The sequence below is a fragment of the Elgaria multicarinata genome, chromosome 21 (genome assembly GCF_023053635.1).
Source record: "Elgaria multicarinata webbii isolate HBS135686 ecotype San Diego chromosome 21, rElgMul1.1.pri, whole genome shotgun sequence".
NCBI classification, from domain to species: Eukaryota; Metazoa; Chordata; class Lepidosauria; order Squamata; family Anguidae; genus Elgaria; species Elgaria multicarinata.
Window position 1 is genome coordinate 1187290 of NC_086191.1, and position 71657 is coordinate 1258946.

The following is a 71657-nucleotide window of genomic DNA, read 5'->3' on the forward strand; positions in this document are numbered from 1 at the left end:
TAGTTAAGTATAGGTTGCAAAAATAAAATACTCAGCTTGGCTGTTACTAACATGTTGTATTTGTTCTCACCACTGCTGGAAAGCCGTTGTAGCATCGTAGGTATGAAGAGTGAGCCAGGTATTGGGAAGTTCACCATTTGAATCTATCATCTTCCTCCATCTGCAATACAGCAATGAAAATATTATACAATATTTTTATATTGTATTTTATGAATTGTTGTAAACCACCCAGAGAGCTTTGGCTACTAGGCGGTTTAGAAATGAAATAAATGATGATGATGAAATTATTATTGTATGTGAAGGTAACACAACTCCTATCCACTTGCTAATAAATCTATGGAAGAGGTGTCACAAGCAGTGTGGTGTAGTGGATAGAGTGTTGGGCTGGGAATTGGGAAATCCAGGTTCTGTTCCCCACTCAGTCACGAAAGCTCCCTTGGTGACTCTGGGCCAGTCACAGACTCTCAGCCCAACCTACCTCACAGGGTTGTTGTTGTGAGGATAAAGTGGAGAGGAGGAGGATTATGTATGCCACCTTGGGTTCCTTAAGGAGGAAAAATGGTGGGAAATTAATGCATTCATTAAATCAATCAATCAATCAATCAATTTCTGCCCAAGCAAGTGCTAATAAGATCTGCAAATACCGTAAGAGCAGTAATGGCTCTTGGGAGTGTCTGAGCTATTGTGGCTAAAACAGCTAGCCCTGCTTGGATTTCTCTGCTGGTTCTTCCTCATTTCCAATCCTCATTAGCTATTTGTGTATATGGCACAGCAGTTATCCTGGGTTAATTAACAGAAAACATGCAAATGCAATCTTGTGGATATGATGTGACATAAGAGCCAAAAGCATTACCTGGCATGCAGGTTCCCCTTTACATCTGTTGTGTTTTTCAATTACTTGTTAACGCTTGTGACTTTTTTTGCTATGTGCAGGACAATTTCAGACCATGCACCGAGTGTGTCTTTATAGTATTTGTTTAAATGGGGACATTAATGGGCTTTCAGGATAAGTTGGTCAGATGCTTACAGGGGGGAATAATAAAGCGAAGGCCAGAAGCATTCTCCTTTTTGCTTAAAAATGTAGCTGAGCACCTGATGAATATTTATTTTATTTATATACAGTATTTCCACCCTGCCTCTCTACTTCAAAAGAAATCATCAGTAGGTTAAAAACAAGAAAAGAGGATACACTAAAATCCTAAAAATACAATAAAATAATTGGGCTCCAGCTGAATAAAATAGTATAAAAGGGAATCTGAAAAAATTAAAAAGGATAGTCAAATAGTTGCCAGACCATGGGCGAAGGACTATGGAAAATCTCCCAAGGGGCTGAGCATCATAATCTAATGCTGCCGCTGAGAAAACTGTTTTGGTGGTTCCAGATTTCAGCCTCCTACCAAGCAACATAAATAAATTTGCCTTCCTGGATTTCATGACTACATTTCCCCACGTCACTGGTACTGGCATAGACCACAACAACTGACTTCACCCTAGCATTGTCTACAAAGCTATCTAGGTGGTGCAAGGTATCAGCAGCATTTGCACCAGGCAGTCAATTTCCCATGTGATTCACATGCCTATCCCAAACCCAGCTGCCTCTGTCTCTAATGACTCCCACTACCACAAGCCCCTCCCTCCAGCACAAGACGATATGCAATGAACGGGTACCTTATAGAATCATAGAATAGCAGAGTTGGAAGGGGCCTACAAGGCCATCGAGTCCAACCCCCTGCTCAATACAGGAATCCACCCTAAAGCATCCCTGACAGAGGCTTGTCCAGCTGCCTCTTCAAGGCCTCTAGTGTGGGAGATTCATCATTTCCCTCCTCAGAAGGACACCGTTTTTCCCTGAGCCTACCCCTCCCCATTCTCTGTAACATTAGAGGAGCTGCCACTCAGGGATTGGGACATCACTATGAGGTCCTCAAAACCTTGTCCACAAACCTCTCTGTCTCTTCCAGCTTCTCCAGGGTTGCGACCTTGGCTTCAAGGGAACAATCTTGTCTCCTGAGGGCAGGAGCTCATCCTACCAAGCCCATACTCATGACTTCTCTCCAGCAGGCAGGCATATTGAGTTTGTTCTGACTCTATACTGTTAGCTTCACCCTACCCAGTGCCTGTTTACCCTACCCTGTGCCTGTTTGCATTCTCTTTCCCTCCTTATTGTTTACTACAACTTTATTAGATTGTAAGCCTATGCGGCAGGGTCTTGCTATTTACTGTGTAATCTGTACAGCACCATGTACATTGATGGTGCTATATAAATAATAATAATAATAATAATAATAATAATAATAATAATAATAATAATAATAATAATAATAGGGTACTCCGTGACATAAACTGGATTGTTCCCACACCCCTGCTGCTTTTCTAGCTGTATCGCTGTGAGGGAACCCGGGGTCAGTCATGAGAGGTCCAGCTCATGAAGCCCCCTACTCTGGTCCTCAGCACTGGTACCCAAGGCTCTTTTTAGACCCCAAATGCTGGATTGAAATGGGTGCAGATAACTTACTTCATCTGGGAAAAAAGGAAGCTTCAGAGAAGGGTGGAAAGTCCCCCCCCCCCACTGGAGTCCAGCCAAAGTGTTTTTCAGCTGAGGAGTGTCTCCTGCTGCTTTTAAACTGGCTGGAGCTTTTCCCTGCTCTCTGAGGGAGGTGTACGGATCACTCCTCCCTGTCCATGTAGCCAGTTCACTGGTTGCTTTAATCAGCCAAGATGGGAAGGCCTGAGTGCCTGCAAATTCTGCCCATATCCTCAGGATGCACCTCAAACTGAGAAGACTCCATCACAACAGAAGTAGCTGCCTCTTGAAGGCCTCTAGGTTGGGAGAGCCCACGACCTCCCTAGGTAAGTGGTTCCATTGTCGTACTGCTCTAACAGCCAGGAAGTTTTTCCTGACGTCCAGCCGGAATCTGGCTTCCTGTAACTTGAGCCCATCAGAGGGTCTAAAATGGACCGACCTCACCATGAGTTCATGACAGGTTTAATAGTGGTGGTGGGGGACACTACAAATGCTTTTGCCCCTGCGTAAAAGATGACTTGCCAGACTCATAATGGAGTGGGGACAAACCCCATTCATTGTACACTGCTCAGGATTAGAGCAGCTGCCGCCTTTGACTCCAGGAGTCCCACCAGAAGCAAAATCACAGCAGCCGAAGGGCCCAAGCGAAGGCAGCCCTCCTTCCCAACCTTCGTTCACTCCATGGCCGCCGGCTGCACCCCCTCCGCGTCCCGACACTTGTAGTTCACAAGCTCCCAGCGGATCTCCGGAGAAATCTGAGCATGGCTGTGGAACTTGAGCAGCTCCAAGAGGGCTTCCTTCTGCTTCGAGGACAGGTCCTCTTTGTGGCACTGGGCAAAGGTCAAGAGGCACTGGTGCCACAGGACAGGCAGGGTGCGCTGGTCAGTCTGGAAGGCCAGGATGTGAAAGACCAGGACGTCCACGACACGGGAAGGCAAGGCGTACTTCTTGTCAATGAGCAGTCGGAGGAAGATGCTGTTGGCCCCACTGTACTCCACCTCAGCAATCCTGAGCATAGTGGCCCCAGAATGAAGGGCAGGGATATTGCACTTGGTGAGGATGCTGCCCACAATGACAGCTTCCCGCAGTGTGCATGTTCCCGACTCGCACAAGGGGATGAGGATCCCTTTGAACCAAGCTCCAGGCTTGAACAAGGGGTTCTTCAAGGCCATGTAAAGATGGAAATTGAGGCGCTGAGATTCAGCAATGTCATCTCTGCCTCGGGGGAGAAGCACAAGGTTGTAGAATCTCTGGGCCATCTGCTCTTTGAGGTTATATGAAAAGATACTTGTTGCCAGCTGTAGTTCATGTTTCTGGCTCTGTGATATAAAGGATCTGCTCCCAGTTGGACAAGGGCTAGGATGATCTTGAAGGCTCTGGGCAGTATTCCACTCCTGTATTTTCACCACACTTCTCTGACACCCTTGTCTGACACCTGCAGGAGTGTCTTTGTGCATGTGCTGAGCGTTACTATCCCTTCACAGGGAACGGCCTCAGCAAGTCTCAGATATGCTCAACAGTGTGTTCCTGGGTTTTAAAAATTAAGCACCTGTGACAGCAGTTACAGTAGGCCTCATAAAAGAGGTCAATTTACCTCTTTTTGTAACACTTTGCCTATCCTTTGTTTTTCTTCCTTGGTTATTGCATAGTTATGCTGCCTTTCTGGCTCAGATGGTGGCTTTGACTTTCCATTTAACAAGCCCTTCCATCTTTGCTTTCCTGGAACTCTCCCTCCCCTGAGTCAGTGTTTCTCAGCTCTTCTGGGCTCTCTTGCCTTCATCACCCATCTATATTTACAAGGTGAGATCAGACAGAGAAGGACCAGGAAGAGACGAAGGGGCGGGAGAGAAATTGCAATGGCAATAAGCTGTGGCCAAGCCACTTCTGAGGAGGGGGGGAGGGAGATGGTGGTAGGCTGGCTGGCTGGCTGGCTGGCTGGGGAGTAGAGGAGCCTTTTCATCTTGTAACCCTTGCCCACCAACCACAGGAGAATGTAGAGAAGCAGTAGATCATAAGTAGAACCCTGTGGGACCAGACCAAAGGTCTGTTGAGTGGAGTGCTGCAGGTCTCTGTCCTTGGCCCTGCATTGTTCAGTATATTTATAAATGACCTGGATGAGGGTGTAGAGGGGGTGCTTGTCACATCTGCAGATGACACAAAGCTGGCTGAATAACCAACACCGCAGAAGACAGGAACAAGATTAAAAAGGATCTTGACAGGCTGAAACACCAGGACAAAACCAGCAAGTTGTAATTCAGCAGAGATAAATGTCAAGTTGTGCATTTAGGTGCCACCACCGCCACCACAAAAGAAGCAAAGGACTGGGGGAAACCTGGCTTGGAAGCAGTACATGTGAAAAGGGTCTCGGTTTCTTGGTGGGTCACAAGCTGCACATCAGCCAGCACTGAGAGGCAGCTGCTAAAAAGCACATGCTACATTAAGAGAAGCATTGTGTCCAGCTCACAGGAAGTAATAGTTCCACTCTATTTTGTACTGACCAGGCTGCATTTGGAGTCATGTGTCATAAGAACATCAGAAGTGCCCTGATGCTGGATCAGACCAAGGGACCATCTAGTCCAGCACTCTGTTCACACAGTGGCCAACCAGCCGTTGGCCAGGGATGAGCAAGCAGGACATGGTGCAACAGCACCCTTCCACCCATGTTCCCCAGCAACTGGTGCACACAGGCTTACTGCTTGTGATACTGGAAATACCACATAGTCATCAGGACTAGTAGCTATTGATAGCCTTCTCTTCCAGAAATGTATCCAACCCCTTTTAAAGTCATCCAATTGGTGGCCATCACTACATCTTGTGGCAGTGAATTCCATAGTTTAACAATGCACTGTGTGAAGAAGTACTTCCTTTTATCTGTCCTGAATCTCTCACCAATCAGCTTCATGGGATGACCCCGGAATTTCAGCAGCTGTCCTTTGTATGCATGCAGCACCTGGTGAAATTCCCTCTTCATCACAATAGATAAGGCTGCAGGAGTTGTGCCTTCTTTTGTATCTGGTCCTGCAGCTTTAACTGTTGTGATGAAGAGGGAATTTCACCAGGTACAAATGACACCTGCTGAAATTCCCTTTTCTATGCAACTGTTAAAGATACAGGAGCCCTGTCCTCCTTTCCATAGGGTCACCATAATACTAGGTCCTGGGCGACACCACTTAGGATTCAGTCCAGGGTTGCCACCCCTCTGGTCGGTTCCATGACCAACTGTTCTAGGCCACAGTCATATAGGGCATTGAGAAATGTAACCTGTTTGTCATGACTGGACTATGCATTTATCCAGTCAGTGTGGGGTTCACTGAAGTCACCCACTATTACAATACTTCCTCGTTCGGAGGCGTCCCTGATTCTTTTCCTGTCTCAAGGTCACTCTCAGCATTCTGGGCTGGGGGACGCCACGACGTTCCTCGCACTAAATTAGTTTTGTCACCCACAGCGCTTCTGTGGAAGAGACTGACTCATTTAGGTGTCCTAGGCTGCTCGATACTATGCCCTCTTTGACATACAGAGCAACACCGTCCCCTGTACGCCCTTCCTGTCCTTCCTGTAGAGTTTAGATCCGAAGATGACCGTGTATCCCACTGGTTCTCTCCAGTGCACCAGGTTTCTCCTTCCTTGAGACCTGCATTCCCCATGACTGCAGAGTAGCTGCCCCCAACGGAGTGGGATATCGCAATTAGGCCCCTGAAGGTCTTGTCTACCAATCTTTCTGCCTCTCTTAGGCTTCATCTACACCAAGCAGGATATTGCACTATGGAAGCAGTATATAAGAGGCAGGAGCCACATGACTGCTTTATAGCGGTATTGAAGTGCACTGACAACTGTTGGGGCCCATTGACACATGCCTTATACCGCTGTCATAGTGCTGTATCCTGCTTGGTGGAGATCAGGCGTCAGCTTCTCCAGGTCAGCAACCTTGGCCTCAATGGAACGAACTTGCTCCCCAAGAGCCAGGAACTCTGAGATGCTTCGTCAGTGGGGCTCCTTGTGCTTGGAGAGCCAGCTTCCTTGCTAATTATAGAGTTGGGCCCAACTGCTTCAGTGAATCTGATTGGAGGGCCTCGTTTGGAAAACAAGGGAAGCTGTGTGTGAACTGCTGATCAGCAACTAGCTTCTAGTGGCTGGGAATGTTTGGAGAAGAGCGACCAGGGTGATGAGGGGTCTGGAAACCAAGTCCTATGGGAAAGAGTTGGAAGAGCTGGGTATGTTTCACCTGGAGAACAGAAAATTAAGGGGAGGCATGACAGCAGTCTTTAGATATCTGAAGGTCCATCATGCGAAAGTTGGAGCACCAGTATGAGCCTGCCCAGGCATTATGATCAACGTCAAGAGGCCCTATTCTCTGGCCCAGCAGGGAGAGCTATTTGGCTGGTAAGTACTACGGACAGGGCTTTCTCAGTGGTGGCCCCACGCCTTTGGAACTCCCTCCGCAGGGGCCTATGCACATATGGCCTCTTTGCTGCCCAGCTTTCTACCCCCACCCCCAACTCCTCTTTGGTTTAACATCCAGCCAGCCAGAAGAAGTGTTTGATCATGACTTCGTGATATTTTGCTTGGCCTAGTACATGTATTAATTACCATACTGGGGCTTTTGGATTTATTTTGAATGGATGAACAGATTTTTGCTTCCATGCATGGCTTTTGCAAAACTGGCCATTGTGTTTTGCTTTCCTTCAACCAGAATGGCGTCAAGAGATGCAGGTAACTTTGCTTCCTGTGGCATAAGTAGAACCCAAGACGTGTCCTGGGCCAGTTGCTCCTCCACAACAGCATGCCCCGTTGAAGCCTGGGCACCCATTTCCTCCTCTTTTCCCATCAGCTTCCAGGCTCCTTCTGCTTATGTTTCATACCTGCCAGTTCTTCCACACTGAACAGGACTGTGACTCTTATTTGCATTATTTAATACAGTCCATCGCATATCCTTGCATGTAACTGCACCTATCATCTATCACTCGGGGATTATTAGGGCTGTGCTTTTGAGGCCGATTCAGAGCTTCTGAATTGGCCCCAATCCACCTTGGTCCACTTTGGACCTGGTCCAACCCACTTCAGATCGCAATCCAAAGAGAGTTTCAGACATCCGAAGTGGGCCGGATGTTGTGGTTTCTCAGGCAGCTGCAAGAAGCTGATGGGTGGTCACTCAGGAAAGCCATGCATGAAGCCAACTGGGAGTCTTTTGGGCTCCCCACACCTTGTCCCCAAACCCGGCGAGCCACTGCCCCCATCTGCTGAGCCATGCAAGTGTCTGGGACTTACCAGAAATGGCCCTTTCTGGCCACTGTTGTGCATAGCATTAGACCTATGAAAAATCAGAGCTGCCATCTTTCGTAAAAATGGTGACACTCTCTCATGGTGGATGGGCGAAAGGATGGATCTGGTACGTCCTGGCTGCTCACATGGCTCAGCAGGTGGGGGCAGTGGCCCACCATTGTCTGGGTTGGTCTGAAGTGGACCCGGTCTGAATCACCTTGCTTCGGTTTGGTGATGATTCCTTGGTGTTCGAGCAGAGAGCCTTTTGTTTGCGGAACGGCAGAATTGTTTCCATAGTGCCGGCCCTCTGGGTGCTGTGGGGATCTCTCCCCCAGGGGGTGGGAGGCTGCTGTCCTGGAAATCCTCTTGACCGGAGCTTCCCTCAGGTTGGAGCCAGAGCTCTCAAACTGTGGAGCCTCGGGGTCTCTTGGAAACATCTTGGGGGAAGGCAGGGGCCGGAGGATATTCTTTTTCGGTCTTTTCAAATTAGGCATTTTTTACAAGAGTGAATCAGGGAAGGAGGACGCGACACTGACTCAACTGGAGCAAGTACTAGCCATTAGCAAAAGTGTATCATATCTCAGGGAATATAATGAATGAACAACCAGGCCATATCAATCAATGGAAGAAGGAGCTTCAGAGGAACATGGAATTTCATTCGGAAGCATGCAGGTCAATATACACAGTAGTGACTTGCAGGCCTGGGGAGTGTGAGCCACTTGCCATGGCTGGGGAGCAGAAGGCCCCACCCCTTGCCATCCCCACAATGCCTTGCTCTGAGGGCTTCCTTTTCGGAGTGAGGCATTGGCGGGAAGGTGGCCCTGGAGGCGTAATCTCCCCACCAGTGCCTCGCTCTGACAAAGGACCCCTCAGAGTGGGGCGTTTCATAGAATCATAGAATAGCAGAGTTGGAAGGGGCCTACAAGGCCATCGAGTCCAACCCCCTGCTCAATGCAGGAATCCACCCTAAAGCATCCCTGACAGATGGTTGTCCAGCTGCCTCTTGAATGCCTCTAGTGTGGGAGAGCCCACAACCTCCCTAGGTAGCTGATTCCATTGTCGCACTGCTCTAACAGTCAGGAAGTTTTTCCTGATGTCCAGCCGGAATCTGGCTTCCTTTAAGCCAGGGCCCACCCAGCGTTTGGCTGGGTGGGCCCTGTGGACAGCTGCTGCAGCCCTGGCAGGAGAGCGGCTGCCTGCCTGTGCCTTACTTAGAGTGAGGACAATGGGCAGCGGCAGCCCCAGAGGACCGAAGGAGAGTGGTCAGTGGGGCTCTCTGGAGCACCTGCCTGTGGACTGTGGCAGCGGCGCAACCCCCAGTGGCATGCTCACGGGCGTGGTCCTCCACCGTTCCAGGCCACTTCCTGAGGCAGGGGATCCACTCCGCCTCATGGGAGAGCCAGCCCTGGGCGCGTGCATGAAAGAAAATGGCGTAAAACCAGGGTACTGTGGGATTTGCAAAGAGAATTGTGAAGATTGATCTGGGGCATTCTGAGATGTGCTGGGAATGTAACGGGGGGGGCAGTTTTACCCTTGTTAGTGACAGTGTAGACAGGGGAAGGGGTATTGGCAACATGTGTTACAATCAATTAATTATTTGGGTGGGTGGGTGTTACTTCTTGACCATAAGATTTTTTTATTATCCTCATGACTCTAAGATATAGATTTTTTAAAAATTAACTTTTAAATGGTCAATAAAGATAAGGAAACACTCCTTTAAAAGGAATAAGGAATCATATGACTATATAGGAATAAGGAAAAGGAATCACAGGATTGTGGAGGGTAGTGTATGCAAAATACTGGAAATTCAGCTAAATCCCAAGATTTAGAGAGTGGTACATTACCCATTTTGTTGATACGAGGAAGAGGAAATGACAACGTTGTTATCTTTTCGGCGCCAGGTCAAGACTTTTCTCTTCTCCCAGGCATTTTAACAGCATTTAACAATGTTACGTTTGTTTTTAATGGACCCCAGAATTATTGTTTTTAAATGGATACTGTTGTTTTTGTACTGTTTTTATATTTTTAAATTTTTGTATACTTTTAATGTTTACTATTTTTAATTGTTGTAAACCGCCCAGAGAGCTTCGGCTGTGGGGCGGTATATAAATGTAATAAATAAATAAATAAATAAATATAATCTGGCTGCTTAGTAGGCTGTTGTTGATTTATTTCCCCTTTGGAAATTTTAATTTTAAAGATCAATAAAAGTTTATTTTAAAAAGTGCACCATTGAACAGGTTTTCCTGAGAGCAGGGCCAGCTCCAGGCTTGAGGGAGTCATGGGCAAAATGCCCTCCTCTGACGAGTCCCACCCCCATCAGTGGGCCCCTGGGAGGAGGGGGCAGCAGTGATTCAAGCAGACGGCAGCCCTTCCTGGCACACAGCTTATCCTGGAGATTGTTCGGATGCGCGGGAGCATGGGTGTGTGTGTGTGTGCTCGGCAGGCTCGTGGTTCCTTGGGCCAACAGTGCAGCCCATATTGCCCTGCATGAATGAACTCTGCACCCTGGAATATGCACTGAGCACACTCAGGGGAGGCAGTCAGTGTGCAAAAGGGATCCCTCCAATGAGGTTTGGAAAACATGCGAGTGAACTATGATGGAAAGGGATGAACTATGATGGAACCAGACAAAGGCCCTGGCAGGAATGGTGAGGCTGACAGAGAAGACTGAGGGGGAGACCTGATAGCACTCTTCAAATACTTGTAAGATTGTCACACTGAGGGGGGCCGGGATCTCTTCTCGATCCTCCCAGAGTGCAGGCCACGGAATCATGGGCTCAAGTGACAGGAAGCCAGATTCCATCTGGACATCAGGAAAAACTTACTGTTAGAGCAGTACGACAATGGAACCAGTTACCTAGGGAGGTGGTGGTCTCTCCCACACTAGAGGCCTTCAAGAGGCAGCTGGACAACCATCTGTCAGGGATGCTTTAGGGTGGATTCCTGCATTGAACAGGAAGTTGGATGCGATGGCCTTAGAGGCCCCTTAGAGGCTCTACAATTCTATGAAGACTTTGTGCCCTGCCCCCAGCGTAAGGTGGCTGGACCTCAGAGAGTGAATCTCCTCCTTCTCAAGCAATCCTGGAAGAGGAGGACGAGGGTAGGGGGCTTCCTGCTTTGCTCAAGAGCTTCAGGTAATGCTAGATTATAGAATCATAGAATAGCAGAGTTGGAAGGGGCCTACAAGGCCATTGAGTCCAACCCCCTGCTCAGTGCAGGAATCCTTTTTGTTTGTTATTTCTGGTAAGTCCCAGATGTTTTGTTTGGAGCATCCAGGTATGTTTGTGTTTATGGCAAGGAGAGATACAACTGTTGAATGTAAGGGCATTTTGCTGTTTGCTCTGCTCCAATCTCCACCAGGCCCTGTTGCCCAGACAATCCTGCCTCAGCCTCTAACATGGCAGAGAGGGACTGTAGCCCATCCATGAAGCGGGAAAAGGAAGTCATCCGGTTGGAGGGGGTGACACCTGGGCCCTTAGTTAAGCCGCTTGGGATCTACGCCATGGAGCTGGCTGGCACAATGTAGCAGGAAGCGGCAAGGGGCGTGTGCCGCGCCCACCATCTGCCCTGTACGTGCCTTCAGCCACAAGCCGAGATCCTCTCAACCAGCAAATGCTGAGCAGAAGACCTTGAAAGGAGGAGGGGAGAGGCAGCCGAGTCATCTAAGCTCTCAGCTCTCTCGTCCAGCCTTCCCAAACATCGGGTCCTGGATGTGCTGGACTACAACATCCAGCATCCACCAGAAAGGGTGGTCAGAGGCCATTTAAAGCGACCTTAGTAAGTTTGTTTTTAAATAAGCTATGTGAAAAGCCATTCACCAGCCTAGCTTCTCATTGGCCCTGTGCCTGCAACCTAACCCCGCGAAGTACATTGAGGCATTTGATCCTGTTGGCAGGAGAAGAGAAAACTCACACAACTGTGGCGGGGGAAATAAGCCACAGTGGCTTATTTTCCATGCCATGTGGTCTGTTCACTTGCTGACATGCTTGTCATGTTGTTGCCATGGGAAACAAGCCATCCAGAACCCATGTGTTGTTGTAGAGTTGTGGGTGGCCTGTTACCCAAGGCAACAAGCCACCCTGGCTGGGGTTCCCACCACACAATAAGCTGTGCTGCCAAGGGAAATTATGCTAATCTCCACCGCATGAAACCGGCACGCTCAGGATGGTTTAAAAGCCACCCTGCGATCGTGCAAACCAGGTCAATGAAAGGCAACAGCACGCAAGACAAGCGTTTCAGAGCAGAAACAGGTGCAAGGACCTGAAATTCCAGCTACAGAAGCTGTTGAGAAGGGCTGGAGCTCAGTGGCAGTGCACCCACTATGCATGTAGAAGGTCCTAGGTCAAAACCCCAGCATCTCCAGGTAGGACTGGGGAAAGACCTCTGCCTGCAACCCTGGAGTCACTGGAGAGGATACTGAGTGGAGTGGACCAAGGGTGCAACTCAGTATATCATGGTTCTTAACTCACCCTGTTGCCAGTTTGGGGTGGGTGTGTTTAGCGCTGGGAACCTCTCCTGGGTGTTGAAGCAATAGGTTACAGCATTGATGTCAGCTATGTACTGTTAAAGAGATGAAGGAAATAGGGAGGGAATGGAAAGTCTCCACCTTCCTTTTGTATGTTGTATGATGCGGCCTAGTTTCTGCGAGAACCAATCAAGACCAAGACTCTGCATTTCTTAAGTAATAATACTTTAATAAAATTAAGTTCTTAATGTAATTTAGCACATTTAATACAATAACCCTTTCCCTTCTTTGTTTTCCTACAAGTTGTGCAACATCATTATTCTTTTTTTAGCTTTAACTTTTAAAAAATCTTCTCTTTACTATATGCCTCCAAACTCAGACACTGAGTCTAACTAGTAATCTTCTTCTTCTTCTTCTTCTTCTTCTTCTTCTTCTTCTTCTTCTTCTTCTTCTTCTTCTTCTTCTTCTTCTTCTTCTTCTTCTTCTGGGTTAACATTTCTTGGCTTTTCTCTCCTTCTCTCTCTCTATCTCTTGGGCTTTAGCACACACAGAGAGAAAGAAAGAGAATAAAAAATAAAATAAAACCCAAACCCTGGGCAGGAATGCATGATCAGCTTCTAAGGATTGATTTCAGATTTCCTATGACAACAAAATCCCAAAATGTAGACAGGGAATGGGCCAGAAATGTCCATGGTAACAGAAGTACAAAATGAACTGTGGATGATCAGCATATATCATTTTTCAAATTATGACAAAGATTTCAGCACCAAGTTAAAAAGGAGAATGTAAGTTCACAATAGCCCTATATACGCCCTAAAAAGCCTAAGAGTTTGAGATTTCAGCATCTTTGTAACCAGAGAATTAAAAACTCCCATGATGATGGCCCGGCCTTCCTGTTTTCCCCCCCTCTCAACAGGAGGTGATGCATATGCAAAGGCATTCCCACTGCACAGCTGGGTGTCTGTGTGGCCCTTTCCTGCAAATTTATACCATTTGAGCAGCCATGCCCTGTCTTCCCTTCCTCAGAATCCTGGGGATTGGTAGACCTCTATCAGATAGTGTCTATCCCCTCTTACAGAACTACTGTTCTCAGAATTCCCTAGGGAAAGATTATGACTAACTAGTTTAACTACTTTGCCCTAGGGAATTGTAGTAAAAGTGATTTAAAACTGTTGTGTAGTTGTATCCTGCAACAGGGAAATGGGAAACAAGGAAATGTATACAACTCAGCGGTGCCTCAGAGCTGAGGGGTTGTAGACATGGTGTTGAAATGGAACCCAAGTGTAGAATGGGTTGGAATGGAATCCCAGAATTCAGCAGGAGAGAAAAAAGCAGTTGCTACTCCTTTCATTTATGACCAACACAGACTAAGGCCTTAGCTAGACCTAAAGTTTATCCCAGGGTCGTCCCTGCCTGCTCCCAGGATATCCTGTGTGTAATTTACGTGAACAGGGATGACCCTGGGACGATCCCGGGATAAACCTTAGGTTTAGCTAAGGCCTAAGTCATTGTAGCGATTTTTTTTTAAAAAAAGAAGTGCTGATCCATTTTTAACAGAAGACAAAGTAATAATGTAATAACCACTTTTCTTTTTAAGCTAATCAGTTGCAGACCTATCAAAAATGGGGCCAAGCAAGATGTGATGTGGGATACCGTGATATCAATGCATTTTTGTTGTCATGGGGAGGGGTTTGGATCAGGGCCATGGTGCAGGAGGATTAAAACCTTTGCCACCTTGCTGTTCTCTTCTATAGAGGCAAAGGATTAACTCCCCAATCTAAACTGGGGAGGGGAGAGAAAGGGTTGTCATGGTTGCTTTTTGGACAACAGAAAGGCCTTGGGCATGATGGAGCTCCCCCATCCAGTTTGGTTCTCAGCAAATTCTTCACAGCTTTGCTGTGGAGCCGTTTTCTGAAAACTGTTTCTAAAGGATCACGGGAGAAGTTTAGACAGATCATTACATTCTTTCACTTGTAAGGATAAATCTATTCCCATCCCAACAATTCCATAACATGTCCTAATATAAGAAACTGGTGTATTTCAGTTAGTGAATTCTTACTGGAGTGACTCTGGTTAGATTCCACTGACTCCAGTGGTGTGACTCCAGTTTGCAATTAGAAGTCCCCTTAGTGACAAGGGAAAACATTCTATCTTTCATCCAATCCAATAAATGAATCTCATACTAATTTAAAAGGCAACAGTAGTTCTTCCTAAATCTTGATTAGTTAAATTTATCCAAAATAGAGTGAGTTTGAATTTTATTACATCAGTCCCTTAATGCCAGGAGCAAAGACTGTCAGCTCCAGTTCAATTCAGTCATTAATTTTCCTCTGACTTCAGTGGCATCTGTATGTTATACTCTAAATCTGGATTCATTCAGTTTACATCAAATTCTGACAACAGATCTGAATTCTCTCACATGACCCAGGAAGTGAATTGCTGGTTCCAAAATGAGTTCTTGGATTCCTTTTTCCTTCAATAGCAACTGGAGAGACTCCGGATCTGACGTACCAGAAGTAGGCTTCACTGATGCCAATGAAGTTGTCTTTACATTTTCCACAAGTACTAAAATAAGTAAATCCCAGATTTTAATCCTGACAGTTAAAAAAAGAGAGCAAAGAATCAAAGCACACATCATTCTCAAGAGCTGAAATGTTTCTTGAAAAGTTAGCACCCACTCATTCCACCCTTACAACTGAAGCCAATGGAAATGTCCTTGCTGTTGTCTTCAACCAAAGTTAGTATGGAATTTTCTGACTAGTATGAATATTAGATAATATTTGCGCTACAAATGTAAACCAGTTTATCTTCTCGTGGCTTTCTCCACATGAAATCTTGGGAATTCCAGTCCTGTAAGGAGCCTAGAGACCATTAAAGGAATTCTCAGCTCCCTTGCAAAAAAAAAAAAAAAAAAAAATTCTTGAGGGAAATTGCAGCATTAAGCTGTTTGGAAACTGGTTTAAATTTGTAGTATAGATGTAATCTATAAAGTGCATCTGAGCTTCAGTCCAGGGCATTACTGCATTACTGTTCAAGTATCAAACCAAAAGAACAAAATGAGGTAAAATAAGTGAACAAGCAAAATTAAAAACAATGACATAAGAACAATGAAATGGCCTGTCTCTTTGCCTGCTTTGGTAGACCACGAACACCAACCACCAGAACAAGTCAAAGCAGATTCAGTAATTTCTGTTCCAAACTGGATTGTGAACAACAGTGAAAGTGAATTCCAATATTTTGTACATAAATTAGAAGTTCATGGGGACCCCATAGGTCATGTCAAAATTTCACTTTAAAAGCAGATTTTAAAAGGTATTCAAGATGTACATACCCATAAGCAAGAGCACCAAAAGAACCCTGATGGACTTAAACCAGGATTAACACTAGGAGAAAGAGAGGTGTCTGGCATGACACCATATCTGTACCAGTTTAGGAGTCAAAAGAGTTTGGTATGGTGGAATTGCTTCATATTTGTACTGGCCTACCTGGAAATTCCTGTTGGGGGTGAAAAAGGGGAACTAAACTTGTTTTGCATCTGGGGGGGAAACAGTTGAAAATGTGCAAGATGGGAGTCACACCAGATTTGTGCCAAGAAATGGGTGCTCCTTGCCCTGAATGGCCACACGACATGCCCATGCACTGTTAAACAGGAGGCCTGTCTCACTCCAGAAGTACCTACAACACCTCCAGACGTGGAGTACAGTGACTGTTAGTTTTGTCTTTAAAAAACAAAACAATGCTGCTTCTTGGGATCCAGCATGTTCATCACTCAATGTTGGAATTCTCTTATCAATGCTTGGCAGAATAAAGAAAGGAAACCATCACTATAGTTCTGAGGCGAAATTCAAAGTTACTTTAATAATAGTACCTATATACTTTCAACTATGTTATCATTTATAACAATAATAATGTCATATAGTATTGAAAGATTTTAGTGCAGCAAAAGCTGCTGACCCCAGCCACCCTGGGATATGCAGATACTCAGCCAAGATATTCTCCTGTAGAAAAGGCTCAGAACTGCTGGAGCGGGTCGTGTGGAGGAAGACCTCTGCTGCAGATAGACTGGCCACCAGTCTCTTTGCAGAGGCAGACCCAGGTGCCCTGCTCTTCACATGCTTTTAAGGACTTTAATCTGTGCATGCTTGTAGACTGAAAGCGCCATTGAATGCTGTCCAGTCTGCTTTAGGTATCCTTGGGATGAGCTGCAACCTCTTTAACGTACCCAAATTCCATACTTGTCTATCCTCCAGTTATGTGGGTTAGTTAAATTTCTGTATGCTGGACAGAATTTCTCCTATCTTCAAGGAACTGGATTACCAACAATCTGGATGTGTAAAGATGGGTGGGATCAGGGCTGGGGCGGGGGGGAAGCCAAGCTCCTACACGTGAGCATCCAGGGTTCTTTTTAGACTAATTCCAGTATTATACTAAGCTGAAAAATGTTCCTCGATCGAATGATAAAATCTGAAGGCACCCACATAATCAGGGGCCTTTGGTTTTCCCCACCCTTGGTGAGCATGCTAAAGATGCAATTGAAGAAGGAAAAATGAGGGCAGGATGGCTGTTGATTAAGCAGAGCCTGCACCCAATTAAGGAAAATTTAGTCAATTAACTGCATGAGTTTAATCAAAATGATTAATCGATTTAAATGTTGCAACCCTACTTTCCTGAAGTCCCACCTCCTGATGTTTATTGGACATAGCTGTTTTCCACCTAATTCCACTTTCTTAGCAGACTGGCAAGCCAATTTTATTCTCCTTTTAAATTCCATGGCAGGGTGGGTGAGTTGCAGCTGCTGTGCATTCACCAAGAATGGAAATGAGCAGGAAAAGATAAGGAAAACTGGCCAAATATTTCATCCATACGGATATCTGAGTCTAAGAATTCTGGTTATCAGTCATGTTTATCACGGATATTCATCTAATTTATATGTATAATGTAATCATTATTTCAATAAGCCCTGTTGCAAAGTCCTTCGAAAACTCTTTTGGTATTTTTGAGAAATTTCCTTTCTCCAAAGGAAAACTGTAACTTGCCTTTAAAGGAAAAAAAAATCTAATTCACTCAAATTTTCCCATTTCTGTTCGAAAAGCAGACCTTCCTAATCTTTCTCTCTTCAAATGTGTTTGATGTATATTCTTTAAAAGATCAACATAAAAAAAATCTTTTTTTAAAAAATACATATTATTAGATCCCATAATTTCCCCATTCTATAAAAAAATAACATTGCAGCTTTGCCTGACAGAAAGTCACTAAACTGTGGTTCAAATTTCAGCTAAGGAATGTACTATGGAAGGAGGGGACACAAAGAAATCAACAAACAAAATGAAAACCTGACCTTGGATAAGAGTTTATTTTACATTCCTCTCAGTCTGGAATTATCAATTTTCTTATATTTTATATGGATAGGATCTACTATTCATTTTTATTCTTTTCTATAGGATTATAAGAAATACATTAAAAAGTTTTATACTTTTAGATTTTTTTTTATACTTAGCAATTCCTTTTTTGTTCTCTCTCTCTCTCTCTCCCTCTCTCTTTTTGGTTAAAAACTACAGAATGATTCTTTAAGCAAAGGCCAAGAAAACCAACAGAGCAGGCAGACTTGCCTACCCAAAAATGCCACTGTCCTTTATGAAAGAGGAATTTTGGATACTCAAGGATTTTTTAAAAGCAAGGTATTTGACCACCAGCTCTAAGGTAATAAAATTACCCTACAACTCTATGTCAGCTTTATGCCTGTGTTTCACTGTCATGCACCCTGAAGAATCCTAGGAAGGTTGCTTACAATTCTGTGTTACCGAATCTTAGCTTCCTGGCACAGATGTACAGTTCCCTGGGGAGAGAGATTCATTACTAAACCACAAGTCTGTGATGTAGATATACCCTCTTAGGGTGCTATCCTGAACAGGGCTGGGTGTGCGATTCCCATTTCACAGTGCACCAAAGGAAGTACTTGGTATTTAGTAAAACTAAGCTCAGTGTCCAACAACTTGCAGGATTAAGTTGTTACCCGGAACTTCATTTTATTTTATTTTTAAAAAAGAAATACACATGCTTAAGAATTTCACCAGATGACTATAGAAATATAGGCAAGGTAATTAATTGCCTTCAGTTTTTTTTGCACAACAGACAGTTAAGAAGTTGTGGGCTCTCCCACACTGGAGGCCTTCAAGAGGCAGCTGGACAACCATCTGTCAGGGATGGATTCCTGCATTGAGGGGTGGATTCCTGCATTGAGCAGGGGGTTGGACTCGATGGCCTTGTAGGCCCCTTCCAACTCTGCTATTCTATGATTCTATGAAGCCTCTGAGTCAGTGGGCTGACGTGGATGTCCAGAAATCCATTTTTTAAAAAAGATACTAACAACCATTTACCAAACAGTAATTGACCGTGCTGTAGATCTGGCTAAGGGATGAGGAAAATACTACCATTTTCGTGCTTCTGTAGAAGCAGGGCTGGCCAAGAATTTTTACTGCCTGAGGCAAAGGACCCATTCCATGTACACAAACTGACTGGGCTGGCTGTTGAATCTTACTTCAACACTGGTGACGAGGCAGGGCCATCCGGAGTGGTGCAACTACGCTGGGCCTTGGAACCAAATCCAGGGCTGTGCAGCATGGCTAGGGTGGGTGGGTGGTCCCTATCTGTATTCGGTTTACCTTTCCCCAGCTTCCGAGGCATTTCCCATCCTTGGTCTCAATGATTAGGGAGGGTGGTCTGCAGCGAGGAAGAATCTTAGCAGCAAGAGCAGAGTCCCTGGAATGCCTCGCAGGGGCCGCAGGTCAGCCAAATCTGCTTCCACCCCACCTCTGCTTGCTCCGCCCAAGGGCCTGTCGAGGCAATTGGTCGATGAAACTTCTTCGGTGGACGTTGCCCTAAAAAGGGCTGAGCTCCAACACCAATGTAAGAAGTTGGGTCTCCGTGCCATGGGGAAGAATGCTGAACTTGTGGAAAGACTGAAAGCTTATCGTGGAGAGCCTGGACAGAGAACAGCAGGTGATTGTGATGCAAAGGAAGAAGCAAACGAGAACGAAGAGTGTCAGCACAATCCTGAGGCCCTTCTAGAAATCCCCCATTTGGATGTGACCAAAGATGTAAAAACTGAGCCCTCTGAAGAGAAAACAGATATGATCCGGGGTTGGTGTGTGGTCCATGGAATGGTGCTGGACCGCCTCCCATCCAGCTGGGCTCCTCTGCTGCTCCAAGGAGGCTTGGTTTGCATCCAGGATGGAAAAGGCCTCATCCCCTTTCACCTGCCCCCACTCAACATCTCTGCAGCTACATCTGCATAGACTTTGTGATCAGGAACTGAGAGAAGCCCAAGCGATGTCTCCTGTGCCAGCAAGTACAGGGGAAAGGTAATGTGACCTGCTTGTCCCAGAATGCCTTAAGGAGCCGGAGCCCTGTTCAGAATGGTGCATCTCCGCCGTCACTCCTTGCAACTGGTGCCTCTAAAGACGGACAACAGAGTTTAGGAAATGGTACCAGCCCCAAGAAGACCAGGCTTATGCCCAGCAGGCAGATGGGATCATAGAATCATAGAATAGTAGAGTTGGAAGGGGCCTCTTAAGGCCATTGAGTCCAACCTCCTGCTCCATGCAGGAATCCACCTTAAAGCATTCCTGACGGATGGTAGTCCAGCTGCCTCTTGAAGGCCTCTAGTGTGGGAGAGCCCACAACCTCCCTAGGGAGTTCAATTGTTGTCAGGAAGTTTCTGTCTGGTTTCCTGTAACTTGAGCCCGTTATTCCATGTCCTGCACTCTGGGAGGATCAAGAAGAGATCGTGGCCCTCTGTGTGACAACCTTTCAGGTATTTGAAGAGTGCTATCATATCTTCCCTCACTCTTCTCTTCTCTAGGCTAAACATGCCCAGTTGTTTCAGTCTCTCCTCATAGGGCTTTGTCTCCAGATCCCTGACCATCCTCATTGCCCTCCTCTGAACCCCCCCCCCCCTGCATCCTTCCTGAAGTGTGGTGCCCAGAACTGGACACAGGACTCAAGATTGTTAGGGTTTCACCCGAGGAAGCCTTCTCAGACGAGGCAGCGGCAAACTTACTAGAGGTAGAGGGTGTTTCCTTCCCCACAGCCAGGCTGGAGACCAGTGCACAGATAGAGGGAAGCCGTGTAGTGGAGGACGCGGGTCCTTCGGGGGAGCCACAGGCCAGTCAGAACCTTGCTCTGCCTGTTTCTCTTGAGGCAGAGTCGGAGACGGAGGTCCATGGAATGGTGCTGGACCGCCTCCCATCCAGCTGGGCTCCTCTGCTGCTCCAAGGAGGCTTGGTTTGCATCCAGGATGGAAAAGACCTCATCCCCTTTCACCTGCCCCCACTCAACATCTCTGTAACTACATCTGCATAGACTGTGTGATCAGGAACACACCCAGCCCCTGTGAAAGGAGGCGTAGGAAAAGGGCAGAACAGACGCAGTCAGTCAGATGAAGTATGCGCCTGCAGAACCAGCAGGGAAAAGATGCCAAGCTTAAATAAGGGGCTGGGTCAAAGGGTGGAGGAATGAGGGACAGCTGGGATTGGGGTCATACCGGCAGAGCTTTAAAAGGAAGAAGCCGAATGCTGGCTCGGCCTGGCGAACACCTTTTGCTCTCCTGATAGCCAGGGCGTTTGCTTGCCTTGCCTCCTGACTGGGACCCTGGATTCTGGACCCGGACCAGCTTGATTTACCTCGCTTGGATGCTGGACCCTTGCATTCTGGATGACTGACTTGGCTTTCGACGTGGACTGGACTTTTGACTCCCGTTTTGCTCTCTGCTCCGTTATATCGGCTCTCCTGCTTGGCTTTCCGACATGGACTGGTAGGACTTCACTTCTGTATCGATTGGTTTTGTCTTTGGATGGAACTTCTGGATTCCCCTTAAAGAACTGTGTTTCTCTCAATTTACCTCTGCAACAGCAGCAATTCTCTACTGCATGCTTGGCCAGAGATTTATGGCTGGCTAATGAGTCAAAGCAATAAAACACTTAAGATAACAGTTCGGCTCTCGGCTGGTTTCTAAAAAAGAGGCCTAACCAGGGCCGAATAGAGGGGAACCAGGACCTCGCGCGATTTGGAAGCTACACTTCTATTAATGCAGCCCCAAATAGCATTTGCTTTTTTTGCAGCCACATCACACTGTTGGCTCCTATTCAGCTTGCGATCTACAACAATTCCAAGATCCTCGTTTGTAGTATTGCTGAGCCAAGTCTCCCCCCATCTTGCAACTGTCTGCATCCTTGATGAATGGCCAGTGGAGAGGTCGGAATGGACCGACTTTGCGTCCTATCCAGCTGCTGGTTTTCCATTCCCCAGCTCCTTTCGAGAGATGAGATGTGCATGTAGAAGGTGGGTAGGAACTGGCAAAAGGACCGAGAGTGAAGATCCAAGAGAAACACTGTCTCATCTTTTCTAGTGCTCGTGCCTGCTTCGACATTATGTTTTTGACTATTGTAATAGGAACAGGTGGTGGTCCCTGGAGTCAGACTCTTCTGATGAAGATGCCTGGCTGGCTTGCTGACCATAGGAAGAATCAGCAACTGAGGAGGGAGCGTTGCTGAAGTGAGTCCTTCTCTGTTAAGCCAGGAAAGGGCCAAAGGGAAGTCCTGGGTGTATCCCAATTGTGCGGGCCCAAACAGGGGCCTCTGACTGACTGCCTATCCAAAAGGCTGATATTTGGAAGAATTCATGTTCCCAGATGAGCCTGAAGGGAGCTCTGAGGCAGAGAACTTCACTAGTGTTGGTCCTAGAATTTGCGCACTAAGCCCTACAAATGCTGACTCTCGCCAGTTCACACGATCAAGCAGCCCACTCCTTGAAGGGAGGGCTGCAGTGCGGCTGGCTGGCTGTTTTGAATATTCAGCCCTAAAACCACCCGGGGGTTCTACATAATTCATTAACCATTGCCAACCGTCACCCCTCGACGTGTTTGGACAACATGACAACCTGCAGTCACAGCTGGAATATTCAGAAGCTATGGGGCACTTGCCACAACATACCTGCGGTGGGTTGTGGTGATCATGGGTCTAAGCAGATGTACCTAGAAGCAAAGGAACCGACCTAGTTTCTCCCAAATCTGCAGCTTAATGAAGTTCTATGCAGTTAAATTCTTAAGCGTGTGCTTAATTTTCACATCGAACCGAACAGTTTGACTATATTTTATAGAAACGTTGGTCAGGTTGGGGTTATTTAAAATCAAAGCCAAACATTTGCATTTTTTAAAGTGGCACTTCGTTTGTCCAATTTATAATATTAGTCATTTTTAATCATTTTTAAATACAACTTTGTGATACAGCTTTTTGTTTCTGGGAAGGGCTATTCTTACTGTAACTACCCACTTATACATACACACACGCACACACAAGAGGAAGGAAAAAAATGAAACATATATTAAAAACACTTTTTAAGCAATACTCTGGATACAAATGTATTTTTAACCTACATATATTCTAAACATTCTAATCTTTTTAAGGATCACTTTATCATAAAATAAAATATCCTTTTTCCCTTATAATAAATTACCTAATAAAAAGTATTTTTATTTAGCCCAGTTCCTTACTACATTTACATGTAATAAATGCATTTATTAAAATAGAATATTAAATTATAAAGAAATGTTCTAATTTTTTTCATCTTTCCCCCCCCTCTCCATTAAAAAAAACAAAACCCAAACAACCAGGTGTGTAACATCAAGGCCAAAGAAATGAAAAGGAACCAAAGACTGAAATGTTTGTTGCTGTTGATTTGATTCAAGAGTGTTAACAGTCGTAGCCACTGCATTGCTGGCGATCTTTTGAAGTGTGTGTGTGTGTGTGTGTGTGTGAGGGAGAGAGAAAGAGAAAAGAGGGGGGGAAAGAGATAGACACCCCACCCGCTAAAAAATACTTCTGCAACTAGTCTGGATAGGATAATCATTTTGCTGTCTCCTCATTTAAATATAATTCCGAATTGATTTCTTAATGCATTATAATACTATTCTCTATATACTTTGTCAATTAGGCTGTTATCATAGTATGATAACTGAAAATCACCCCCCTTACATTTCTCCCCACCCATTTTACACCAACACACGATACCTCTAAACAATGGCTTTGAATATCTCATGCCTGGCATTTGTCTTCTGTTCCAACCAATGCATATATTAACAATTAACCCCATATGGGCAGAGCTGAAAGGAACGATCCACTGTGCTTTGCACTGCACCCAGAGTTGATATTCCAATTTGAAATTCCATAAAAAATGCTGACGTTAAATTCAAAAGAGCGGACTGAAATTTCACATCAAAGCCAGCAAATTCTGATGATGTTCAAACTACGTGTCAATTAATTGACACGATTAATTGATTAATCAATTAAAAAGCATTTGAATGACTAAAGAGCTGGCCCCTCATTAATCATCAACCTAGTCTAATTCTTTTAAAATTAGTTTTAATACAAGTACTTACAAAAACTGACAAATGCCACCTTAGAAGAGATCGGGCCATGCCTCTTCTTCTTGGCAAATAGTTGTATGCATAATCTAAAAACAGATATGTTTTTCTTTAGAACTATTTTTCTCAGATGCAAATTGATGCAGATTTATTACTTCATTAGTTAATTGATTAATCAACTAAGATTTCCGTAATCAGGTGATAGCCCAAAAATGTTTTAGTTGTGATATTCTTGACACTTAAGACAATGAAGCAAAGACTGACTAGTATCCAAAATGTTGCCCTTTTCCCTGTTAACAAACAACTTGCTGAGAGTTTAAATTTTAAAATCTTAAAATAGGTCTAAATCTTAATTCCAAGATCCACATTTTGAAATTCAGTTCTCAAAGCCACAGCTCCAGTTTTGGTTCCAGAATTTCAAATTCCAGATCAATCTCCTCCCCCACCCCACCAACAAATTCCATGTCAGCAACGTTCCATTTATAGTTCAGTATTTCCGATTCCATCACATTGCTGAATGATATTTTGTACCAGATCCTCCCCACATTGAAGGGTTGTTGCTAGCAGAATCACTCTTGCATTTAATTGTCTTTCTAAAAATGGTTCACTCACTGGCTTTGCACAGTCACATGAGTTCGTATCTTTCAGCCCCCTCAGTTTTTCAACAGCAGAGGAACTTACGTTGCTTTGCTGATACCCTACATTTTGTAAACACAACAAAACACAGCAGTGGGAGATGCCTTTGCAGACCAACCTGGCAGCCAATCTCCACCTTGATGTGGGTTTTATTGGGTCCAAATGAAAAGCCATTGGCCAAAGCATGGAATTGTATTTTGCTAGGCTGGGCAAAGGTGAATTTGGCTGTGTGGAAGTACAGTTGGAGGCTGATGTAACTTTACCTCAGAGATCCCTTGCAGCAATGGGCACGGACGTGGTAGGTTTGCCCTATTTTGATCCAACTTTCTACTCTCCGGGTATATCAGCACCAATCAATTGAAAAACCACAGCTTTCCCTAAAGAATCTTCTGCCCCCCTGCCCCCGATGCCCAGTTTTTGTTCTCCAGAAGACCAGCCAAAAATAATGATGAGAAGAGATCAGCTTACACTCCATTTTTCCATTTAGTAAGAATAAAGTGGAAATTTAGATCCCCATCATCTGAGCAGCCTCACCTGTGGCTGATGGCAGTTTTGAAGACACAAATGCTTCTCTTTGCCACAAGGTATCCAAGATGATGAGAACAGTAAGGCCTAGGGAGAATTTAAGCTGCATATAACACCAGTGCAGCCCCACGCTATACAGGGGCTTCCTTCTACTCAGTCAGAGCATTGGTCCCGCTGACAGCTGCCTATCAGGATCTGGGGCAGAAGATGTGCCTCACCTCGCCACCTGGCAGCTCTTGCAGAGATGCCACCAAGGGCGGAACCCAGGATCCGGCCCTTCGTGTAGCAGCCACGCGTCCCACACATCTTTTTCTTGGGAGGGGGGGGGGGGTGTCTGACAATCTCAGTGCAAATTTGGGGATTGGCACAGATTGGAATTTAAAAGTTCCCAGATTACCAAGAGCTCATCCTATCATACTGGAGGGGTTGCCTTTAAAAATAATAATAATAATAATAATATTATCATCAGTTTCTGTCATCTTTATTGCTGGTGAATCAGACCAACAAGCCATCTCTACATACCTATCAAGGAAGATACATGTCAGAGCAAAAAATTAAGGTCATGGGCATTTTTTCTTTTTTTCTTTTAAGATATTTATATATACATATATTTAAAAAAAGAAGTAATTACGCAAATTGATTCCCATCCCCTTTCTGTAAGGAGGCCTGGGAATTCCAATGGGTGGGTCGGTGGGTGCCCCGTACAGCATCCTCACTCCCCCCACCAATAGTATGCAGCCCCCCCCTCTCAGACCAGAGGTAGCTCTCGGTTTCGCAACTCAGGTTCTGCAACTTGGGTCATTTTCTTTTTTTCCTGCTCCATTAAAAATAACAAGGAGGGCAGGTGGGAGGAAATATATATATTTATATATTTATATATATTTTTTAAAAGATGGAAGTTAAAATACTGCTATTAAACTAGAGTTGCTACATCAGGCTTTCTTTTAATATATATGTATATGTATATATAGATTAGATAGATAGATAAATGGTTATTGGAACTAAAAAAAACACCACAGATCTGTTTTTCTTTCTTTCTTTCTTTTTTAAAAAGCTGGATTGGTAAGACCTGCCTCGATCATGAACAACTTTTGTTCTGAGACAGGATACATACCGCTTCCGTTTCTAATTAGCAAGTGTGGATATTGGTTTGGGTTTTAGGTTTTTAATTGTATTTAAAAAGAGGGGAATATTCTAATTGTTTCATCATGCGTGCATATGGGGGTGGGGGTGGGGAGGCAGTTTCAAATTTTCGTCTTGATAAGGAGACAATGGGGAAAAACAGAGGAAAGGAACTGATCCACATGCCCCCACCCCCACCCCCACCCCGTGCACCATCTTTCCACACGTTCCCTACTCACCCTCGAGGGCCAGAGCTAAAATCCCCCACCCCACCCCAATTACACATTTCTCCACAAAAGGAGGCTTGTCCTCCTCTGTTCTTCGCCCACCACTGCCTGGCATAAAATAATAAAACATTGACCGAAAACCTTCTCACATTAACTACGAAACAGACTTCACTCCGCCAAGAACAACTAAATCCAAAGAACATCTCCAGCCCCTGCCCCCCATGGGGCGCGCCGTTGGACAGAGCAGCTTCCTTCCTGTCCCAGGCATCTCCGTCCCTTTGCCCAGAGAGTTTGAACATCCGCTTGCTCTTCCTCCACCCCGTTTTATCTACATGGGCGGGAGTAGGCAAGCCGCCACCCCCACCCCCCGCCGCTCTACTCCAATGGAATCAGATCGATATCCGTTAGTTACCTCTTGCTTGCTTTCTCCAAAAAGAAAATGCCACTCTCTCTCTCCCCCCGGCCCCCTTTCCTTTCCCCCATTTCTTCTACTGGGATTAATACAATCCTACTTAATAAAACAAGTATTATAATTTTTCCTTTTTCAAGAAAAAAAGAAAAGGGGAGACTGTCAGAATTAATGGCATCCATGAGGGGTTTGCTCTTGACAAAAAAAACCCACGAGACCAGCTTGTACTAAACTTGTAAAGTCTTTGCAGGTTTTCAAAAGGAATGCATAGAACGTTGTTTTGCTGGCAGGCCAGGAGAGCTGCCAGAACAGAAGGGTGCGGCCCCAGCCCCCTTTGCCCGTGGCGTGGAAACCAAGGGCAACTCTGGATGAATCTGGGTGACAAAGACACTTTGCCGGCTCTGGAAACCGAGAGGCCGATGGCCGTCCCACTCAGCCATCCCATATGGTCCTCCTTGCAACAGTCAGCCTTCGCTCTCATGGAGGGAATTCATCTGGGTTTGCCATGGAAATACTCCCATTTTCCCTCGCTGGCTGACTCAATCCAGTCCAAAATGCGGGACTGCCATCCAGACGTGGCTGTACTCTGCAGTTGGGTTTGAGAGCACCTGTGCTCGCGTTGCAAAGCTCACTTGAATGTAAAAAATGAAAAACATTTTGATCTGGGGATGTTTTTACATCCAGATGCTGGCATAAAACTGCAACGTGGAACAAATCCCCTTTAGCTTGTAGCCTGGGTGGGAAGGCCCACGGTTGAGCTGACAGTGTCCCCTTTAGCAGAGTATTATCTTTTCAGTAAATAGTGCAGAACCTATGAGGTGATCATCCTTTATCTCAGCCCCTTGCATTTTCAACTCCTGGAAAATATATATATATATATATATATATGTCACAGTTAAAAAACCTTCAAGCCCTGCACCCCCAACTCCCTCCCTTGGAACATGGATCATATTCAGTTGTCACGTTCAGCAGAACGCCATTCAGGCTTTTGCCGAAATAAATAATGGTCGGAAGGCAGGACTGCACGTACTCTTTGCGATTCTGTGATTGCACTGCGCATGCATGGAATCAAGACGGAATTTGGCATCATGAGAAATCAGGAGGCAAAAATGGGTTTGAAAATGAGTGGATCTGATGTGCCAAAATCTCAGAAGCTATGTGAGCTAGGCAGTCACAACAAGACCTCCTGTGTCTGAGGGACAAAGCTTTGGTGTCATGCATAGCTCTGGACTTCTTCCCAAGGCGAAGAGAAGTGCATGACGCTATGCAAAATAATTTGTACGACATTGCAAAATTTGGGGTAGAATTTTGAAATTCGATTTAGCACAAGAGTACACCCAGTGCTGTAGATGGTTAAGGATAATCTAGGACAAATCAAGAGAAGTCAAAAAATGGTGTTCAGGCTAGAGAAAAGGAGATTATGCTCAAGAAGAATGTTTAGTTATGATGAAAATAAGTCTCCTGTAAACTAAACAAGGACAAAAATATTCAGAATCTCTTGTCTCCTAGAACCATGTCTAACAAGTTGCAAAGTTTCTTGGTTCAAAGTTTCCTTCTAAATAAGGGTCCAAGAATTGTAAGCAAATGTAAAAAGGGGAAATGGGAGGAAAAGGCGTATGAGTGAGTGTGTGGGTGTGTGCGTACACACACACACACACACACGTGTGAAGAGTGACTCGGTTGTTTTGATCCACCCCTTTAATCTTGGCAATTTGGCATCCAGGTAGCAAGTTGAAGAAACCTGCCTACTTTATGTTGCTGGGGCGTGAATTGGCGGTGGAGGGCGAGTTCTGGCGCTCATCTCTCCAACTCCCAACAGTTTGACAAAGTATCTGATGTAACAAAAGCAGGAGTCAAATGTCTTGAAATGGTTAAAGATGTTCAACAAGGCAATTCAATATTATTTTTTTCTTTTTTTCCCTTTTTTTTTCTTTTTTGAGCATGTGTCTGCTTCATTCTGAAAAAAATAGAATATATAAAACTAGGCAACCTCAGGAAGATCCAGATGAGGACAAGTGAAAAGAGGTTTTGGTCCATAAGGAAATACTCTTTTTTATCTCTTTACTTGATTTTGAGTAACAAAAGTTTTGGTCCAGTTTAAAAAGACAACAAAATTATATATAAACATGTTAATTTGAATATTCTTTTTTGCTTTCTGTCGGGTTGTAGGTTGGTTTTAAGTGGGCTGCGTTGCCAGTATTGCATGATCGTCTTTCTTAGGTTTTGATGTGAATTTGTTATTAAAAACAAAAGAGAAAGAAAGAAAAATGTTTCTCTTTATGTGTGTGTGTGTGTGTATATATATATACCTTTGAAATTGTATTAAGTTGCATGAGGAGCAAAATGCAGAAACAAGGATGTCAACCTTCACTATTCCCCCTTGAATGGGAAACTGGAAGAGTTGCTTGTTTGTGAGAGATTTTGTTTTTGTTTTGGAAATACCCTGTTAGTGACTCCTGATTCTTATTAGATGAATCCCTGCTCAAATAGAAAAAGAAAAGTTCGAAAACCTTTGCGGTGGCTCAGAAGACTCAAAATTAAAATTTCAAAGCGGCCAGGAGGGTTTTCCTAAAGGGTTCTTCAGACCCTCTTTTCCCCACTTCACTGGCTCAAATATTATTTATTTCATTTTATTATTTTTTTCTTAGGAAAAAAATAGAGGAAAAAGAATATAAAGGTCTTTAGCTGCTTCTTTTTCTTTTTAAATGTTTGAGGTAATACAGTTGTGCCCTCCTATGATCAGGTTCCCAGAGGTTGATGGTTTCTCTCTTTTCTTTCTTTCTTTCTTTCTTTCTTTCTTTCTTTCTTTCTTTCTTTCCTGTTTACCTTCCTGATTTAACGTCTTTCTGAGCTTTTGTACACCAGGCAGGTTGAAGTCCCAGCCACGTCAAACCACGTTAAGCCCAAGACCAAGGCTGGGTTTGTGGGATGAGAAGAGACCCCCACGGCCTCTCCAGTCATGACTTCTCTCGGCGGTTGGGAGGAGCTGCGGGCCCTGCCCAAGCGTCACCACGTCACCTCCTGCGTTGCTTGAGAATCACTTGCGTGTGTGAAGAGTTCTCCATCTAAAAATGGCACCGCAGATTACTGTGTTGCAATGGCCTTCCCAAATATTTCTGGCTTCTCCATTTTAATCTTATCATCATTACCACTATTTTCTTTAAAAATAACATACATTGCTCCTAAAATAATTTCTTTCTTCTTCTTTAAATTAATCATCTTTTTTTTCTAATTTGTTCGTTCGTTCTTCAGATGTCTTTCATTCTGCCATTTCTCTCCCTCCCTCCCTGTCCCCGCTCCATTTCCCCAAATGCTGTCTGTCTCTCTTTTTAAGAAAATATTCTAATGGCCTGAGTGGCTGCAGCGTGGCAGACGGGGCATTCTGGGTCGGTCCGCTCACAGATCCGCACCGCACACTCCATGCAGAAGAGATTGTGGCCGCATGGAACCAGGGCGGCCGTCACCTCGCTTTCAAAGCACACCATGCACTCCCGGCTGCTCGAGAGGGATGTCCGGGTGGTGGCAGATGCACCCAGTTTGGAAAACCCTTGCAAGGGCTCCCCCTGAGACCTTCTAGGAAGCCCAGAGAGGGGAGGCTCTTGGATCGATGAGGATGGGGAACGATGTGAGTTGGGATGAATGGTGCTTGTATTGCTAGATCGTTGCTGCTTGGAGAAGAGGACTGAGACAGGGTTGGTGTTCTCCTGCCCAGCCCACAAAGGAGCACCAGACTCTGGAACCCCATAATAGAGATCTTGTTTGTTGACACCATAGTTAGGAAAGAGGTAACTGTAATTGAAATCGTTTTGGTCATTCAGCCGGGGCGTCTCGTAGGCAGGGTCAACGGAGCAGTCGCCGATACACCCAAGGCTGTTCTGACGGAAGGTGGAAAGAGGTTTGCACCCAGGGGCTGGAGTGTGAACCCGCCAGGCCTCGGAGTAACGGTTCTCCATGCTCGAGTCAGGGCTACTGGATAGGAAGTCATTCTCATTGTTGTATTCTAGGATCTTGCCTGTCCGGACGGCTATGTGGGTTTCAATTTCCTCTCGAGCTCGCTCCACGTTGCCCGGTGCCCCTGTGATCTCAAAGACAGGGTCCCGGTCCCGGCTGGGCGTGATGATGTAAGTGTTGGTCTGCTGCTGGATTCGCTTGATGGTGGCTCCTTTGGGTCCCACCACTAAGCCAACGACGCGGTATGGGACTCGGACCCGGATGGTGACTTGTCCCGGCAAGGTTGGGGCGCTGCCAAAGGCCGTACCGGCCTTGTTCCGAGAGGCCCGGATCATGGAGAAGTGCTCAGCGGCAGAAATTATTTCCCTCCTTGCCATGGCGACGTCCTCTCGTCGTCCGGTCACCATGAAGACAGGCTCTTCGCCACGTACTGGAGTCTTGATGTAGGTGTTGGTCTTTGCCCTCAGAGCTTTGATTTTGCAACCTTTAAAGACAAGGCAGAAAGAAAGGTGATGGATTAGTGGTCAGACCCAAATCTGAAAGACATTGAGGATGTGTACAGCATGCACTTCTGGTTTTGGCATCTCAGAAAGGATATTGTGGAGCTGGAAAAGAAGCTGGAAAGGGCAACCAAATGATCTGGAGGCTGGAGCAACTTCTCTACAAGGAAAGGTTACCACTTTCGGGGATTTTTAGTTTAGCAGAAAGGTGACTAACGGGGGACGTGAAAGAAGTAAATCAAAGTATGCATGATGTGGATAAAGTAGAAAGACAGAACTCTGTCTCCCATAATGTTAGAACTGAGAATCACCCAAAAGATTCTATCTTCAGGTAAGAAATTATTATTATTATTATTATTATTATTTAAAATACATGACAATTTTAAAAGTCCTTAGCCTGCTTCCGAAAGCACATCAAGGAGGGAGCCAGTCTAGCTTCCCCGGGAAGAGAGTTCCAGAGCACTGGAGCAGCCACCGAGAAGGCCCTCTCCCATGTTTCCACCAAGCGCACCTGTGAAGATCATAGAATCATAGAATAGCAGAGTTGGAAGGGGCCTACAAGGCCATCGAGTCCAACCCCCTGCTCAATGCAGGAATCCACCCTAAAGCATCCCTGACAGATGGTTGTCCAGCTGCCTCTTGAATGCCTCTAGTGTGGGAGAGCCCACAACCTCCCTAGGTAGCTGATTCCATTGTCGCACTGCTCTAACAGTCAGGAAGTTTTTCCTGATGTCCAGCCGGAATCTGGCTTCCTTTAACTTGAGCCCGTTATTCCGCGTCCTGCACTCTGGGAGGATCGAGAAGAGATCCTGGCCCTCCTCTGTGTGACAACCTTTTAAGTATTTGAAGAGTGCTATCATGTCTCCCCTCAATCTTCTCTTCTCCAGGCTAAATGGGACTGAAAGAAGGGCTTCCCCAGAAGATCTTCCCCAGAAGATCTCAAAGCACGGGCAGGCTCTATGATTCTATAAGGGAGAATACGGTCTTTCAGATAACCTGGACCCAAGCCATATAGGGCTTAATGGAATTTGCTGACACACAATGTGGTTGAGATGACTTTGGGTGGCTTTTAGAACATACATAAGGCTCATGCCTGCCTTCCCCAACCTGTGTTCTTCAGATGTGTTGGAAAGCAAGGAATTATGGGAGTTGCAGACCAATGTATCTGGAGGGTATCAGGTTGGCAAGCACAGGTGTAAACTCTCCTGAGAGAGATTGAAGAGCAGAACAAGAACATCTTAAAATAAACAAACCACTAATTGTTTCAACCTGTTCTGGATGGGGTTGCACTCCCTCTGAAGGAGCAGGTTCGTAGCTTGGGGGTTCTCCTAGAACCATCTCTGTCCCTTGAGGCTCAGTGGCCTCAGTGGCACGGAGTGCCTTCTACTAACTTTGATTGGTGGCCCAGCTACACCCCTATCTGGACAGGGGTAACCTTTCAGTTGTCCATGCCCTGGTAACCTCCAAATTAGATTAATGCAATGTGCTCTACGTGGGGCTGCCTTTGAAGATGGTTCAGAAGCTGCAGCTTGTGCAAAATGCAGCGGCCAGATTGATAACTGGAACCAGAAGGTTCGAGCAGACCAACTCTGGCCCATTTGCATTGGCTGCCTGCACGTTTCTGAGCCTGATTCAAAGTGCTGGTTTTAACCCATAAAGCCTTACATAGCTTGGGACCACCATACCTGATGGAACGCTGCTCCCAACATGAACCTATCTGTACACTGTGCTCAACATCTAAGGCCCTCCTCCAGGTGTCTACTCCGAGAGAAGCTCGGAGGATGGCAACAAGGGAGAGGGCCTTTTCAGTGGTGGTCCCCCAGTTTCGGAATGATCTCCCCGACGAGGCTCGCCTGGCACCAACATTGTTATTTTTTCGGTGCCAGGTCAAGACCTTTCTCTTTTCCCAGTCATTTAACAGCATATGCTGGTTTTATAACTGGCCCTAGAATAGTTGTTTTAAATGGATATTGTTGCTTTTATACTTTTAGTGGTTTTAAATTTTGTATATCTGTTTTAATGTTAATTGTTTTTAACTTCTGTAAACTGCCCAGAGCACTTCGGCTATGGGGCAGCATATAAATGTAAATAAATAAATAAATAAATAAATAAATTCTGTTTTATTTCATGGGGGACCCTCAGGACCATCTCACAAGAGCTACGGTTTGACTGATTGAGAGGCCTTTGGCTCAACCCTGACACTACTGCAAGGTGTGTGTGTGTGCATGCATGATGGGGGCAGAATACAGGGAGCATCCCACCTTGCTGAAGCCCCCAGATGTAGGAGGAAGAAAGGTGGGGGGCAAAGCATAAAGGGGGTCCCCAAGGGAAGCAGGAGCAGCCCTGCCACAGAGGCAGCGGACAGGAGCTTCCCACTTTTGTTGGTTCTCTAGCTGATCCTCAGAGAAGCCTCCTTGCAAGCCAGGCAGGGGGGAGCCAGGAAATGCACACAGCTGGGGAACCACACACCAATGCCAGAGGTCAAGGGAGGCAGAGCCCTCTGGCTCTCCTGGGTCAGAGATGGTGGGAGGTTTGCAGCACCTTCTCCCTAGGGCATGACGTCATTTCTGTCTGTCTGCATTAATTCATGCACAGCTGCAAAGCCTTTAGGTTGACCCTATGGAAAGGAGGACAGGGCTCCTGTATCTTTAACAGTTGTACTGAAAAAGGAATTTCCTCTTCATCACAGGTGCCTTGCCCTCTTTTAAATCTGGTCACTCTAGTACAGCTCCTGCAGCTTTAACTGTTGTGAGGAAGAGGGGATTTCACCAGGTTCTCCATATATACAAATGACACCTGCTGAAATCCCCTTTTCTATGCAACTGTTAAAGATACAGGAGCCCTGTCCTCCTTTTCATAGGGCCACCCTAGCAAAGCTCACTCAGTTGGCATAGCCACTGTTTCTCAGCCTAACCTCACAGGGTTGTTGTGAGCATAAAAAATGGAGAATGGGATCCTTGTAGGTGGATGGGATAAAAATACCTGCAATTCTCATCATCCTGTTCCATTCTAAATTAATGATGTTAATTGGAAACAAATCAGTTACTAGCTGCCCTCCCCCCACTCTTAATTAGCCCATATGCCCCGGTGTGACCACTGTGTTTGTTTGTAGCCAAACAATTTCTTGTCTTCCTGGTCACCTGGATGTGATTTTAATTTGTCTCAAGGAAGTGGCTGTTCCAAGTGTGACCATAAATATAAAATAATCTTTGGTGAAGGAGGCAAATTTATTTATTTACTTGTTGCATTTATATCCTGCCTTTTCTCAAGGCAGCCTGCAGGGTCCTCACCTCCAACCCATCCTCACAACGACCTTGCAAAGTATGTTGGGCTAACAGAGAGTGACTATACTCAAAGATCATTCTGCAAGCTTCATGGGGAAGGGCAAATTTGAACCTGGTTCTCTCCAGCCCAAACCCAACACTTTAACTGCTGCACCATACCCACTGGAAATCCAGCTTAATTTTCCAAGACAGAACAACCCAGAAACAAAACTGAATTATTTCTTCCCCTAATTTCGTGGAACTGGGATAAATGATCCATCCCAAGTAAGATTCAAGGTGTGCTTTTAGAAATTCCTCTCTAGTTGGCAAGGGCTGGCAAAAAGCCAGTGAAATCAACTCAGGGCTGGTTTGCGCTTTGGAGGATGTAAATGCAGTATGGTTAGAGAGGGAGCGGGATACTGTTCCTAATGGACTAATCTCCCTCCTTCCCTCCCTCCCTGTATGTGCGTCAAAACCCTGCACAGAAAGGATCAATTGCTTTGGGGCATGGAATCTGCCTTGCAAAAATCTGCTGTCATCACCCAGGGCCCCTTTATGAGCCCCGGTGACTCTGCAGCTCCCAGCTGAAGCCTGCTGGCTACTGGAGTGTTCAGCCCAGGGGTGCTTAGTCTTCCCTGCTTTAATGGGTGGTGGTGGTAGTGGAGGAGGAGGAGGCTAAGGGGGAGGAGAGGGATGGAGCCTAATGCAATAGGAAAGGTGAAACAAAGGGGTCATGGAGACAAAGAGACAAAGGAAGGGGGAAGCCCATGCTGGGAGCAGATGGAAGGAAACCGAGGCAAGCCGGAGCCGTAATTGGGGACAAATGCTGTTGTACAAGCCTCTCTGGGGAGGGTCTAAGAGGCTGGGGGGCGGGGAGGGAGCAAACAGTGATGGAAGGATGGGAGAGAAAGCATGCAGGGCAGAAGGGGGCGGGGAAGATACCGACAAGGAGAAAGCGGAGGAGAAGGGGAGGGGGGACCAAGGAAGGGACAAAAGGAGGCAGGGGGCAGCCAGCCGTGGGGCGGGTGGGAGGCTCTGTGACTGGCCCAGAAAGAGGACAAAGGGGACAGCAGCAGAGGCAGGCAGATGGAGGGAACCCTGACCGTAAACGGAGCTAACGCAGGGAGGCGGGTGGGGAATGCAATGTCGCCCGTAGAAATCCAGAGGTGGGCATCTCTGCTGAACCCATTCCCTTCTCCCTGTCCCAAGAGAGCATGAGCTGTGACACCTTCGGCAGTGGCGAACTGAAGGCGGATCCACATCAACCTCTTTGCAGGTGCAAAAGCCAGACCATGGAACTTCCCTGCTGGATTTCGGCCCATGGGACTGGTCTTGTGAATACTCACAACCATGTCCTTAATGTGGTTTGCCAGGTCCCAGGAGATTGCCTCAAAGTGGAATTAGTGGTGTGGGAACCCAGGATCTTGACTTGATAGCAGAAAATACATTTGCTGTGCCGAAATTCTCCCCAGAAGAATAAAAAAAGACTTGCAGACTTGCCATGTGGTACATAGTACTAACGTAACTGAATTTCAATAACACAACACATTCTGAGTTTATTTTACCCCCACTGTGACTTTCGACTGAATTGCTTGGGTTGGTGGCTGGGTTTTGCCACTTGTCCTACCCTTATACACTCAGAAAATACTTGCAGCACATACTGGTTTAATAGTAATCCCCAGTTTTCAGGGGACTGTAATTCTGAGAAGGGTGCTTGGGAGTTTTCTGAGCTCTTTCACCAAACTGCAGTGCCCAGGATTCTTTGGGAGAAAACATGACAGTCAAGTTGGTATAAAATGTATGCATATTGCTAGTGTAGATGTACCCTCAATCTCAGGTGGAACCCAGGGATATTTTCCCATTTCTGAACCATAACTTATTAATTAAATCTTCTCATCTCCACCTACAATTAAGAAAACCCACCCATAAAGCAAAGCTGTTTGGTTTCAAGTGTGCCAAAAGGAGAACAGAATTCCAGAGTCACACAGGGCTGGTGCCAGACTATTTTGCGCCCTAGGCAAGGCGAGCTACTTGCACACACACTCCCAAATTGCCAACTTCGATTCAGCTGTCCAAGAAGAGTTTCTGAACTATTATATTTTTCTTTTATTATGTTTTTTCTTAAAACAGCTAATTTGTATAAAACTGTGACCCTTAAAGCGCCGTACTGTGTCCCTCTGAGGTCTGCGCCCTAGGCGGCTGCCTAGTTAGCCTAATGGTAGCACCAGCCCTGGAGTCACACACAACTGAAAGTGTGTGTGTGTGTGTGTGTGTGTGTGTGTGTGTGTGTGTGAGAGAGAGAGAGAGAGAGAGAGAGAGAGAGAGAGAGAGAGAGAGAGAGAGAGTTCATGTGTTTGGTCTCTGCATATCCTGAATAATCATAAGACTTGCAATATTAGGCCTTGCTCTTGGGCCAATGGAAATGCAATGATGAGTGTAATGTCTTTAAACCCTGAACTGCCTCAAACATGTATCACGTGTGTGTGTATATATAATTTTACAAACAAATGGAGCACTCAGAGTGTTGGACTCTCTTCGCCTGCAGCTTCTGCCAGCAGAGCCTCCAAAGCGTGGAAGTCAGCCCAGAGAAAATAAGCACTTAGGGAAAGGCTGCAGGGCGGTAAACTGTCCGGGCGGAGTGGGGAGATGATTCATCTCCTCTTACCCACGAGCCCCTTTCGTTTTGCAAACCAGGCTCCCCCTCCTTCCACGTGTTTGGAGTATGCAGCAGTGCCAGGCCTCTTCAAGTCTGAACCGAACTGAGGCGGCCAACCTGTGTCTGGGCTGTGCCACTTCAGATGGCAGGTCATGAGACTGAATGCTTCTCCATGCAAAAGTAAAAAAAGCAAAAAACTTTCCTGCATAAAGAAAACTAGCATGTCAGGGTAGGAACTAAGCTAAGAGCCTTCTGCTTAACACAATAGTCTTTTTATGTGCAGGGGTTTATTTATTTGGTTTGGAGGAAAATTCCATCACGTGAGCTCACACTTGCAGTCTAAAGTGGTACCGCTCTAAACACAGGATGGCCCATCTCAGTGAGAAGCAGAGTCTGTTGACTGGCCAAGGGCTCCACAAGTGAGTTTGCACCATGGGGAGCACCCCTCTCCCCCTTTCCCAGAGAGAATAATGTGTCCAGCCCTCCTCCAAGGTTTGAAGCCTGGGGTGGAATTGTTGCTGCGATTGGCTCATTCCTGTCTCCCCATGCTTTGTACCTCAAAAGTGCAGTGCCTCATGAACAGGCTGCATCCCTTCTCCTAAGATGGGAGATGGGCAAGACGCTGCCCACAACTTCATACTGCACTGAAGCACTTAGACTTTCTCTCTAACGCAATATGACATCAGGTATAAGACTCTTTCCGTCCCTCTTAGGGAAGCAGCCTTTCCGGCAGGCCTACCCAGATCAATGTAAAATCAAGAATTTTAAAGCTGTGTTGATTCCCTTACTAATGTTGTTCCCCGCCTCTATCCAAAGAGAGAGGTGGGTAAGAAATAAATTATTATTATTATTATTATTATTGTTATTGTTATTATTATCCCAATGATCTAAAGTTTATGGATTCCTGGATGGGTCTGTGGCTCTCTGCCACTTCCCTGCAAGCTCTTTGTACTGGAGAATGCGCTTGCCCATATTCTCTCCAGGACAGCCAAGTAATCAAGTGAAACCAGCTTTCTGAATCAATAAGTTGCTTAGCAACTCTTCAAGACAGAATGCCAAAGAAGATAGCTCATGCATTACCAACACCTTGGTGGACAAGCTGGGTGCTGTAGATCTGACCCAGTTTTGCCCACCTGGACACATGGTGCAGCATCAGGCCAAGCCAAAACTTGCCAAGATCCATAGAAGTTCTATCTTGTTCTCTAGGAAGCTCTTCTATCCTGGGACAGACACTGAGGTCCTGAGCCTTATGTGGGGCCAAACAGACAGATTGAGGATGCTACTGAGGCCCAGTATTGGACAAAAGGTGGGATACAAATAATGATGATGATGATGATGATGATGATGATGATGATGATGATGGACTATAGTCCATGCTGCTGCCCAGTGGCCTCTCTGACTGAGCTGATTGAGACAGCCTTGGAGAAAGCTAGGACCATGGTCTTGGAGGATTTCAACATCCACACTGATGGTGCCTTAATAGGACTTGCTTGGGATTTCATGGCTTCCATGGGAACCATGTGGCTGTCTCAGTTTGTCATTGGCCTGACACTTCGGGCAGAACATATGATTTGGCATTCACCTTAGGGCGTTAGAGGGAATGGTGGAAATATTGGTGTGGTGGATATTGGTGTGGTGGTGGAGAACATTGTTATGGTCACACCACTTCCTAGTGAAGTTTGAACTCTTGGTTTCAGTCCCTCTTTGCAGAGATGGGTCATCTTAACAGTCCCTCTCCATTACGATTGACCACCGTGTAGGCATATGGAATCCAACAGATCCATGAATGCTCTGAGGGATTTTCCAGCTGCAACAGCCAGTAATTCTGGCAAGGTCCTTGTTGTGTTGTGAAATGGCAAGGTGCCATGGGCCATTGACACAACGGCTCCTGAATGCCTTCTTTGGCATTGTGGAGTTCAGTTGGCTACCTGGTTTTTGGAACTCCAGACATACCCTTGATCTGGCATTCACTTCAGGGCTGGAAGATGGCTGGAGTGCAAGTGGCACAAGACTCATTGTGACAGTGACCAAACACATGTGAGAGTGTGAAATTGCGTCTACTGCGTGGTGGTGTAGGTGGCATCGATTGAATCTGAGTAATTGTCCAACTGAGCTTTCATGTGTGGTCTGGGGGTTGCTTTCATCTACCCCAGTGAATGCAGTAATGGAACCTACAGAGGCTCACTGTACAATATACAATTCAGTATATTGCCTTGTCCTGTTTTGTGGAATCAGTGTCAGTTTTCGAACCCTGAGGATGTGGACAAGTTGCTTGCAACCCATTACATGCTCTCTCAACCTTTGTCCTTCATGCCATGGGGAACTGACCAGCTGGATCAGGTGTGTAGTGATGATAGACCATTAACAGCCTTGAAGGAGGCAGTGGCGCAATCACTCCTGAATAAAATACTCCTTGGATCCAGAGATTTATATTAACTACCACTCAGACCTAATCTACACCAAGCAGGATATTGCACTATGAAAGCAGTATGAAAGTGGTATATAAAAGGCAGGACCCACACCAAACAGGATATAGTGGTATGAAAGCGGCATATGGCATGTGTCAATGGGCCAGTGCACTTCAATACCGCTATAAAGCAGTAGTGTGTCTCCTGCCTTTTATATACTGCTTTCATAGTGCAATATCCTGCTTGGTGTAGATTAAGCCTCAGTAGCAAATGCCTCCTTTCTGGGAAAGATGGTGTCTCAGCTCTTGGATGAAACTGATTATCTTAATCCATTCCAGTTTGTGTTTAGGTCCAGTTTAAGGACTGGATTGGCTTTGGTCGCCATGATGGATGGCCTTCTTCAAGAGAGGGACATGGGGAGTGTGACCCTGTTATTTCTTGATTTCTCAACCATTTTTGATTTCTCAATGGTTTAACCATTGGGAGCATTGCTTAACATTGGTTCAGCTCTTACTTATGGGATCGGTTCCAAAGAATAACGTTGGGTGCTGTGCCTTGATCCCTTAGCAGCTAAACTGTGGGGTGCCACTGGGCACTGTTTTGTTTCCAGTGTTGTTTAACATCTCTATGAAGCCACTGAGAGAGGTCATAACGACATTTGGGGGATCAGTATTTGGGTCATCACTGTTTCTCCCTGACAGCTGAATCAGAATGAGAATTGAGTTGTTCACCTATTCTAGATGGATTTGCACTCACTTTGAAGGAACAATATGTGATTTGGGGGTGCTCCTTGATCCATCCTTGTCACTGGTGATGTCAGTGGCCCAGAGCACCCATTAACAATTAAGAACATAAGAAATGCCATGCTGGATGTACAGCACCATGTACATTGACGGTGCTATATAAATAAATAATAATATAATAATAATGGATCATGCTGTTGTAAACCGCCCAGAGAGCTTCGGCTATGGGGCGGTATATAAATGAAATAAATAAATAAATAAATAAATATATCAGACCAAAGGCCCATCTAGTCCAGCACTCTGTTCACACAGCGGCCAAACAGCCATCGGCCAGGGATGAACAAGCAGGACATGGTGCAACAGCACCCTCCCACTCATATTCCCTAGCAACTGGTGCACACAGGCTTTGCCTCCAGGAATTTATCCAACCCCCTTTTGAAGCCTTCCAAATTGGTGGCCATCACTACATCTTGTGGTAGTGAGTTCCATAATTTAACTATGCGCCATTATGGTTGGTATGCCAGCTATGCCCATTTCTAGCCAATATGAGCCATGCTTAGACTACTATAATGTGCTCTATGTGGGACTGCCCTTGAGCCTGGTTTGGAAGTTGCAGTTAGTGCAGAATGCAGTAGCTATATAGATAGATATCTTGTAAAAGGTAAACATTGACTGTCTAGTGGCTACCAAGCCTTATCCAAAGTTGTGTTGTTAACATACAAAGCCCTAAATAACTCGGGATCAGGATACCTAGCTGACTGCGCTTTCCTTTCACTCAGCTGACCCCTGAGACCTTCAGAGGAGGCCTTATCAGTCATTCCACAACCAACAGAATGTTGCCAGGTAAAAGTGAATCTTCTCATTAGTGGCATTTACCCCCTGGAACACGCTCCCATGTATAGTCCAAGAGGCAGAACCTGTAGCAACTTGCACGCTTCCAACGCCTCTTGAAAACTCAGGCTTTCCCTGACCTTTAATGGATTAGGACAATGCTCTGTTTTATTGTTGTTGTTTTTAATATTATTTTATATTGGCCCTGCTCAGAAATAATTTGGCAAAGAGTGGTTAGGCTAACCACAGTGCATGGTGATTAGCACTAACCACCCCAAGCGCTCCCGTCATACGTGCATTAACCGCCTTGCCTAACCACTCTCCATCCTAAACGGCTTCTTGAGCGTGTAGCTTCTCTTTGCACTGCTGCAGGGTGGTGGAGTAACCACTCTTCTGTAACTGCTTGGAGAGCCAGGGGAAGAAGTTTTTGTGTCTCCTGGCCATCGGCTGGGGGTGTTTTTGCATTATGGAGCAGCCACAGGTGAGTGCAGAATGCTCACGGTTACTGTGCTGAGAACAGCAGTGTGGAATTGAGAAAATATTTTTGTTCCCCACTTAGGGATGTTGTGGGCATTTGACAGGGGGTGGCGACTTGCCGGACTGCTGTTTGCCCCCATTTGCTGTACCGTGCAAACCACTGATGGCTCAGCGAGGGCCTAGGAAGCACTGTGTGGCCGCCTGTGCCCTTAGCGATCCACCATTATGCGTAGAAATGGCAACTCGTTATTCGGTGGAAAAGGCCTTTTACGGAAATGGCGGCTTTATAGCCACCATTTTTGCAGGATTATTCACATCTCAAATGACAGCTCTGCGGCAGCACTCGCTTAAAAATGGGGCTAACCACAGGGCCCCAAAAGGCAACGTGCTAAGCCGTGGTTAGGGCCGCTAACCCTTTTGCAGCGCGCGGTTAGTGAGGGTGGTTAAACCATGGTTATGTAGCCGCCATGGTTAGGAAAATGCCCTACACACGACACACTAAGCCATCATGCTTAGCTCAAAATACTTAACCATCATGGCTTAGTGTGTTGTCTGAACAGGCCCATTGTTTTATAGTGTATTATATTTGCATTTTAGTTTGAACTGCTTAGAGATGTTATTGTATTAAATAACTGAAAACAATGCGCTCTGAACTGTCCCTGGTTTCGGTACCTGCTGTTCCTATTTTGCCCTTAGGGAAGATGTTGGGGCATTCTGTTTAACATTCTTAAACCTTTACAGCTAATCAACCGATATTTAACAGCATTTAACAACGTTAAGTTTGTTTTTAATGCACCCCAGTATTGTTGTTTTTAAATGGATACTGTTGTTTTTATACTGTTTTTATGTTTTTTAAATTTTTGTATACTTTTAATGTTTACTATTTTTAATTGTTGTAAACCGCCCAGAGAGCTTTGGCTGTGGGGCGGTATATAAATGTAATTAAATAAATAAATAAATAAATAAATAAATGCAGGCGATGCGATGTGCATGGCACAGCATTTCAAAAAACAAAAAACAAATGACCACTAGTAGCACATCAAGTTTATAATTTTTATAGATAAAAATAAATTCTAAAATTTAAAATTTTATAGCTTTAAATTTTTTAAACATATACATTATGTTTGAAATTTCCAAAGCTATAAAATTTTAAATTTATTTTATTAAAAATCTATAGAAATGTATCAACTGGATGTGCTACTAGCGGTCATTTATTTTGTTCTTTACAACTAAAGTATTACGATAAGTTTAACGTATAACATTAGTGCTATAATTTTGACGGTACAGCCCTATTCTTATTTGTGGCATATTAGAGGGTGTGTTTAACTCACTACTAAAGCTCTCTCACTTTTTCTTTTCTTTTTACTAAAGCTCTTTTTAAAAACACACTACCCAAAATCAAGATTACAACCCCAGCAATAATTGCAGTAAGCGGGTAAGCTTTTGTACGTTAAAAAAAAAAAGGTCTGTGGAAGGAGAACAAAGGAATTATCTATAGGTGGATTTTCCTGAGCAGTGAGTTCCAAAGGAGAGTGCCACCGTGGAAAAGGCCTTGCCCGAACCTATCTCAGTTTTGAGAAGGTAGGAACCTGGAGCAAGGAGTTCCCATCAGAATTGAGGGGAGGTGGGTGAGGAGGACAGCAGGAGTGGAGGCATTACATGAGGTACAAAGATGGAAGGCAGAGGACTAGATCAGACAGACAACAGAAGGAGAAAAGCAGGGAGCACACTGCCAGTTTTGATAAGAGCACGTGGGGTGAAGGAGGCCCTAGCTTCAGTCTCATCCACCTCCTGTCCAAGGAATCATAGCAAGAGGTCAGGGAAAGGCTTCCTTCTGTGGCCCTGGTGAGTCATTACCCATCAGAGCACTGAACTAGAAGAGTCAATGGCCTCACCTGCCATTCGACAACTTCAGATGTTTGAAGAAAAAGCAATAAAACAAATCATCGCTGGGATCCCATGTTGCACAGATGGGTACCAGGATGACGGCTGCAAAGGTCTTGTTGTCAACAGGTTTAAAGCAGTTACAGCTAATCACTTATAATCTGGCCAAGACTATTTTGTCAAGATGACTTCCACAAAGTTGTTTTTTCCTTTTTGGGTGGTGGAGGATAGGGAACAGAAATCTATTTCTTGACCTACATTGTGGATTGTTTCACACATCACACTCAACAAACTCCGATCTGTCTCTCCCCAAGAGGGAAACCGCAGACAATCCCATGTTCTGAGGAGTGTACCTATACAATTGGACACCTATTTGTCATATCTACAGTTCACAAGTGTTCAAATAGAAATCTCAGATCTCAGAAGTGTACTGTGTGAAGAGGAATAAAGATACTGTTTTTATGTTTTTATGTTTTTTAAATTTTTGTATATTTTTAATGTTTACTATTTTTAATTGTTGTAAACCGCCCATAGAGCTTCAGCTGTGGGGCGGTATATAAATGTAATTAATTAAATAAATAAATAATAAAGATCCCTTTACTTGGCTAGACAGAATCCGGCATTTTGAAAACCTTAATCCTGGCCTGCAACACAGACTGAATAATAAAGATTTCTTTTTGAAATAGAGATATTTATGCAGAGGGCGGGCGGGGGGAGGGGGAGGCCCTCTTATTGTGCTGGTACGAATATTGTAAAAAAATAAATTTGCAAAAGACTACAGAGAGCTTCCAAGTATGTACAGAGAAAGGTTAGATGCCAATTATTGTGTTAAATGCAGGTTTTATTTTTAAATGATTAAAAGAACAAGTGTGCACTATGGAGGGACAGACTGTGGCTCACTGCAGTCCCGGTGTAAACTGCCTGCTACGTTAAAAACAGCAGTGCTGGCAGTAGCAGCAGCAGCAGCAGCGAGGCGCAGATCTTGAAGAACAGCCGATCATAATACAGTACCAGGTGGGTGTGTCGCTGTCGGATGGCCGTCAGACACGTGTTTTCTGTGTGCTCTCAGGAAGGGGAGGGGAGAGAGCAGGGAAGGAGGCTCAGGCAGGTGCAAAGGGGAGGGGGAGGGAAACAAAAGGCACTGGGTGCATGTGTGTGAGGGGTGGGTGGGTCGGTGGGGGGAGTACAATAAAGGATGAAGTCAAACTAAGTTGAGCCTTGCGACACAATTTCCTACCGCCCTAGATTCCCTGCCAGCTGATCTGCAGCGGCAAGGTCCGTTTGGACAAACATCGCAGCCTTGAGATGATGGGTCCTTCATAAAATTCTCCATACCCTCTCAGTGGCTTCTCCTCCCCTGCCCCCCTTTCTCCATTCTTGCTTGCTGTATGGTTTTGCTCACAATGCTAAGAGCCACTCAGGTTGGCAGTCTGTTTTGGCTCGAGACCTTCTGCATTGCAAAGAAAAACATCAGAGGAGTTGAGCCACCTCATTGGGAAAGCCTGCCTTGGGCAAATCCTAAGTCGGAAGGGGTCCCTGGGGGTCGTTCTGGGCCCAATTCCCTCGTCCGGTTCTCACCAAGGGCTTTAACCAGGGCTGTCTATACACTATGATTCTGCAAAAGCACAGCATATGGTGTGGGGACCAGAATTCTGCTTCCTAAGAATCTGAGCACTTTCTCTTTCTTTAAAAAAGCAAGTTTCTGCAGAACCCAACAGTTAGGGTTACTCTATGGAAAGGAAGACAGGGTATCTGTATCTTTAACAGTTGCATAGGAAAGGGAATTTCAGCAGGTGACATTGGTATGTGTGCACCACCTGGTGAAATTCCCTCTTCGTCACAACAGTTAAAGCTGCAGGAGCTATACTAGAGTAACCAGATACAAAAGATGGCAGGGCTCCTGCAGCTTTAACTGTAGTGATGAAGAGGGAGTTTCACCAACTGCTGCAGGCATACCAATGACACCTGCTGAAATTCCCTTTTCTATTCAACTGTTAAAGGTACAGGAGCCCTGTCCTCCTTTTCATAGGTGTCATTGGTATGCATGCAGCACCTAGTGAAATTCCCTCTTCATTACAACAGTTAAAGCTGCAGGAGCTATACTACAGTGACCAGATACAAAAGAGGGCAGGGCTCCTGCAGCTTTAACTGTTGTGATGAAGAAGGAATTTCACTAGGTGCTGCATGCATACAAATGGCACATGCCAAAACTTCATTTTCTATGCAACAGGAGCCTGGTCCTCCTTTTGATAGGGTCACCCTAAACAGAGTTGCTGGGTAAAATTTACAGTGGTGAGACGTTGGGCAGCTTCAGCGTCCTCTATAGTTCCTTCTCCCTCCACCGTGATTTGTAGAAGCAGTATATATAACAGTAAAAATGTGAAATAAGTCATGCAAAACGAATCAAGCTAGTTGCTTAATTTGCTTAATTCACTCAGATTGAAAATGCAGCGTTTCTAGGCACAGAACTGCAGGATTCTGTGGTGCAGAATTTTGGTATACATATCATATATATTTGCAGATCAGGCTATGCAGAACCATGGCCTTATGCTCTCCAGGAAACTAAACTATAATCTCAGCAACCAAAACAAGGGTCATTAGCAGATTCACATCTTAAGCAGCAAAATAACCCAGGGTTGCCCACGGAGTGTGTGTTCATCTAATGTCAATCTGGCTAGGGTGACCATATGGAAAGGAGGACAGGGTTCCTGTATCTTTAACAGCTGTAGAGAAAAGAGAATTTCAGCAGGTGTCATTTTTAAGCATGTAGCACGTGGTGAAATTCCCTGTTTGTCACAACAGTTAAAACTGCAGTACCCCTGCCCTCTTTTGTATCTGATCACTCTAGCATAGCTCCTGCAGCTTTAACAGTTGTGATGAAGAGGGAGTTTCGCCAGGTACTGCATGCATAAAAATGACACCTGCTGAAACTAGCCTACTGGATGAGGGGTAATAAACTGAGACTCAATCCAGACAAGACGGAGGTACTGTTAGCGGGTGGTTCATCTGTCCGATGAGGTGATGTTTGCCCTGTCCTGGACGGGGTTGCACTCCCCCTAAAGGATCGGGTCCGTAGTTTGGGGGTTCTCTTGGATCCAGAACTGTCACTTGAGGCACAGGTGAACTCAGTGGCAAAGAGCACCTTTTATCAGCTCAGGCTGATATACCAGCTGTGCCCTTATCTGGACAGAGATAGCCTAGCTACAGTGATCCATGCTCTGATAACCTCTCGTTTGGATTACTGCAATGCGTTATACGTGGGGCTTCCTTTGAAAACGGGCCGGAAACTTCAACTGGTACAAAACAGGGCAGCACGGTTACTAACAGGGACTGGCCGACGAGACCACATTACGCCAGTCCTTTTCCAGCTTCATTGGCTGCCAGTCCAGCTCCAGGCCCAATTCAATGTGCTGGTATTAACATTTAAAGCCCTAAATGGCTTGGGGCCAGGCTATCTGAAGGAACGCCTCCTCCCGTATGTACCTGCCTGGACCCTAAGGTCATCCTCAGGGGTCCTTCTCCGCGAGCCCCTGCCAAAGGAAGTGAGGCAGGTGGCTACCAGGAGGAGCAGGGCCTTCTCTGCTGTGGCACCCTGGCTGTGGAATGAGCTCCCTAAGGAGGTTCGCTTGGCACCTACATTATATGCTTTTAGACGCCAGGTGAAGACCTTTTTATTCTCCCAGCATTTTAACAGTCTATCAATAAATTTTAACTTGGTGTTTTAAATTTGTAATTTTGCATTGCTGCTGTTTTTATCTGGTTGAGCTTTTATATTGTATTTTATATTATGGTTTTATACTGTTGTTTTATACTTTGAATGTTTTTAATTTTTGTGAACCGCCCAGAGAGCTCCGGCTATTGGGCGGTATAGAAATGTAATAAATAAATAAATAAATAAATAAAATTCCATTTTCTATACAACTGTTAAAAGATATGGGAGCCCTGTCCTCCTTTTCATAGGGTCACCCTAAATCTGGCTCTCTGGTGACTATATCTGTATGAGACTGGTGCTTTAGATCACTGGTTTGTTGCAAATGGGTCGGGCTAGACCATTCACTCAGCAGATGCTCTGAGGCAGGCCCATTCTCCCCACCCAAAACGTCAATTCCACTGGGGTTCTATACCAAACTCGTGATCTCAGTTCCATTTAGGGTACCAATAGACCAGTTACCTCCTCATAAAAACAAACAAACAAAAACCTGGGCATTATTGACAGCTTTTATTTGTTTATTGATATTTTATTTCTGTGTTTGATTGAGAAGGACCATTTCTGCACTGTCTTCTGGCTCTCCCGATATACTACCCCTAGCTCCACCCCAGGGCCTGCTGTGATTGCTGCCCCAGACCAGCCTGGTTTGATTTAATAGGAATTAAGACTTCTTCCTTCATAAAACTGGAAAAAGTTTGGGGGACAGGAAAATTCAGGTTTCCAAACCCTGGGCATGTTACCTGTTCTTAATAACTGATTGTATCAGTCTCCATCTGGTGGTTTGGTACCCTCAGACGGCTTCCTCCCTGGCCTAGGGTGGCCCATATCAATTCCTTTGCTTTTATTTTGGTATAGAGCTGTTTTGTTTTTAAAAGAAAGCAGAGCAGGAAAGAAAGAAGAGAGGCAAGGAAGTAAAACACTCACAGAGGAGAATTAGAAAATTATGGTTATCCCACTGAATAGAGTGGTGCTTACTTAGGGTGACCATATTTTGGAAACCAAAAAGGAGGACAACATGGTCGCCCCCAAGGGGGCGTGTCCAGTACCAAGGGGCCATGGCCACCCGAACATAGCCTTGGTCACATGTCTGATTTTACAGCACACATTTAAGACAAATCTGTTCTACATAACATCTTAATGTTAAAATCACTGAAATAAAGAACAAGTGGGAGATTCAATGTATCTGAAATTAACTTCACTCACTCCTACTTTTGTAGGTTTTGCTGTACTTTGAAGCTTTTGCTATACTCTGTGTGTTACATTCTCCCCTTCCCTCAAATATTTTTTTTGACTGTATCTTCACTCATTGCAAGCTGCTGTTGTTGTTAACAGGGTTTGCTACTGGCCCCAGATCTGTTTCAAATTTGGATACCTAAAAGCTATCATGGTGCCAACCAACTTTCAGCTCTTTATATTTAAAAATGACAGTTTTTAAAATAATTTTAAAACCTCATTTTTTAAAAAATCCCTAAAAAATCAATGGATGAATGGATCTGTTTCAAATTTGGTGTGACTAAAGCTCTACCTAAATCCTATCATAGTACAAAGTTTCATCTCTTTAACTTTAAAAATGACAATTTTAAAAATAATAATTTTAAAACCTCAATTTTTAAAAAATTCTTTAAAAATCAATGGATGAACGGATCTGTTTCAAATTTGGTGTGGCTAAAGCTCTACCTAAATCCTTTCATGGTGCAAAGTTTCATCTCTTTATCTTTAAAAATAACGATTTTAAAAATAATAATTTTAAAACCTCAATTTTTAAAAAATTCTTAAAAAATCAATGGATGAACGGATCTGTTTCAAATTTGGTGTGGCTAAAGCTCTACCTAAATCCTTTCATGGTGCAAAGTTTCATCTCTTTATCTTTAAAAATAACGAATTAAAAAATAATAATTTTAAAACCTCAATTTTTAAAAAATTCCTAAAAAATCAATGGATGAATGGATCTGTTTCAAATTCGGTGAGCTACCATTGTGCCAAGTTTCATGTCTTTATCTTAAAAAATGACAGAGCTATAAGCATTTTTGTTAATTCCCATTAGAGCTGCTCTTTGGGAAAAAAATCCAGACTTCCCCTCCCCCTCCCGGATTTGTCATCAAAAACCCGGGCGAATCCGGTCATATGGTCACCCTATGCTTACTTCCAAGTAAACAGGCTGCAGAAGGAAGTCATGCTGCAACTTGGGGTTGAAGGTGGAAACCAGGTCTGAAAGGCTACTGGCTGGACAGTCCTCAGGAAACGGCAGTTGCCAAAGCTCTTGACTCGCCACTTGCCCACCCACCTGCCCTACCCCTTTGGGTGGTGGTGAGGATTGGGACCCCCAGACCCAATATCTGTCACCAAGCAAAGGAAGCAGCAATTGAGGCTGATGGCAGGTGAATGGGGCAGGTGAGGAAGCAGCAGCGGTGGCTCCCTCTTCTCCTCACCGCCTCCTGCTTATTTGCTGCTCTCTGGGCAGCCAGCAACCAAGGGGCGCTCCAGCCATCACGTCCTGCTGCCCACCCTCCAAAACCTCCGGTGCCCATTATTCTACTCCCCAGTTCTTGTGGATTCCAACCACTAAGCACAGCCATCATTTTCTCTTGGGCACAAGAGGGCAAAGGAGAAAGGTAGGTGAGGGGGCGTGGTGAGAGAGGAGGGGGGAACTTGTACAGTAAGAAAAATGAAAAGTGGAACCCTTGCTGCAGGTGAGTGTTAAAGCTGGGTCATGATGTGAAGATGTCAGAGATAGCTGCTTTGGCGGGCGGGGAGCGGAGAGCGGCCGACGCTGCCGGTGCCCCCGCTGCCCTCTTTTCCCTATTCAAGGCACCTGCTTCTCAGCCCCGGAAACAGTTCGCTCATCTCAGTGTGGGGTGTGCCACAGGGCATCCTTTGGAGACCTTAGAAAGATCCCAATAGGGCTTTATGTCTGAAATCTCTTCCACATCCCCTGTGGGGATCACAAGAGCCCTTTTCATATGTTCAAGTGTACCATTTGCACGAAGCCTACATACTTGTACCAGGACATATATAAGCTCCTAAATGGGGGCTGGGGGGGGGGCACCCTCCATTTTTCAGGGTACTGGATCATTTGAATATGTATTTAGTTAGGGTGACCCTATGAAAAGGAGGACAGGGCTCCTGTACCTTTAACAGTTGAATAGAAAAGGGAATTTCAGCAAGTGTCATTGGTATGCCTGCAGCAGTTGGTGAAACTCCCTCTTCACCACAACAGTTAAAGCAGCAGGAGCCCTGCCATCTTTTGTATCTGGTTACTTTAGTATAGCTCCTGCAGCTTTAACTGTAGTGATGAAGAGGGAATTTTCCCAGGTGCTGCAGGCATACCAATGACACCTGCTGACACCCTTTTCTATTCAGCTGTTAAAGATACAGGAGTAGATACAGAACACTACTTCTGAAGATGTGGAGGTTGGAGTGTGTGCGTAACACTGTTCATTTTTGCCCAAATGAATGAAAAAGGCCCTCAGGAAAAGCAGTTTTTTTTTCTGGTTTTCTGATGCAGACATGCTACAGAGCCAACCCGGAAGCAGAACCTCTTAAGGCAGTGGTTCTCAACCTGGGGCACTCCAGATGTGTTGGACTGCATCTCCCAGAATGCCCCAGCCAGCTCTGCTGGCTGGGGCATTCTGGGAGATGCAGTCCAACACATCTGGAGTGCCCCAGGTTGAGAACCACTGTCTTAAGGCCCTCCATGTTCTGAGGGGAATACTGAGGAGAGCCTGGTTTGGCCCTTCAGAACATCCCAGAAGGGAAATTTATGACCCAGTTTCTGAGGCCGTGGGGCCTCTACCTGAGGTAAACTCATGAGCAAAAGACACAACTATATAGATAACAGGAAGTGCCTTTAATACAAGGTGAGCTGAAGAAGGGCCTTGGAAAGGACTGGAGATATGCATACATAAACAGGTTTCATAAAACCAAATTAACATGGTCCCGTGCCATAGCAGAAGCCTGGTTGAGGCTAGGGAAGGCCAACTAGCCCTCCCTCAGAATCCCGTCTCTGAGCCTATTCACACATTATGTGTTTTTAGTTATATAGTTAGGGGTGAATGAAGAAAAATGTAACAAATTAAGTATGGTGTGGAAGTGATGCAAACCTGCCCTGATTTCTTCCCCTACATTTATTTGTTGGATTTTTATACTGCCCAATAGCTGAAGCTCCTTGGGCGGTATACAAATATTAATTAGTTATTAATTACATTTCTATACTGCCCAATAGCCAAAAATATTAAATCTCCCCCCTTGGGTATTTAAAGTCAGGGGAGGGAAATCTCTTTCAGCCAGAAGGCTACATTCCTTCCTCTTGGCTAATCTTCCAGGGGCCACTTGCCACATTCACACAAATATCCCATACCTATTCATACACATTTAGTCACCCCCCCCCTCTCTCTCTCTCTCCCTGTTGTTCTCTGAGGGGAAACAGATTGGGTGGGTCATGGGGAGGGTTTTTTTAACCCACCCACCCCACTTCCCTCCCCTGCCCAAAACGCAACCTGCCAGATCTAGCCCACAGGCCAAAGCTTTCCCACTTCAGCTTGAAGCGTACACTGACAAATGCAAAGCGTGCATGCAACAAACCCATCTTTGCATACACAAGTGAAACCAGCATAGGCCCGCTTCACACATGTATGTACATAATTTCCAGGTGATTAGTGTACACTTGAAGACTGGCAGCTGAGGATTATGTTTGCAGATGGCGTGAGGCAAAACGGAGATTCTGTCTGTGGTGACCCATTTACACATGAGAGTCATCGCTTGATTTTGTAGTTAATAGTCATCAAGCGATGAACAGGATTTGGGGGAGGGGAACAATCTCTGTTGAATGTTGGCTGGGAGTTGCTACTTCATTATTGGAAAGGGTCCCCAGAATTCTCAGGATGGCATTAGAGGGTCTGCAGCCCAACTAACTCTCAGAAAAATCAGCTTTCTAGGGCTTGTTATCTTCAAAGAGGTTGCATTTATTGGTGTACACTTAAAAAATAATCTTGAGTGTACATTTAAAAAGCACAATGTGTGAAACAGATCATAGTACTGTAATGTTGGCTGTCTTCTCCAATCCTTGCCATTACATGAGATCCTGAACTGAGGGTTGTTCAACATTTTCCCTGAAGCACTATGTGAACCCTGTTTGTTTACTCAGAAGTAAGCCCCACTGTGTTCAATGGGCTTCCCCCAGGATGTCTTCTGGTCTGGGGCCAGACTGGGGCAGTTTCTGTGACTTGAGGCAGTTTTGCTGCCATACTCTGCAACTGCTGAGAAACTGGCTTCTGTCACACTTGGGAAGTGGCACGCTTAGGTATGTGGCAAAAACCAGTTCCAGGCCCTGGCTAAAACTTCATCCGCATCCTGGCCTGATGCACCCATGTGATGCAGAAAGGGCAGGGTTTCTGCCACCTTCACCCTCAATGCCAAGGGGCATAATTGCATCACTCAAACATGGTTTCTCCCAGGGTGGGGCTATGATTTCCCATGTAACTCCACCCACTTTGGCAGGAAAACTCCTATCTATGTTACATGATACTATCATTACATCATTAACATTACATGGATGGGGCTTCATGACACCCTCTTGGCTCCAGTCTGCTCCTGAGTCTCTTGGCCCTGGCCAGAGGCTTACAGCATCCACAAGTCCCTTCTTATAACAGCTCCAAGAGTCTTTGCGATTAAGACATCAAATCTTACAAGGTTGTATCCAGAGTTAGTCATGCTTTGAACAGACCCATTAGTCATGACTTCCTTGTCCCACCGATTTTTACTGGTCTACTCCAAGCATGACTACGTCTGCATCCAGCCCTCAGAATCTTCAAGACGATCTATGCATTCAGAAAAATCCTGTAGGACACTCCCAGGAGGCCTGTACTGTTTCATAATGTAAGCAGAATCTCACAGCTGAATGCTTGAAAGTGTAAAAATAAAGACTAGCACATCAAGGAGAAAGCAAGGAACCCTCCTCCTTTATGTACCACATTTCCACAAGCAGGGATTATTATTATTATTACAGGAGATAGCACTCATGACTCACCAGGTGCATTCTGAAGTGACAGTGAGTTATACCACATGAAACTCCTAACAGCCCTTTTTCCTTATGTTCCATCACATGTTTTAAGTCCAACCCAGAGCACCTATTATCCATGCACCAACGCTAAGCAGAAAGAGGATGTGGGGGCTTTCTCACCACCACAGAATTATTTTTCTCTGTAGACTCATCAAAGGATGCTTCCAGACGGTCAGCTCCTACTGCTACCAATCAAAGACATTGTACACCTATTCTCCCTTTTCCTCCTTGACAGATTTTTAACAGAAAGAAAAAAAAAGGTCAGAAGAAAAACATAGGAGAGTTACAAGTGGAAGATGTTGTCATGTGGCCCTCATGCACCCACCCACCGGTAGAAGACTTTGAATGAGGCTGAGTGATTGGCAAATAAAACCTCATCTGGAAGCACCCAAAGGCTGAGCTGAAGTGGGTTTTTTTGCAGAAACATCATAAAACCTTCCTGTTCAGGCTGGCTTTTCTCAACAGTACTATTAATCAGGTATTGGGTTAATTAGATCTCTTTTTGCATACTTTATTTTATATCTGGGCATCTTTATCTCACACTTCCTTCTTCTGTAGCATTTTTCTTATGTGCCACTCCCTGCCCATGAGCTGTTGGGATCCAGAGCAACATATATAATTATATAATTAGGGTAGGAGGTCAAGATGTATAATTAAATAATTAATAATTAAATAAAGAGGACTTGGCAGATGCCTTTACTTAGAATATGAACTTATCTTGCATCCTTTTTAAAACCCCATAACTTCAAGAGCCGGGTTCTTACACGGTGATTAAGCCAAGAGCGAGTTGCTCTTTTTAAAACATAGTTTTAAAACTATGGATATGCATACGGTCCAAGCACAACTTTATTTCTTATGGTATCTTTTCCACAAACCAGATCCATTCCGGTGCAGAGGAGTAAAGGTTCCTTGACTTTATTCCTATAACCCAACATGTAGAGTATGGGGTGGAAATCACATATATTGTCACTGTACTTTGAAGGGCATTAGAAGAAAATCAGTGGGTATTTATGCTCGTGTAGCCTCTGCTGGTTAAAATGGAACTTTAGCAATGTCACGGAATCACGCCCTTTAAAGGCAAATCATCCCAATGTGCCTTGATTGTTGAAGAAAGCTACTTAAAATAAGAGGAAAGATACACTTGTATTTAAATGGGGAATGGATTGATACAGGCCAAACATTCATTTGGAGCAAGCAGAATGCTTGTATTTTTATTTCCCCAAGGTGTTTTTTAAATGACCCCCATCTTCTCGCTCAATTTAAGTCATGCTCCCTTTTGTACACACACACACACACACACACACACATACACACACCCTGCCAAGAAATGTAAAACTCCCAAGTCTGTGGATGCTCTGGAAATCCTCTGTTCTGCAGAGACTTCCAAAATGGAAGTGTTGCACAGTTTGAAAACTAGATGCTGCTATTGTGTTACCTGAGGAAACTCTGTTGTCCCACACCCAATAGGCGAAGGGTGTGTGTGTGTGTGTGTTATCAGCATCGTGCACTTAGAAAAGGTTGACAGAAAAGAATGACAGTTCCTCAAGGGGGGGATGAATTTCCTCCCACTGGTTAGAATAATTAATATGTAAGGGATGGATCCTCAGTGTGTGTACAGCAGCACAGTTCAACCCTTTCCCTTTTTGGTACTTCGTGGAGTGGGGTCGTTTTTGCACTATCCAAAAACCTGGAACTCAAGACAGATAAATCAACAAGGGCCTGAGACAGAAGTAGTGTTATCTGCATTTGGCAAAATGGATTGGTTGGATTTCCCAAAGATGCCCAAAGTAGGCCCCATAGAGAACAATGGGGCTGAGAACTCTTTCTTTGTTGAGGTGAGCGGATGTTGTAAAGGCCTTTTCAGAGCCAGCCTTCAGGAATCTAACCTTTCCCAAGTGATACAGGCACCAGTAGCTCCATTTGGGGCCTTGTGAATTCATCTCTCTTGAGTTCCAGGTCTTTTGGTTAGTGCAAGAAATAATCCCACTCCATGGGAAATTGAAAAAGAAGATATGAACAATACTGACCCACATGCACTGAGGGTCTGCCCTTTACATATTTATTAGGGTTCTAACCAATGGGAAGAGGTTCATATCCCCTGCTGAGCAACAGCCATTCTTTTCTGCCAGCCCTTTCTAAACGCACCGCTTATACACCATGCTGATAACACACCCACCCTTCGTCCATTGAGTGTGGGTCAGCAGGGTTACCCCAGAGAACACAATAGCAGCTTCTTGTTTTGCAGCCATGCAACACTTCAGCTTTAGGTTTGGCTTAAAATGTTGCTTTCTGTAAAAAAAACAAAAAACAGCCGCCCTTTCCACACACCCCCAAGAATCCGGCATAATTAAACAAAGAGAGGCCTGTCTTTCGCTGCAATGCACCTTGCGAGTTCTCTCCCTGCGCTAGCGTGGAGTGTCTGGGCAAAGACAGGACTCATGTTTGTATGTCAATGTGGTCAATGAAAAACGAGGTGGAAAGGAGGTGTATGCCTTCAGTGGTGGCATGCATAGTCCCCACCTTACATGTGCTATTCTGTGCACTCTTCCTTCATTTTTCTTTGCAGAGTTTGTGAATGAACTCTAAGTGACTTTGGGAACAAGGGAGGGTTGTGTGGGGGGGGATGCATAGGCTCAGAAAGGTGCTGCTTCCTTTTTGAGGGGTCAGGTGCAGTGGCAGTAGGGAGGAGGGTCATCTCTATGCTGCAGGAGTACAGCTAGTGGGCTCCAAGCCTGTCCCAGCACACTCCTTTGCAGGAGGAAGACCCTGCCACTACCAGTTCCATTGTTCTAATAACATGCTTCTGATTTTAACAGTGAATCATTCCAACTTTACTCCTCTACCCTGATGCTCCTGTCACCCTTCCACAATTCAACAACCTTATTTAATCTTAGAATCTGATCCTCAGTTTCCTTTCTCCCCACCCCCTCTTCCCACAGGCACCATAAAACTCCCCCTTCCATGGCACATATGAATTGGGAGTTGAAACCACATTTCCAAAGGTGTCACAATACCAGCATGGAGGTAATTATTATGTACAACAACAACAACAACAGCAACAACGACACTAGTAACTCTAGCTCTCTGGCATCCTTGTGTGGATGGAGAGATTGGGGGGAAACGACAATTTCCTGATTGATCTTGGGGTATGGAGAGAATTAAAAACATGCATGGGGGGAACATACTTTTTTTCTGAAGGCCCTCAGCTGTTGTCCATCATATACAGCAAGGACACAAAAGCATTAAGCTTAAAAAAGAAAAGAAAAAAACACCCACAAGAAAGAAAAGTGTGCGTAAATAAAGCCAAGGCAGGAATTTTAAAACCCAGACTGTTCCAAGGGTCATTTCCCCCCTCCCCAATCACATGATTTTATAATGGGTTCAACTTTCATTAATCTGTTCTTGAATCCTTCATAGGCTGCAAGCTCTCACCTCCACCCCCCCAGCCACTGTTACAGTCCAGAGGAGAACCACACCCCCTTTTGCTTCCAGAAATGCACCCAACAAATGGGGGGGGGGGGATTTTCTCAGCCTCTCCCATAATCTCCCTAGTACTGGCCCATGGAAAAGAGTGAGCGCAAAAAATCCTCAAGACTAAGAATTAATATTTGTAACACCAGAGACACAAAATATAGATCTGGATGCAATTAAAAGTAACAGGCATGTTCCCACAAAGACTTAGGACTTCAGGTTCTGCATCTCCAATTGTTGAACGATGAGTGTGTGAGAGCGACAGAGCAACTTTTTACCATTTCCCCTCCTATAAAATAATTTTATTTTATATTCGGTTAAGAAGGCAAGAAGTTCAAGTCATTTTGATTCCTATGGCGCACGGTGTGTGTCTAGTAAAAAGCTTGGATTTCCAGTCCTTTCTTAAAAGGTATTCATTGACTTTGTGCTAGGAAATGCTGCCTGATGGCGAAGGACCCCACCCCCCATTTCTACCCCCTGCAGTGGCCATTATTCATCTTAAGTGTGGGATGGGAAATTTAGCAAATGGCCCTGGAAATTATCTGTACCATGCCTAGAAAGCTACAAGGTGTTTGAGTGAGTGAAATAAGGGGCACTATTTAACTTTGGACACCAGTTTCATTCTTCTTCTTCCACTGTAGGACAACATAAAGGAGGTTAAGGCATCTTAGCAGGAGCGAACAACGGTTTCGTGATGCCGGCGGAGTTTTAACTTTTTTGGTGGGGGAAAGATGGACGGTGGGTGGAAGAAAGGTTAAGGAAAGGGGGTGGTGTAAGGTAAGTCTTAAAGAATGGAGGGTGGGGGAGAGAAGAAAGGGATACGGGAGGCAGAGAAGCTGAAAGGCCAGAGGCGTCCAGAGAAAGAACGAACGAACCAGAAGGGAAGCCGAGCGAGAAGGGCAAAACACCAGAGCAGGAAAGCGGAGCGGGGGCGAGGGGGGCTGAGTGGGGAGAAGTGGGGCGCTGGATGGAGAGCTTAGAACACGGGATGCAGAAAGGGAAAAGATGTGCTGGGAATACGTGGCGGAAGGAAAGAGGAGCGGGATGGTGGAAAGGCTGCAAAACAAGTGCAGCCGGCGCAGAGCGGACTTACTGGAGGCACAAAGGAAGGAAGGAAGGAAGGAAGGAAGGAAGCGGGGGGGGGGAGAGACGGCCGTCAGTGGAGGGGAGGGAACGGCGGGACTTGGGACAAAGGAGCAGGGAAGAAAGAGGGGAAGCAAGAAACGACCAGCGGAGAAGGAGAAAAGTGAGACTCGGAAGGAGAAGAAAGAGTGGGGGGGGGGGAGTGGCACGACTCGACAAAGGGTGCGCGGCGGCGGCGGCGGCGGCGGAGGAGGAGGAGGAGAGCCGCGCGCCCTGCTCGCTCGCTGGCTGGCTGGCTGGGGGTGCGCCATGGCGCAGACAATGGGCAACGCGGGCGCCGAGCGCGGCCCCTCGCGCCCCGTCCGGCCCGGCCCGGCGCGGCGCGGCGCTCCGCTCACCTTGCCTGCCCACGATCTCGGCCACGTGCTCGGAGCTGGGCACCGGGACGCACTCGGTGGTGTTGGAGCTGCTCTTGAGGCGCAGCTCGGCTTCTTTGTACAGCACGCAGAGCTTGCCGGCCTCGGCGGCGCCGGTCGGAGGCGCGGGCGGCGGCGGCGGCGGCGGCGGCGGGGGGATGGCCGCCGCCGCCGCCGCCGCCCCGGAGCCTTTGGGGGCCGCCTGCGACGGGGGCTGCTGCTGGGCTGAGGCTGGCGGCAGCGGCGGAGGGGGCGGCGGCGGCGGCGCTTGCTGCTGGGGCGGCTGCGGCGGAGGGGGCTGCGCCGGCTGGTTGCCACCGCCGCCGCCGCTGCTGCTGCTGTTGTTGTTGCTGCTGCTGCTGCTGCTGCTGTCGTCGGCCGCCCCGCCGCCCCCCAAGGCCGAGGAGGAGGAGGGGGCGGCGGCGGCGGCGGCGGCCGAAGGCTCCCCCAAGCCCAGCAGGCAGAGCTGGTCCAGGGCCAGCTGCAGCGCCCGGTCATCCTCCAGCAGCGCCCTGTCCTTGCTGCTCCCCGGGAAACAGCCCAGATCCCCGAAGCCCCCGTTCCTTTCCATTATCCCTGACACTACCAGGCTAGGCATGGCTAACAAAGGCTGGGGAGAGAGGGGGGTGGGGGGGCGCGGCGGCGGCGGCGGGATGGTGATGCTGCTGCTGCTGCTGCCGGGGCTGCTGCCGCTGCTCCTGGGATGGGAGGGGGCTGGGCTGGTGGGAGAGGAGGAGGGGGGAACAAAGAGCCTGCGAGGGAGGAGGGGGAGAGGCACAAAGAGGTGGCGGGGGGGGGGGAGAGACAAGAGGGAGAGAGGGAGACCCCCGCCCACCTCCCCTCTTTTCCCTGTCGGCCAAGCCCCCTTTCCCCGCCGCTCCGCTCCCCTTCTCTCGTTTCGGTCCTGCCTGCCCCTCTTTCTCCCTCGGTCCCTTTGCTGTAACCTGATCCTTCTGCCCAATGTGGATCTAGGAGCACAAAGATCGCCCCGTTTTCTCCCTTCCTTGCGCTCGCTCTCTTTCTTTCTTTCTTTCTTTTTAAATGCTCTTGCTGCTCTCCCAGACCCCGCCTGGCTGCCGAAGGGGGTGTGGAGATGGAGAGCGCAGCAGCGGCGGCGGCAGGGAGGGGGGGGGGATCCAGCCGAACGGAAAACCGGCCAAGTCTGCCCCCACCCGCCCCCCGCGCCTGCGAAGCGACCAAGCCAAGAACCCGCGAGGGCACGGCGAGGAAAAGCCGGAGCCCGCCGCGGCCAGGAGGCGAAGAGGAGCCGATCGCGGCCGCCACAGCAGCAGGAGGGGGGAAGCCTCTTTTGTTTTAAATTCCCTGGCTGCAGCGTGAAACTGACACTCAGGAAGAGACCCGGAGGCTGATGGGGGATGTAGTTTCGCAGGCTGGCGCACACACCCCCTTTTCGCTCTCCCGCTGCCGACGGACTGAGCGCGCTCGCTGGAGGGGCAAAGAAAGAAAGAAACACGTCGGCGGGGCGGGGGGGAGGGGCGGAAGGAAAGAGAGCAATACGGAAGGAAACAAAGAAAAGTGTGTGTGTGGGGGGGGGGGACTTAACGAGGAAATGGGAAAGGACGTGGCAGCTGCCAGGGAAAGAAAGAAACAAGCCAAAGTGGAAATACACACGAAGACCAGCCAGCAAGGAGAAGGAACGCGCGCCCTTTTGATACAGCTCTTCAGCTAAATGCCGCCCCCGGGGAAGGGGGACCAGATATGGAAAGGGGCAGCAAGGGTAAATCCAGGGTAACATCCCTTGGCATCCACACGGAAGGAAGCGTAACCCAAGCTGGGTCTGTGGTTTCCTTGGAGAGAGCCACCCGAGCATGTGACCACGAGCAAGGAGGGCATTGCAGAAGCCCTGGACTGGACCGCCAGCAACTTTAATGGAGGAAAAGAGGCTGTTGGTAGCATTTGAGCAAAGGGTGCAGGTTCTTTCCAAACAGTCAATTTCCAAACACTTATTACCTTCAAATAAGCATCTTCTCCCAAGTCTAGGGCTCCTAGCGCCTCCAGTGAGAAGGCCTTGTGCAGCTATTGTGCCATTGTTTTCCTTGACAGACGTTCTGCAGTGAGAAAAAAGATGGAAGAAGTGGTGGAAAAACACGGGAGGGTTATGAGTGGAAGACATTGTCTGGACAGCCCCACCCCACCCCACCCCACCCCACCCCACCGATTTCCATGGATGAGGCAGGGCGCCAGAGGGACCTTGCCTAAAAGCAGCCACAGAAAGCGCCTTTTCCTTGTTTTTCCCTCGTGACACCCCCCCCCCCCTTCCAATCTGTATCAGGCTGCATTCTGGTTCAGAGCATTCTTGTAATGTCGATTCCTTTTAAACATTCACACAATCATTTAGAGGGAAGGAGGAGCCCGGTGTGGTGAACCCGCTGTGTGACCCTTCCCAAGAACTGGTGCTCCTCCTGGCCTGAGAAATCTTTCAGTTGCGTGCCCTTCACCCACGACTTAACTTCAGTGTGAAGTCAGGTAGCTGCCAGGTTTTTTGTTTTAAAAAACAAAACAATAATATGCTTTTGCCCCTGAAAAACTTGTCAGAATCAATGCAGAACTCCAACCAGGAACCCCTTTCAGTGTCCAGGAAAGCTTCTCCCCATGTGTTGATCTCGAAGGCGCCACAAGACTCTTGCTTGTTTTCACTCTGAGAAAGAAAGAAAGAAAGTTAGTTAGTTAGTTAGTTAGTTATCCGGGGCCAGCATGGTTTCAGCTGCAAAGGAGAGGTCATTGCTGCCTTCAGACTTTGGCTAGCAATGCCTCCTGCTAATAATGGACATGTGGCTCCCTGGTGTCCCTGCAGGTGCCTCTGCTTATTTATCTCCACCCCTCCCAGTCTGCTTGCCTACCCACCCACCCATTGCCAGTCTCCATCCATAAGTCTCGGACTGGGAGTGGTGTGTGTCAGGAGCTGGCCCTGTGCGCCTCTAGGTGTGCTGGCAGGAGGAGGAAGAACTGTTGGCGCTTCTGGCTGGGAGATTCAGGGCCAGGCTAGACGAGCCATGAAATGCATGCTTGAATTTCATGTATCTGGAGGTTTATTTAAAGCAGCAATGGTGGTGAGGGTGGGGAATGAGGACTGGGATTGCAGCATAGGGTGTGTGTGACCTTTTGCTCCAGCCACAGTCCTGACCACCACCACCACCACCACCCCTGCTTCAGGGAGGGTTTTAGTGAGCGTGCCTGTTATCCCCTATTCTGCATGCCATGATCCCAGTCCTGATTTGAGACTTCTGCAGCTGCCATTTAAAAACACGTACAGAGAAAAAGATGTAAAATACAATCATGGATTTGATGTACTGTCTAGTTAGGATCATAGAGCAGCCCCTAATTCTCCTGGCCCAAGAAATGAAGTGCTGCTGTGAGAGGGCCCGATCCACTGCCACCAGCAACACAAAGACCCTCAGGGCTGCCTGGACAATGGCTGTCTTCCGGTTCTCCCTCTGTGCACCAGACAATTGAACTGCCGGCGGTTTGCCCACCTCCATGGCACCACCCTCCTCCTCACTCTGTGACTAGTCCTGACAGATCTGGCACTTCAGACCCAAGTGTGTTTATCACTTCCAGCTGGCATTGGGGGAGGGGGGAACAATGATGCCTTGTGGCCCTCCAGATGTTTTGGCCTACATCTTCCACTAGCCCTAGACAGCATAGCTAAAGATGAGGGATGATAGGCTGAAACATCTGGAGGATCCCAAATTGCCTTAGACCATGAAGAGGAGAAGGCTGTTGCCTTTGTGGCTGCATCTGGTTGCTGAAGCAGAATTGGACCTTTGGTCTGAAACAGTGGCAGCTGGGCTCTTCTAACCAATGAAAGCACACAAACCAATCCCTCAACTTCCAAGGCAAAGCTTTATACATGGGAGGGCCCAGAGCTTAGTTGAGAGGTCATTTGCTTTGCACGCAAAAGGTCCCTCAGCCGTCCTTGGCATCTCTGGCTAGCAGCATCACAGAATCATAGAATAGCAGAGTTGGAAGGGGCCTACAAGGCCATCGAGTCCAACCCCCTGCTCAATGCAGGAATCCACCCTAAAGCATCTCCAGCACCCGGGCTGAGAAACACCTTTCTTTTCCTGGGACCTTGGCCAGTTGGAGTAGATACTACTGAGCTGGATCAGGGCTGAGCAGCTCCCAGGGGCCAGGGGGCACATTGTCCCTCTGGACCCAGTGGGGGCTGCCCCCACTTGCCACCCTCAGCCAAAATTCAGCAGTGCAGCAGGAGGGGAGAGTCATTTTAAAAGGGAAATTGGTTTACCATTTAATTTCAGCACTGCAGTGGCAGTGGCAGCAAATGGGGCTATTTTGCTTTCAAATAGCTGCATTTTTGTCACTGCTGCTGCCACACCACCAAAATTTGGTGGCCAATCACCGATTCTCCTTTTAAAGTGGGCTTTCCCCCTCTGCTGCCATGGTACTGAATTTTGGCAGTGTGGTGGCCAGTGGGACACCGGTGGCCTGTGTGTGTGTCCATCCCTTGGCTTGATGGACTCACGGTCTGACTTGCTTTTGTGCAGTTTCCAATGGTCCTATCATGGTCTTGTCTTTTCCCCTTCCAAAGCAAAGGTTCCATAAGGAGCCAAACAGCTTAGTTTGCAAGGACAGAAGGACAGAAGATGTATGGGTGGCTGATCCCATAGAGAAATCGGTACATCTAAGCTCATGTCATGGTTAAACTCACAGGCACATTGTTTTAACTGTTTTAACTGTATCTATTGTTTTTAAATGATATATTGTTTTAACTTGGATCATGATTTCATTTGTTTTTAACTGTGTATATTTATTGTTTTATACTGTATGCTTTTATCTGTATGTCCCCTTAGAGCTTAGTGATATAGGGCGGGATATAAATATTTTAAATAAAATAAAGAAAGAAATGCCATGCACCCTCATCCCCAACACAGCACCTACTCCTGCCTTCTCCACCTTGATCTTCTCTAGATGCATTGGACCTCAACTCCTAGCAGCACTACAACACAGCTGGGAATTGTAGTCCAACACATCTAGAGGACATCCCATTGGGGAAGGCCAACCTATTCTATAGGTGTGCACAGATTATGTGCATTTGGGGGTGGGGTACCAACATTTATATCACTGCACACAAAATTGGAGCTTAACCACTGACTTTGAGCCAGTGTGGCGTAGTGGCTAGAGTGTCAGACTGGGAGTCAGGAGATTTGGGTTCTAGTCCCCACACAGCCATGGAAACCCACTGGGTGACTTTGGGCCAGTCACAGACTCTCAGCCCAACCTACCTCACAGGGTTGTTGTTATGAGGATAGAATGGAGAGGAAGAGGATTATGGACGCTGCCTTGGGTTCCTTGATGTGATATAAATAAATAAAAAATAAAAAAAAGTTGTGGATGGCCCATTTGTAGTGATTCACTGCCCTACCTGCTGTACCCACTTCATTTAAAACTAAAGCTGGGCAGAGAAAGCCCCCCCCCCCATTCAACCAGGTACATTTGCTCCAATGCATGGCATGCAGCTGCGGATTGTCCCACATAGAATCATAGAATCATAGAACAGTGGAGTTGGAAGGGGCCAACAAGGCCATCAAGTCCAACCCCCTGCTCATTGCAGGAATCTACCTTAATTAATTTTATTAGGATGTTTCCTTTTCTTGAGCTTTCCTTTTCTTGTTGTGTTGTGCAAACCCAGTAAACATGGGTGCTGTGACAGTTGAACAATGCTTGCATTAACAGGCCATAAGTTACGTGAAGGCTGATTAACCATTACCCTGGAGAAGAGGCTGATGCTAGGGAAAGTGGAAGGCAAAAGGAAGAGGGGCCAACCAAGGGCAAGATGGAAGGATGATATTCTGGAGGTGACAGACTTGACCTTGGGGGAGCTGGGGGTGGCAACGGCCGAAAGAAAGCTCTGGTGTGGGCTGGTCCATGAAGTCATGAAGAGTCGGAAGCGACTGAACGAATAAACAACAACAACCCACACTCACCCGGTTTGCATGACCCGACAACCTGAGCAGGGGGTTCCATATTCAAAATGGCAACCACATGTGCCCCACATGCATCCCAGCCTCACCGTCAGTTGTGTCGTGTGAATCATCAAAATAGAGGAAACAAATCACCCCAAAAGAGGATTTGCATAAAAAATTGTATGTGCTGATTTATAGGTATAGATGCGAATTTAGAAATCATGTGAAAGACCTGTGCAGAGGAACAGGCAGCCCAGAAATGATGGGGCAAGTGTGTGTGAGAGAGACAGAAGCCCCCAAGGCCACTGCCTGGCTTAGTGCACTTCAAGTCTGAAAGGGAGCCCTGGGCCGGGCCGGGCCGGGCCTTTCCCAATTCCGCCCAGTTGCCTTTCTAACATGAACATCAAAGACGGGGTGGGGTGGGGAAGGGTGATGGGGGAGAAAGGGAACAGCGGGTAGGTTTGCTCCTCTCCCCAAATCCAGAGAGGTGGGAAGGGTTGGGGGGAACGAGAAGAAGCCAATGCAGGGGGGGGGTCCTTTTCCTTATTGAAATGAGGGGGGGACTCAGGGGTGGGAGGGCCTCTTGTTGTAACTGGAAGGCTCGCCCTCCCGTTCCTCTTTGAGTCAAAACAGATGTCTCTCCCATGAAATGAGATTGTATGAGCTCATGGAGGAGAGGGAGAGAGAATGAGGGACAAAGCGAGAGCGGGGAGGGGTGGGGAGAAGGCCGGCCGGCCGGCCCCCATGGAGAGCCTCCATGCGCCGCAGCTTCTGGTTGGAGCAACGCTGACCGGCTTCTTCCTCTAGATCAGGAGGGAGGGATGGAAACAAGAGTTACGAGCGTTGCGTTGCTGACCGAGAAGAACCCACCAGCCAAGCCTTGTCGATTTCACTTGCTTTTTCTTCCGTGGCCTTCAAGCAGATCCGTTGATCCTGCCGTTTGGGAGGGACTTTAGCAGGACACGCTTTCACTCGAAGAGGTAAGGCACCGGGAGCGAGTAACTCGCGCGCTCTTCCTCCATCTCTCCGGATGCAACTTTTGCCTGGGTGGTTTAGAGAAGGGGCAAGGCTTCCATGTTTCCCAGCTGGCCTTGGTGCCAAACTTTATAGCAAAGCCAGCGAGAGCCTCTTACGGCACCTTAAAGACGGATAAATAAACGAGATAGATCTTTCAGGCGCAGCAAAGACTCTTTGCTGTTTCCGCTGCAGCGGCCTAACACAGAAACAAGAAGAAAGGGGTCTCCGTGCACGACTTGCAGCGGCGCATCCCTTCTGAATATCTGAAATCACTTGGTCCGGCAACTCGCTTAGGGCGTAATGACCTAAAATGCCAATAACGATCCGATCAGTCGTGGAAAGTGGCGGCGTTTTCATAGGCGATCCAAACTCAGCTTGGCATTCTGCAATTTTATTTATTTATTTGCAGGTATTGTTGTTGTGGCAACGTCATCCAAATACACTGAACTTTATAGAATAACATAAACAAAAATCACCAGTCCATTGAACTTACAATGCATATTTTGAGATCAGGGGAAGGAGGCAAACAGGGAGGTGAGGGAAAGTACGCACCAAACATCTGGGAAAACTGCAATGCATGCAGAGGCGAGTAAGCATTTCTGGGCACACGTGTCATGCACACACATGCAGAGGGGCCCCAGATGAGCCACAGCATGTAGACTTGTTGGCAGACCCATGTTTGGTGCTGTGCAATGGGTGCTGAGGCCCTGGTTCCAGCTGGCTTTCAAGAAATGCTTTTTACCTTTTAACCCTCATTGACTGCCTTGCAAACTTGAATGTGTGTGCTTTTCCTTAGCTGCAGCATGGAATAGCATATGCAGCATGTCAGTATATACATACTTTGGACTTGAACCTGGAAAATGGGAGCCGTCAAATCCCTGCATGGCCAGGGGCTCTCTCTTGGTGGCCTTGGAGAAAGCACCGAAGGAGATTCACCAGTTTAAGGAAAAGAAAGTTGCTTTTCTTTTTTAGAAACAAAATAAAACACAAATACTGAGGAAGCTGAATTCTGTGTTTTTTGGGCACTGTTGTGGATTTGTGGCTGACATGCAAGTGCAAGAACTCAGTACTCACAGCAGGACTGACTCAGAGAATGGTCTATCATTGAGGCTCTAGAACCCAACTCAACACAGCAGAGTACAGGATCAGGCCACTAATTCTGCAAAATCCATCTGTATCTCCAGGGTCACTGAATGACAAAGGAAAGGGATCCAACTGAACAAATGGAAGCAGGGTGAAGGGTGGTGTGTGTGTGTGTGTGTGTGTGTGTGTGAGTATTAGTTTTTCATTAAACAGTTAAACAAAACTTTAAGCAATACTTTAACATACAAGTGCTTATTATACTGCATAAACATCCACATTCAGCATTGTAATGCCAAAGTCACACTAGATATACGGAGTTGCACATGGTGTATTTTCAAATATCTCTCTAGAATTACCTCTGTGTGACTGGGGGTCTCAAGTCATTTTCTTTCTTGTTTACAAAAGGCAAAAATTGTGAACCGCCCAGAGAGCTTTGGCTATCGGGTGGTATTAAAATGTAATAAATTAATAAAAATAAATAAATAAAAATGGAAACCATATCTTTATGACACTATCCTGCTTGGCAGATGAGGTTGTAATTTTGAGGGTGAGTGGGTGGGATGCAGAGCTGACTCCAGCTTTTTGGGGTGGGTGGGGGTGGGAGCTTGGACCACACAGCTTATGAGGGCCCCTAACTGTCCTGAGCATTAGGTCAGCGAGTTGGGAGGGGTATAAGAGGAGAAGGTCCAGGAAGCGATGCCCCCTCCCCACAGGCGGTCTGTGCCTGACCTGAGATTGCTCCCCAGAGTCCCAGAAGCTGTTGATGGGTCTTTGGGCCTGGCCAGGTCAGAGATGGCCAGTAATTGGAGCAAGAGAGCACAGCCTTTAGCCGGCCCGGGACTGATCTTGTGCCTGCTAAGCAAGAACCCAGAAGGCAGAGGGGGCGCTTAATAGGCGTGGGGCTTTTGAAGCCAGCTTCTTGGGGCATCTTGGGCAGATCTTCCTGGTCAGAGGTGTGCAGTGCTTCTGCAAACAGGTGCTACCTGATAAGTAGGTGATGAAGCCATTGCAGCAACAAAGATCACCTCGACACCAGACACATTTGCTGTTTTATTTATTGTGACATTCCCCGTTGGCCTTCCTGCAAGTTGCTCAGCGTGGCATACACTGTCCTCTCTTTTCTTGTCCAGACCCTGCAAGGTAGGCTAGGCTGAGGGATTGTGAGTGCTCCCAGGTATGCTGAGCTCCCTCTCAAGCGCCACCTTGGTCCTTGCTTGGTGCACAGTCAGTCTTGGCCGGTAGCAGGCAGCGCTGTTTCCCACCCTCCAGTTTTCTCAGCCTTTGCCAACCTGGCCATCTAGTTAGGAATGATGGGAATTGCAGTCCAACACATTTGGAGGGCACCAGGTTGGGGAAGGCTGAGTTACCTGCTTTTGACCGGTCTAAACCCTGTATTGAGTGAGATCACATTCCACAAACCCTTGCAACAGCTCAGGGGACCCTGAGAGATGGCCTCGGTGCAGCACATCCTGCTGAGAGGCCCGAACACATCCCAAGATCTCAGTGGGGCATTCTTCACTTTGCATGAGCCCCTCCTCTTCACCCCAACCTTTAGGACAATTGTGGGGAGGGGGTATCAAGAGTTGCTGGACAACCCTCTGTCAGGGATGCTTTAGGGTGGATTCCTGCATTGAGCAGGGGGTTGGACTCGATGGCCTTGTAGGCGCCTTCCAACTCTGCTATTCTATGATTCTATGGAGCTAGACATAGGGAAGCTACAGCTCTGTACGCAGCTGCTCTGTACGATGAGCCACCAGGGCTCGCCGTCAGTGCGTCTCCCAAGGTTGGAGCCATCAACAGGCTTGTGGGGGTGGGGGTGCTGGCACAGGGCTTCACCTGCCCACCCCGCCCCTTGGCCTCCCCCCACCCCTGCTGTGCTCAGGCTGCTTGGCTCTCATAGGAAGAGTGCCACCTTTTAAAAATAAAATAAAAGTGCTGACCATAAAAACGTATACAAGATCTGGGGAGCTTGACAACATGCACAAATTTGGGGGTGATGTTGTGGTTGGCTAGTACAAGCAACATGGATTTTGTAAGGGCCCTTTTAAATGTCTCCAAATTCAATGACCTGGAACGTCTAATGTGATCATTGTTCACTCTGGGCTAGTGCATGATGGGAAATTTAAAATGGCAGGTGCCAATGGGACCCATCTGGTCATTTGGCTCCCCTCAGAAGAGCACTCCCACACTCAGAGAAGCTCACCAAAGTGGAGTCTGATGTGAAGGGTGTGATCGGTAGCGCCAGTGTTGGCCGGGCCGGGCCATATTTATTTATTTATTAAATGTATATGCCGCCCCATAGCCGAAGCTCTGGCTGCTGCCCAAGGCGGCCAGTTGCTAACATCAGCTCTGGCTGCTGCGGCTGCTGCTGCTGCTCTTGGCAACACAAGCTGCGAGGCTCCTGGAGTGACCTGGTCCATCCAGGCTGCCCCTCAGTTCTCCTGGCCAACTGTCGTCTTTCCTGGGTCTGACCCTTGGCTTTTTCTCTGGTTCCGCCTTCCCAGCTCGGAGCCTGGCCTTGGGTGCTGCCTCCTGGTCCCAGCTCCTGGCTCCCGCTCAACATCTGCTAAGGGCTGAGCTCTGAGAGTGGTCTTCTCTGGAGGCCTCGTGGGCCCTGAGCTTTCTTCCCCTCCAAAGTCCAGCACATGACGCATTGCTGGCACCGCCACATGGAAGGGCTGCACGACATTAAAAGCAAAACAATGAGAGCAAACTTATGTGCAAAACTGAAGAGCACAACTAAAGAACAAAACTTTTGTGCAGACAAGGAAAGTGCAAGTTTCTGAACATTTGTGTTGTGTGTGTGTCTTTTTGCCAGATCTGTTCTGAGATTTCCTTTGCTTTCGAGATCAGCAATGCTGAAAAGGAACCTTCCATGGGGCGAGGAGAGAAACAGCAAGAGCCGCTGTCCGGGCGGTCTGGCTGCAGCTTCCTGGCTGCTGGCCTGGAGTGGGTGTGGGCGTGGGTGTGGGTGTGCTGCCTTCTGCCACAGGCCAGCCAGACACCCAACAGCTGCCGTGACCACAAGAGAGGGCCGTCTGCATCAAAACAACAAAGCCAGGGGGAGAGCTGGTGCCAACTTTGTGATCCCAATGGACGTCGTCCCCTTTGTATTACAGGTAAGCTCGTGTTTCAGGCTCAAGACAGACGGAGGGTGTGGGTGTGGGTGTCTCTTGATAGGAAGGTCAAAGAAACAGAGTTGCTATCAAGAAAGGCACTTTTGTGGGAGCCAGAGGCCATGGCTAGACCAGGCTTATATCCTGGGATTGTCCCGGGATCATCCCTGTGCATCCAAATGACACACAGGAATCCAAGTGACACAGGCAGGGATGACCTCTCCATTTGCCTGGGATAATCCTTAGGTCTAGCTGAGGCCAGAAAGCGTGGACATTTTGCGTCTGTGGGTGCGTGAGTTTAAGGGTGCGAACTCAGGAATGCAGATTTATTAGCCCTCAACTCTATCGTGCTTATGGGTTACATATGTGGCCACATATGTAATGGGGGATCCTGGGATTGCACCTGTTTGCAGTTCCCCTGCCCCCTGCGTGCCTTCAGCATAACCTCTGAAAGAAATGGCACTCGTGCAAAGTGTTTGTGCTGTCAGCCTGTCAAAAACAGGCTCGCCTTACAGAGTCTGTGTGTTTGCAGCCTGGGTGCCTGCCGTCACGTTGTATGGGAGTGGGCGGAGTCCATGGGTGTGATCCCGTTCACCCCTTGACACCTGTCGCCACTTCTTGAGGAAGATAATATTACAATGTCCTGAATATATGTGGCCATTTACAGCCCCCCCCCAAAAGGGGGGGAGGCCCTCCCATAAGGTGTTCACAGTCTAAAACTATCCAGTAGGAAGAGAATGGAAAGATGGGCGGGGAAAGTGTAGCCGGGTAAAAGCTAGAATTGGCCAAGCTGCCCAATTCTAGTGAGGGGCAGAGAGAAAGGATGGGCTAAAGAAAGAAGAGATGTGGGTTGATATAGGAGAGGCAGGTTGGGAAAGGTCGTGGCCTTGAGGATGCTGGGCCCTGGGCAGTCCGGCCAGGGAGCAGGAGGCACAAGTCTCTGAGGGGAATCCATCACCATCATCATCATCATCTGATTTATATGCTACTTTTCCACAAAAAGTGCCCCAAGCACTAACAAAACAGCAATACAAAACAAAAACGCATACCAGTACATTATTACAATAAGAAACGACTCATTTCACTAATACTAACATTATAACATTTCAAATTAATTGCAAATAGACAGAATCAAACATTACAACACAGTATCAATTAGCATTTATCAGTAATGCGCAAACCAGAGCCAAATAAACGAATCCCTTCCTGTGCATTAAGGCTTGAATACAAACTACAAATAGCTACCCTTTAATACACTTTGTATTACAATCCAGCAGGCAACGAAAGCGGAAGGCAGCAGGCAAGCCAGGGCCAGGGTGACGGTTGCCCAGGCACGGCCAGAGCCTGGCCTGATTGGGGACCTCTCCCTAGGTGGGCAGAGCCCTTTCTCTCTGCAGCTGGGCAAGGGGCAGATCCAAAGGGATGGGGGCAAGAGGAGAAGAAAGAATGGGCAGAGAAAGGGGGCCGGGGGCGGTAGAAATGGGGCAGGCTACAAGCCACACCTCTGCTCTAAAGCCATCGACCGCGCTGCGGCTTCTAGCCCTTCATATCTGGAGCCAGAATATCAGCTTATTCCTTCCTGGGCCACCTGAGGTTCCTCACAAAGGCCAGGGGTTCTCAGGAGCATCTCGCATGCTCAGACAGAATGTGCCCTGCTGGGAGTCTGGATTAGAGACGGCTGATTAAGAGGGCGACACCAGAGGAGCCCCAGAGGGCCGCATGGTGCCAGGGGTGGAACCGGCGTGGAGAAAACAAACGGCAGGCACCACTGTTCTGCCGCAAGAGGGATTCTGCTCTCGCTGGAGGTGTTTACATCTCACTGCTACTGTAGAACGGACTGAAAGTGGAGGAGATGGTGACTGGTCAAGGTGGCAGGGCGGGGTTCTTTGCTATTATTTCCTAATATCCATACCCTGCGGCTAGCACGCACATCATGCACAGGATTCTTAACTTAGCACAAAATTGGCTAAATGCTTGTCTCTAACCCAGTGGCAGTTAGTTGCGACTAAAACTGCCCACCAAACCATGGTTTGAGCTCACACTGCAAACCATGATTTGTGCTCACAGGTGAACAATAGTTGTGTAGTTTCCCTTTTTCTCTGCTTTCCTGAATACTCCAGATACTCTCCCAAAGAACAGCCTCTGGGAATGGAGCAACTTCCTAACCAGGGTTTACTGGTTCAGATATAAATCCAAAACATTGACCCTGTTCAGACAACACGCTAAGCCATGGTGGTTAAGCGTTTTGAGGTCAACATTATGGCTTGGTGTGTTGTGTGAACCATTCCTAACCATGGTGGCTATATAACCACCATTTAAGCATGCTAATGAACCATTTACTGCAAGAGGGTTACCGGCCTAACCATGACGTAGTATGTTGTCCAAACACACCCACTGTTTGTTTAAACAGACCAGCTTTAAACCATGGTTTCAGATCCTGGTTTGGCCATTCAC

At 46.7% G+C, this 71657-nt stretch overlaps 1 protein-coding gene and 1 pseudogene across 2 annotated transcripts; both read right to left on the reverse strand.

Annotated features, from left to right (window-relative positions):
• Nucleotides 1–3096: 3096 nt before the first annotated feature.
• Nucleotides 3097–8223, reverse strand: LOC134412327 (bystin-like; annotated as a pseudogene).
• A 21698-nt stretch (nt 8224–29921) lies between these two features.
• Nucleotides 29922–58640, reverse strand: MEX3A (mex-3 RNA binding family member A). 2 transcript variants are annotated; one of them, XM_063145902.1, is made up of 3 exons: nt 58466–58640; nt 58025–58381; nt 29922–31027 (listed from the first exon to the last, which is right to left on the reverse strand). In XM_063145902.1, exons 1-3 carry the CDS (start codon nt 58638–58640, stop codon nt 29922–29924), a joined length of 1638 nt encoding a protein of 545 aa, XP_063001972.1. The 2 variants fall into 2 exon arrangements, with proteins under 2 accessions (XP_063001972.1, XP_063001971.1); XM_063145901.1 differs by having other exon boundaries at nt 58025–58640.
• Nucleotides 58641–71657: the final 13017 nt, after the last annotated feature.

Excerpts from the sequence above, each read along its gene's own strand:
- MEX3A (XM_063145901.1), bottom strand. The coding sequence starts at position 58,640 with ATGCCTAGCCTGGTAGTGTCAGGGATAATGGAAAGGAACGGGGGCTTC. Across the intron at positions 31,028-58,024 it reads CGAGATCGTGGGCAGGCAAG|GTTGCAAAATCAAAGCTCTG; the intron begins GTGAGCGGAGCG and ends TTGTCTTTAAAG.